The 68,103-nt window shown below is 50.8% G+C and overlaps 6 protein-coding genes across 11 annotated transcripts in view; 2 read left to right on the top strand and 4 right to left on the bottom strand.

Moving 5' to 3' along the window:
• Nucleotides 1-9,836: 9,836 nt before the first annotated feature.
• Nucleotides 9,837-13,839, bottom strand: mzt2b (mitotic spindle organizing protein 2B). Of its 4 annotated transcripts, XM_084693368.1 has the most exons (6): nt 13,821-13,839; nt 12,625-12,742; nt 12,232-12,444; nt 11,962-12,125; nt 11,061-11,198; nt 9,837-10,503 (listed from the first exon to the last, which is right to left on the bottom strand). In XM_084693368.1, exons 3-6 carry the CDS (start codon nt 12,414-12,416, stop codon nt 10,346-10,348), a joined length of 645 nt encoding a protein of 214 aa, XP_084549494.1. In that variant the 5' UTR covers nt 12,417-12,444; nt 12,625-12,742; nt 13,821-13,839; the 3' UTR covers nt 9,837-10,345. The 4 variants fall into 4 exon arrangements, with proteins under 4 accessions (XP_084549494.1, XP_084549495.1, XP_084549496.1 ...); XM_084693369.1 differs by lacking the exon at nt 13,821-13,839 and having other exon boundaries at nt 12,606-12,873; XM_084693370.1 differs by lacking the exon at nt 13,821-13,839 and having other exon boundaries at nt 11,061-11,195; nt 12,625-12,789.
• On the top strand, nt 12,989-20,371 carry trim23 (tripartite motif containing 23). Of its 2 annotated transcripts, XM_084693366.1 has the most exons (11): nt 12,989-13,244; nt 13,903-14,065; nt 14,170-14,291; nt 15,770-16,048; nt 16,385-16,567; nt 16,910-17,125; nt 17,353-17,487; nt 17,605-17,734; nt 17,828-17,938; nt 18,075-18,199; nt 18,494-20,371. In XM_084693366.1, the coding sequence occupies exons 1-11, from the start codon at nt 13,152-13,154 to the stop codon at nt 18,671-18,673; spliced, it is 1,737 nt and encodes a 578-aa protein (XP_084549492.1). In that variant the 5' UTR covers nt 12,989-13,151; the 3' UTR covers nt 18,674-20,371. The 2 variants fall into 2 exon arrangements, with proteins under 2 accessions (XP_084549492.1, XP_084549493.1); XM_084693367.1 differs by lacking the exons at nt 12,989-13,244; nt 13,903-14,065; nt 14,170-14,291 and having other exon boundaries at nt 15,774-15,893; nt 15,965-16,048.
• Nucleotides 20,372-20,469: 98 nt separating this feature from the next.
• Nucleotides 20,470-24,527, bottom strand: ppwd1 (peptidylprolyl isomerase domain and WD repeat containing 1). Its single transcript, XM_084693365.1, has 11 exons — nt 24,367-24,527; nt 24,104-24,206; nt 23,839-23,942; nt 23,626-23,746; nt 23,019-23,466; nt 22,503-22,693; nt 22,058-22,247; nt 21,779-21,960; nt 21,320-21,401; nt 20,918-21,100; nt 20,470-20,693 (listed from the first exon to the last, which is right to left on the bottom strand). Exons 1-11 carry the CDS (start codon nt 24,497-24,499, stop codon nt 20,550-20,552), a joined length of 1,881 nt encoding a protein of 626 aa, XP_084549491.1. The 5' UTR covers nt 24,500-24,527; the 3' UTR covers nt 20,470-20,549.
• Nucleotides 24,528-24,717: 190 nt separating this feature from the next.
• srek1ip1 (SREK1-interacting protein 1) lies at nt 24,718-26,484 on the bottom strand. 2 transcript variants are annotated; one of them, XM_084693733.1, is made up of 5 exons: nt 26,196-26,484; nt 25,984-26,031; nt 25,649-25,807; nt 25,428-25,497; nt 24,718-25,114 (listed from the first exon to the last, which is right to left on the bottom strand). In XM_084693733.1, the coding sequence occupies exons 1-5, from the start codon at nt 26,206-26,208 to the stop codon at nt 24,949-24,951; spliced, it is 456 nt and encodes a 151-aa protein (XP_084549859.1). In that variant the 5' UTR covers nt 26,209-26,484; the 3' UTR covers nt 24,718-24,948. The 2 variants fall into 2 exon arrangements, with proteins under 2 accessions (XP_084549859.1, XP_084549860.1); XM_084693734.1 differs by having other exon boundaries at nt 25,667-25,807; nt 26,196-26,475.
• Nucleotides 26,485-26,650: 166 nt separating this feature from the next.
• Nucleotides 26,651-53,763, top strand: cwc27 (CWC27 spliceosome associated cyclophilin). The gene is made up of 14 exons (XM_084693732.1): nt 26,651-27,116; nt 27,271-27,367; nt 27,477-27,589; nt 27,749-27,892; nt 28,208-28,306; nt 28,474-28,577; nt 29,159-29,228; nt 29,315-29,394; nt 29,490-29,526; nt 29,753-29,913; nt 39,210-39,313; nt 47,237-47,346; nt 47,544-47,650; nt 53,012-53,763. Exons 1-14 carry the CDS (start codon nt 27,075-27,077, stop codon nt 53,172-53,174), a joined length of 1,431 nt encoding a protein of 476 aa, XP_084549858.1. The 5' UTR covers nt 26,651-27,074; the 3' UTR covers nt 53,175-53,763.
• An 11,615-nt stretch (nt 53,764-65,378) lies between these two features.
• adamts6 (ADAM metallopeptidase with thrombospondin type 1 motif, 6) overlaps nt 65,379-68,103 on the bottom strand; it is a 48,501-nt gene continuing 45,776 nt past the window's right edge. The window contains exon 24 of the mRNA XM_084694261.1: nt 65,379-65,499. Within this exon, the coding sequence (XP_084550387.1) occupies nt 65,390-65,499 (110 nt within the window). The 3' untranslated portion in view covers nt 65,379-65,389. The remainder of the gene's footprint in view (nt 65,500-68,103) is intronic.

The following is a 68,103-nucleotide window of genomic DNA, read 5'->3' as shown; positions in this document are numbered from 1 at the left end:
TAAAAAGCGTGTGTCAGTTTGCATGCACAGCGCGCGCGTGCGCGCGTGTGTGTGGCGTCTGTACATGTCTACAACACGACACAATGAGGCGGCAAGAGAACGGAAGCTGAAACCTCTTCCTGTATATGTGAGTGTAGCACGACCAGCAGTGGATGTTAGTAGCCCGACCAGCGGTACGTGAGGTGTGAACGTAGAGGAGAGGTTTTCCAATTACCAGACCCAGCCGGCCTGGTGCCCCAGATGTGCCTGCCAGCTCGTGGAAACGTGTTAGATGTTGCCCCCTGTGGAGCAGGAGTTGTTGATTTCAATTTTCAGAACTCCACGCCCGCCCACCGCCGCAGACAGCCTGCCCCCCCTCATCATGATATTGTTTGTTACAGTAATGCGCCAACGTGCCCTCTACGAGGCAGAGGGACTGAGGGGCGATTTGTATTTACGGGAGTTGATCACGCCAGTGTTTAATTGAAGCTCTGAAAGAGATATTCGTACGAGTAGTGGATGGAATTGCTTTGGTGGAAAGAATTGGTTTTGAGAAGAGAGGACGTTGTTTTGAGTGTTTCGTTTTGCGAGAGATTCAGAAAACGGTGAACTCTTTTTCAAGTTTTGTGTGATATGAATAGCTATGGTTTCAGGAAACGTGTTTCAGCGATTGGGAAGAGCGTTTAATGGATTCTGTCCTATGTGGTTGACCTGATAGTGAGGAGGAATAAAGATGCCTGTTTGCCATTACATTTAGTATATTTTCCTCTAGAGGACAGAGGTAGGCCATGCATACTGAGAGAGATGGGTTTACACCAGAGGCATTGCACTTGACTGAATCATTATTTGAAGGTTAACGTAATGTAGCTGAAAGGTTACAGTTTCTGCGTTCTCCACTCTGGAACAGAGCAAGATCTGATGTTACAGTGACCTGAACTAAGACAAGGTCCAGGTCTAGTCTAGTCTAGGCCCAGGTCTAGTCTAGGCACAGGTGAGGTTCCAGATCCAAGTCCAATCCAGGTTACGTCCAGATTCAGGACTAGCTCATATTCAGGTCTGGTCTAGATTTAGGTCTAGTCTAGGTCCAGATCTAAGGCTATTCCAGGTCTAGTCCAGGTCCATCCCAAGTCTGGTTCCAGGCCCAGGCCCAGGCCCGGGCCCAGGCCCAAGCCCAAGCCCAAGCCCAGGCCCAGGCCCAGGCCCAGGCCCAGGCCCAGGCCCAGGCCCAGGCCCAGGCCCAGGCCCAGGCCTAGTCCTTCCCTGCCCTGTGTGGGCTGATCCTAAGCAGCAGCCAGCAGGCTCCCAGGAGCAGGAAGGTTAATATTTGAAGGAGGGATGGCCCATAAAGATGAGCAAAGGGACTTTTAATTAAATAAGCACGTCTTAAACATTCTCCTGGGCCCCCTGCTTTTGTTTAAAGATGATTGATTGACTGCTATCTCTCCAGGCAGGACCATTAGTTTCGCCACTCCTTCCTCTCCCCATCCCTCGTCCATCCCCTCCCCGCCTTTTCTCTCTCAATCGCTCTACCTCTCCTCCCCGACTCACTGTATGCCTCTCCCTCTTCCCTCCATTCTCTCCATCAGGCCACGCCCCCAAACCTCTCTGTGGCTCTCTCCCTCCGTCTCTCAAGAGGACAGTATTTCTCCTAAGTGCTGACAAGGTAATGAGGCCACGTTAAACCTACGCCACGCCCTGCACCTCCCCCAGGGCAGCCGGCCCTCCCAGTCTGGGCTGCGCGGAGCGTCTGTGTGTGTGTGTGTGGGGGGGGTCTGTGTGTGTGTGTGTGTCTGTCTGTCTGTCAAGGTCCCTCTGTCCTTGTGTCTGTCATTAGTCCAGAAACCCTCACATCATCTCCATCAGTCTCCAAACCCCGCGTAGACGCTTCCTTCCTGTCTGGACTGTTTGTCTGCTCCCCAAATCAGTATTTTTCAAACTTTCTCTTTCTTTCTATGTTCATACTGTACACCCTCTCTCCCTCCTCCCCTCTTCCTCTCCTGACTCCTCCTCCCCCCTCCTCCCCTCCCTCTTCCTCCCCTGACTCTTCCTCCCCCCTCCGCTCCCCCCCTCCTCCCTCTGCTCTCCTGACTCCTCCCCCCTCCGCTCCCCCCCTCCTCCTTCTGCTCTCCTGACTCCTCCCCCCTCCGCTCCCCCCCTCCTCCCTCTCCTCTCCTGACTCCTCCTCCCCCCTCCTCCTCTCCTCCCCCCTCCGCTCCCCCCTCCTCCCTCTGCTCTCCTGACTCCTCCTCCCCCCTCCTCCTCTCCTCCCCCCCTCCTCCCCCCTCCTCCTCTCTTCCTCTCCAGCAGTGGGCTGCCACGCTCTGCTGATTTCTAGCTGGAAGATGGGGAGCGGCGGGGGTGCTCAGTCTGGCTGTGGGCAGCTGAGCCACGGAGTCTACCCCGGCCCGATACACACACACACACACACACACTCACTCATGTACACACAGAACACACAGGCGTCCTCACACACATAAACATGCGTGTGAATGCACACGCAAGACAACACACACACTCACGTCTCTCCCTCATCCCCAGGTGAGACAGAGAGATCCAGGGTATTACCTTGTCTCTGGCCATCTTGGCCATCTTGTTGTACAGGAACTGTTCTGCTGGCCCCAACGTGTCACATCAAGCCCACGAGACCGGGAGATGATATGTAATGTTGTGGAGAAATCACATGGATATGGAAAAGGACTGTGTCGCATTGTACAATGTACTTTGTACGATTGTAAAAGGCTTTGTTCAGGAGAACTCCCCTTCGGATTAGATTGGGAGAAATGAACCCGGTATCAGGCAACACTCTAACTATGTTGACATCCACAAGTCTTAAAAAAAAATCATTATTAAAAATATGATATTTAATTTATTTCAATGAAATCTTATTACATAATCGCATAGCAGTTTTATTCTTTATTTCCTGTATTGTTTCATCCTGATACTTTGCTACTTGTTTTCTTTGAGGAGAAAGCAATTGGTATCATGTATTTACATCCTTCGCAATACGATCAGAATACCCAAATAATAGTTTAAAAAACATTGATTTCAGAAACAGGAATGTTAATAGAAATATCTAGTCACTGGTGAAGGAAAATATGAGGTCAGGTAGTTGGGAGCTAGCACAAGGGCAGGACGCTGAAAGAGGAGGATGAGGGAGGGAGGGAGGGAGGGAGGGAGGGTGGGAGGGAGGGAGGGAGGGAGGGAGGGAGGGAGGGAGGGAGGGAGGGAGGGAGGGAGGGAGGGAGGGAGGGAGGGAGGGAGGGAGGGAGGGAGGGAGGGAGGGAGGGAGGGAGGGAGGGAGGGAGGGAGGGAGGGTCGAGGGTGGATATCGGAGTGAGATGGGGAGGCAGGTAAAGCAGACTCAAGGTGGATGGGGAAGCAATGTGTGGGGAGAGAGAGAAAGATAGCGAGAGAGATAGAAGGAGAGAGAGAGAGAAAGAGAGAGAGAAGGAGAGAGAGAGACAGAGGGGGACAGCCAGGTTAGGCGGGCACATTAAAAATGCAGCAGAGGAGAGCAGGCCGGGGGATTCACAGTAATTAGATGACAAAACGGCGGCGGGCTGGAGATGAGAGAGAGGGGTCACACACAATGCCTCAGCCGCCGGGTAATTTGTAAGTGTCAATCACCAGGCTGCCGGGGGAAACGAAAGAGGGAGCGGAGGGGGAGGGAGGGGTGTGGCGGAGGGGTGAAGAAGAAAAAAAGGAGAGAGAGAGAGAGGGGGGAGAGCAAGGGAGGTGAGACTGGGGCCGGGACGAAGGAAGGAGAGAGGAGATGAGGAGGGGGTGGGGTGTGAAAGGAAAGGAGTGAGGAAAAAGAGAAGAGCGAGTGGTGAGGTGAAAGAGAGAGGGCAGAGAGAGAGAGAGACAGACAGACAGAGAGACAGAGAGAGAGAGACAGAAAGAGAGGGTAAGGAAGGGTAAGGGACAGAGATGGGAGGAGGAAAGCATGAGGGTGGAGACAGGGTGAAAGACATCAGTCAGAGAAGTTTGAGAGAACAGTTGGTTGTAGACTTTAAGACCTTCCTGTTGAGATTCTGTGGGCTCCCTGAGTCTTTGAGGGGAATAATTCATCAGGGTTCTTCTACTCTCCCAGAGGTATGTTAAGGTGTCTTCATGCTTGATCTGCCATCAACACTCAACCCCCCACTCTCTCTCTCTCTCTCTCTCTCTCTCTCTCTCTCTCTCTCTCTCTCTCTCTCTCTCTCTCTCTAACACACACACACCTATGGTAGCAATATCACACCATCCCATCCCTTCAGCAGGGTGTGCTGTAGATAGTTCTAGCACATAACCCTCCCCCCCCCCCACACACACACACACACCAAATGAAACACACACTCTCTCACAAACACACACACACAAATCGTACACAAAGCAGTTCCAATAAAACAGCAGCGCTAATTCATACGCAATATATTTGTATGATGTGTGTGTGTGTGTGTGTGCGCGCGCTCGCTCGCGTTTCCTCTTTTCAGATCCATTCAGAGTGGTCACAATGGGGATGCCTCTGGCAGGTCTCCAGTGTGTGTGTGTGTCGGTGTGTGTGTGTCGGTGTGTGTGTGTCGGTGTGTGTGAGGAGGTGAGGGACAGGAGCCCACACAATAGGCAAGCAGCACTGCAGTCTGCAGGGCACAGCACTGACATGTACTCAGGGCACTGGCAGAACACTGTCCTGTCTGACACGGACACACACACACGTACACACACGCACGCGTACACGCAAAGCATGAACACACACACAGAAATGCGCACATACATATACAGTCACACAAACCTATAGGCGCAATCATGTAACATGTACATGATGTACAATCGATGTCTTGACAGTACAAATCCAAACATGTCGGCATGACCCTCCCTCACAGGACGGCAGACAGGCACACACACACACAGACACAGACACACACAGACACACACGCAGACAGACACACAGACACACACACACACAGACACACACACAGACACACACACACAGACACACACACACAGACACACACAGACACAGACACACACACAGACACACACAGACACACACACAGACACACACACACACACAGACACACACACAGACACACACACACACACACACACACACACAGACACAGACACACACACAGACACACACACAGACACACACAGACACACACTCACACACACAGACACACACACACACAGACACACACAGACACACACACACACAGCAGCTGAGGGCACCAACATGACATAACATCGTTGACATATAATACATATCTCAGGGGATACAGGGTTTGAGATTTCTGCCTATCCTTATCTACACGCACACTCACACACACTCACACACACACACACACACACACACTCATCCAGAGCCATTCAGTTCCCATGCACACACATGCAGACAATAACACTTAAAGGATGACATTCACAAGGATTAAAGACACAAAAATAAAATAATGGTATTTTCAACTGACCTGAATTTGTATGAACGTGAATGTCCATAATTAGTTTTTTTTTGCATTTGTTTTGCCGTATATATCTACCATAAACAAATAACTGGATTATATGAAGAAGAACCACATGAAGTCAACAGGTTTAAAAGTTCACAACCCCCAAACTCAAAGGTGCATTAATTAAACACATTTAATTGAAAGTAATTAAAACCTTCAAAGTTCCCATTCTTTCAAAAGCTGAATTCATGACAAAAGTAGAACAAAATATATTCTTTCTCACTTAATTGAAGTGTAACAGTTTTACCACACACACCACGCACACCACACACACACCCTCGCCACACCTTTAGAAATTTATTTTAATTGGTAGATGATTAAACTCCCACCATTCCTTTTTGTTTATACATTAGACTTCAATTAGCAGTTCATAATCCAAAGCACAGGGCTTATTTCTCTTTCTCTCTCCTGCCCTTGTTCCCCTCTCTTTCTCTCTTTCTCTTCGACACATTGCTTCCTGTAGTTTCTTTGAGAATTCTCCAAACATCCATGCTATCTTTACCTTTGTTTTAGAAATCGTAAAACAAACAAGCTTTCCGCGGTTTCCAAACCAGGCTAGGCTAACGCAAAACCAGGGCGCAAGCGCAGGCGTCACGTGACAGGTGAGGCTCGCGTCCAAAAAAAGGAAGCGTCCGTCCTCCATCTCGATCGTGCGGCACGTGCAGAGTCAAGTGGCTGAGCGGTTAGGGAATCGGGCCAGTAATCTGAAGGTCGCCAGTTCGATTCCCGGCCGTGCCAAAATGACGTTGTGACCTTGGGCAAGGCACTTCACCCTACTTGTCTCGGGGGGGGAATGTCCCTGTACTTACTGTAAGTCTGGATAAGAGCGCCTGCTAAATGGGATGCTTACACGTCGCTGCGTGTGCGCGTGCGCGGACGTGTGTTTAACCAGACAGCGCCACACGACAGGGAGTCTCACTGAGTGTAAGCTCCCTGTGCTCCCACAGCTGTTGAAAACAGAAGGAATGAGCAGCTTTTCACTAATAAAGCAAATAATTAAATAACGCTTAAGAGGGCCATGTTTACCTCGTCTGCATCCATTTATCGATGCTTGGCAGCGGGAAGAGACGAACCCAGCCACGGAACCACGGTTAATCGACACGAGAATCGGAGAGCGTTGAGGTCGCTGGCTGGCCTGACCGTCTGTTGCGAGCGAGTCCTTGTAGGTTGGGGATGGCTTGGTGTTGATGTAAAAATAGTGTGCCGTGGTCAACGTTACACGACAAGGTTTTGGTTGTTGACCCTGGAGAACTTGCCCAGAGTTGGCACATACACACTGACTACTGCGACACCACCAGTACCTCTTGAGACGGTCACACGTCAGAGATATTAGATAATATATATATATTATATATATACTACTACTACTACTATATATACCTATATACTATAACTGATCCGATAGGGGAACTGCGATTGTGTTGCTACAGCGTCAGACAGCCAAGTGCCTGATTCCCTCCAAAACTGTAGCGAGGAAAGAAGAGAGAAGAGAGGGTGTTATGGGAAAGAGATGGGGTGAGAGAGGGAGAGAGAGAGTGAAAGTGAACAAGAGAAGGGGTGGCTGGAGCTTGCATGAGATGGTTAGCGAGGGGAGAAGAGAGAGAGAGAGTGTGACAGAGAGAGAGAGAGAGAGAGAGAGAGGGGGGGGGGAGGAGAATAGAGATAGAGACAGAGAATTGGGAGTGGGGTTATGGAGGGGGGAGGGAGGAAAAACGCAGGAGGAGGATGAGGGGCGGGCAAGATGGAGAGAGACTGCCTGCACACACTGTCAAGGCAGTTAATATAAGGTTTGGAGATAAGGCCCCACAGACAAACATTGACCAAATCAGGCATTTCAGCAGCAAAGCCCAGGCTGTCAGTCAGCATGAGAGACAGCCCAACAATCAGCACTCTACCGCTGATAAGGGCTCTACTGGGCGCGTGCGGGAAACGGCCAATCTACAGGCTGCCTCGCGTGGGGGAGGGGGGCACACACAGAGAGAGAGAGGTGGAGGGAGGGAGGGAGATGGTGTGTGGGGAGAGGGGTGGGGTAAAGAGGTTATGGGGAGAGGAGAACAGAGAGAGAGAGAGAGAGAGAGAGAGAGAGAGAGAGAGAGAGAGAGAGAGAGAGAGAGAGAGAGAGAGAGAGAGAGAGAGAGAGAGAGAGAGAGAGAGAGAGAGAGAGAGAGAGAGAGAGAGAGAGAGAGACAAGAAGAGCGAAAGATGGGCCATAAATCTACAGAGATGGCTGGAAAGGATGCACCGTGGAGGAAATGAAGAACAACAGAGAGGAGGGAGGAGAGGCGGCTGAATCCCCCAGCCCCTTGCCCCACTCTCCTCTGGAAGGAGACGGAGGAGAGAAAATAGTCGACACGGGTGGAAAAGGGAAAAGGTGTGACATCGACTCTTAAAATAATGCCTCCCCTGCTGTTCCGTCATCACCTGAGAGCAGTCGGAGCCGTCGGAGAATGTTTGAGAACCAGGTAGCCTAGACTCGAACCTTTCGTTAATGATTCACCAACAGCAAGGTTCTCTTTAGTTTCTTAGAGCTCTGTCTGCCCTCGCACAACACAACGACGGCATCGTCCCCTTGCCTTTCACGATGAACGGAGCATATGTTTACGTGCCCGAGGAACCTATGGAAGTGTGTATGAACGCGCGGCCGCATCACGTGTGATACTTGAACGTGCGCGAGTGAGGATAACACGCGCTCTTACTTGGTACTGTATCCTATATTGTTTCGAAATCAACTTCCTGGCAGAATAAGCCACATAAAGGAACGAATGCCAAAGACTGAATGCCTGAGCTGAGGCAAGGCTCCGTCCAGGAGCCTCCCTCTGAACCCTGGAACCACACTGACCCCTGTGGCGGCAGCAGGAATTGCAGCCTGGCTTCACAGCAGGTTGGAAACTCCCACTCCCGGTCATTTGCCTTAGTCAAACACATTTACGATCAGTCGAGCATTACGGCGCGCAGTAGCTACCGCTGAAATGTGTTCCGAAGTCAAATATGGAGGGTTCAGCTCTTTCATCTCATCATGCCGCAGCCTACCTACAGAGTATTTTAGCCGGTCCAGCAGGAAGTGTATGATTAAACATCAGAATACACAGTGTGGGCAGCCCAGGGAGCGTGTGTGAGTCACCAACCAAGACATACACAAGACGTTTGTGAGTGTTTCTGTGGTGTGTGTGTGTGTGTGTACACATGACTCCACCAGACACACACAAACCTCTCAGTGCCATGCAGGGAGCCAAGGGAGTGTGTGAGAATGTGTTTCTGTGGTGTGTATGTGTGTACCCGTACACATGTGTGTGTGTGTGTGTGTACCCTCAACCCCAAAGCTGGGTATGAGGGCGAAAGGGTTAAGTCGCCTCCCTATCCGTGTGCTGCTTCCCCTTGCTCTGTCAAGCCCCATTAAACCTGCTACACCACAGCAATATGGTGCCATCAATTACAGGCACGCCGCCATCAATGAGGAGCGCCGTGGAGAGGAGACGAGAGGCAGGAACACATAAACAGGACAAACGGCCACATAAAAGACTTGCAGCAACATAAAACCTTGCAGGCCGGCCCAGAGATGCACGCGCGCGCGTGCGGTCGATCTCAACAACGCGTGTCCTCAAGCAAGGCGTTCTCACTGAATCGAGGGGAAGAAGACTTACCTAGATCTAGAGCTCACCTCACTGACAAAGCCAGACCACAGTTAGTCACATGCACAGCACATGGCCTTAAGTCTCTACTCACAAAGTCCCCACACTACACTCCCATACCAACACCCACGCAATCGCCGTGGAAGTCTTGGCACAAAATCAAGGTTTGTCAGCGGTAATGTACGGGTGAAAACCCCACTATGCCCTGAAAATACAGAACACAAAAGACCCCAACAATGCAGGAGAGGACCCTGTTCTAGACCAGGAGAATGGGCACACCCTTTGGCTGTAGTGTAAACGCTGCCCCCCTGTGGTCAACAGTCAACTTCAACATTTCGCTGGGGTGAATTGACCAGTTACAGCATGAGGTAGGTCCAAAAAAACAAACAATCGGAACACTCACAATGAGCAGTGTTGTAAGCATAAAAGGAGTGCTTTGTAAAAAAATAAAAATAATAATACAAATAATAATGGGTGGCTTTGGGAACGGAATTAGATGCCAAGACAATCAAGATGTGTTCCAAACGGCTGTGCAGTGATTTGAACGCTCGACAAGAGAGTTGAGAACGTTTGGCTTTGTCAGACCTTATATATATTTGGCTTTGTCAGACCTTCTCTTTAAAAGTGGCGTCAAGACTGAAAGCTGGAATGTTACCTGGAACGTTTCCTATTGACTCTGGTTTTTCTTCTTAGTATAATACGCAGCTGGCACAATAGCTTTAAGACTTTATAGCAGATCAAATTGTAAATAAATGGCACATTTCTTGTACACTTTTATCAAAAGAGTAACATTTTATTGTGTCCTCATTGAATATAACAGTATAGAAACAGTTGGTTCCCCACAATGAAGGCTATTCCATTACACTTACAATGTATTCAATGTCCATTTAGTCCAAATGATAAACAATAACCGTACAAGCAAATACAAAACATTGGCAATAGATGCAGGCAGAAGCACAGCATTAAATCCCCCCCAAAACACAACCTACAACGTGAATCGTTTTCATACCGAACAGACCCCAAATGTTATTCGGGAATGTTCTAGTATTTTTGTCACCCACTCCACTCTGCGCGATCATTAGCGAAACTTCAACAGTCTCACTCTCAAAAACTCCATCCAGCAGTAAGAGTTTATTGGATGTTTTGAGAGACTCAACCCAGTATGGACATAAAGGTCAGAGGTCAGCGTGTGGGAAGCTCTGGGTTAGCCGGAGGTGACCTCAAAGTGAGAGAGAGGGATTCTCCTGTGGGCTAGTTGGAGGTCATCTGTGAGGAGGAGCTGCTGCTGGCTGAACTCTTTGTGGTCTTCTGCCCCCTGGTGGCGCTGGCCTGTCGTTGCAACCGCTGGCTGGAACCCTCTCTGTCCCTGCTGGTCTTGTCACCATGAGCCACGCCTACTTTGCTGCGCACTGAGGACACAACCAATCAGCATTCGATGAGTCGTAAGTAGGAGACAGGAAGGAGGAGAGAGAGAGAGCAAGAGAGAAACAGAGAGAGGGAGAAAATGACAGATTTATTTTTAAATTTTAATTACTGGTTGAACTCAGAGTAGGATAGAACCATGCAGAGGAGCCTTGAGCAATTAAAAGATGATAAAATGGTTGGAATGTGAGATGTTTCTCTCTTGGACGAATCCAAATGATTCTACAGCATGCCATGCACTCTTACCTCCTTCACATTGACAAGGCAAAATGAGTCACTGAAGCACAATGACAAACGACAACAAACTCTATTCAGACTTTCTAGTTTCTAATGACCGAAGGCGGTGGATGACTGCGATCAATTTCAATCCGAACCAAACAACCGGAATGCAGGAATGCAGAATGTTCTTTCTCTCTTACATACATAAACACACACACACACACACACACACACACAGCAGACTTGAGAGTGTGGCTGGGCAGACAGACAGACAGAAGCAATCGATCGATGGCTAGCGAACACAGAGGCAGCGCGGAGGGGGGACCTTGAGGGTGTGAGGAGCTAGCGTCTTGGGGGCCGTGGACCCCGATCTTAGTGTTGCCTCTGGAGGCTCGGGGGCCCGAGCTGGAGGGGGGAGGAGCCGGGGGCTTAGTGCTCTTGACTGACACTACAGTGTCATCTTCTTCAGGAAACAAACCATGGAACAGTAGATACACACACACAGCATACACACACACAAAGCATACACACACACACACCATACACATCGTGGCCGTGCACAGGCCACGTTGTGTAGACAAAACAAACATATAGAGAAAGGAGTAAGACAAGAATTAGAGAGCTAACGGAAGTGTGAAGTCGGAGGAGTTGGACATTGAATGTATATATTTGTTTTCAATATTTATTTCCTATACTCCTTTTTCCTCCCATTGATTTTCAGTCACTTGACAGTGACGTGAGCTTATGGGTGGGAGGGGGGGGGGGGGGGGGGGGCATGCCAGTAGGTCAGTGAGGGAGGTACAACAGAAGCAGGACTGTATTAGGCAATATAGATATAGCTATGGAGGGTATAGCTATGGAGGGTATAGCTATGGCTATTGAGGGTATGGCTATAGAGGGGCTGCAAGACAAGAAGAGTATAGGTTAAGATTTAAAGCAGAGATGCATTAAGAGGTATCTTACTTTACCTAGAGTGTGTGTGTATGAGTGCATGCGTAAAGAAAAGGTACTCTTATCTAAACACGGGTTAGTGTGTGTGTGTGGAGAGAGACATATGCTCTGATCCAGAAACCAGTTAGTATGTGTGTGTGTGTGTGTGTGTGTGTGTATGTGTGTGAGTGAGAGTAAAACAGAGTAAGAGAGAGACTTATGCTCTGATCCAGACACCAGTTAGTATGGTGCGTGCGTGTGCGTGTGCGCGTATCGAGAGAGATCGAGACACTGACCTCTGGGTTCTGACGGAGCTGCGGTGTTGGTGGTGTTCGTGTGAGAAGCGGTGGAGGAGTCTCCTAGTGAGATATCAGCTACCCTCTGACCTGCGCACATGGCCTTCAGCGTCTGGAAGACGGCTTGAGGAGCAACGTTCATCTTCAAGAGGTCTACAATGATCCTACAGGCGAGGGAAAGGCAGTTTGGTGATGTTGTCGGATGTTATCCGACCTGCATGTCACATTTAATTAGTTATCGATATCTCTTTTTATTTTGCGTTCACGTACTTGAAGACTTCTTGATCAATGGAGATGCCTGCAGCCTGTGTCAGCTCAAACAGCTCACTCTCCTCCGCGTTGAGAATCTTCTTCTTTTTAATGGCATACTTCTGGACGTTTCCGCTAACTGTGACTCCCAAAGCAGGGGAGTCCGGGGCTGAGGGAAGCGTGCCAGACTGCTGCGAGAGAGACATCTCGCACTACGGTGTTGTCTTTCTAGGTCTGAGGTAGAAGATGGAAAAGGGTTGCGACGGTTAGCAAGCCAAGCTAGATCATAAACATCCAACAACATCATCATGCAGCCATTTTCGCATTGATATGATTAAGGGCCTCGTTAGAACATTGGAAATAACGATTTAGAATAGCATGATCTAATAATTTACCTAGATTGTTGCTCCTTACCTAAATGTCCAACGGATATACTTGGAGAGAGATGTGTTTAGTAGAGTTTGTTACTACAACACTTTCAAATCAGACGCACAATAATCACGTCATGCCCTGGCTGTATTGCGGTGACGCACTGGAAGATACAAAGTCAAGCACAAAGTATTAAGCTTTTCAGTTGTCGAAATATATCTATGAAAAGCGGTGCATCCTTTCATATCAATGCATTAGGGAAAAAACGGCCAACTATCATGTCCTGCGTTATTATCATTAAAACCCCCTAGAATACGAATTTCTGCTGTGAACAAGGAAACAACTGACGGACTCTTCCAAGTTTCTACGGAGGGTTACCAATTTGATTTCAAGGGCTGCAGTTACAATGTAACACAATACGTTTTGAATATGTTTTGATACATCGATGATAACTTTGGTTTTCGATTATAATATACGTGTATCGTGCATTTGTATATTCACAACCATCGCTAGAACAGTTGCACGATTGCTTGATTCACTGATCGACCAGGCAGAAATGGTCTAGTCGAAGGATGGCCGCGGTGGGCATAAACAAGCAGGGCACAGCAACGACGATGGAAACTTGCGTTCGCCATGGAAAGGGAGCAACTGGAAACACAGTAAAGGTTGGTGCAAAAGTAACTAAAGATGCGCTAAGCTTAACTGTCCAGGATGCTTAATTTGCAGTAAAGCTGTAACAAGGCTTTCGGACCTGTGCCAGTTCTCTTCGTGGCTAGCTTAGCTAGCCTAGCAATGATGCTGGGGCAACGCAGGCAACTTCACACTGCAGGTCTGGTGCTTGGGCGTGTAGATTAAGCTACTGTCAGTGCAGAGAAAAACACGGCCTTGCAAGCTAGCTTGTCACGTCTGTATGCGTACCGTAACGCAGTTCTAGTTCAATGCAACATTTCTCGTTTTTCAAAGCATTTATAGAACAAAAGCTGGACATGGGTTTGTTGCCGTGGTCGGATTGTTACTAAGCAAGCAGCGCTCTTACAATCAAGCTGGCTAGGCTAGCCGCCCCGTAACCTAGCACACGTAGCCAGCTTCGCTTGTCAACCGGCATAGTAGCAGTTGATGTAGTCAACCACAGTAATTGGTAGTGCTAGCTCTTATCTAATCTACACTCTGGCCAGGTCATGTCTTATGTTTTAACCGTAACTAACTATTATAACTAATTGGACAAATGTGCATTCATTTACCAGAGTAGCAGGCAAACTTCTATGAATACATACTGACGTTCAGTTAAGCGTCACCTCTCTTTCATTCGTCAATCTTTTTTAGGTGCTTGAGTGTGGAGTGTGTGAGGATGTATTCTCTCTCCAAGGGGACAAGGTTCCCCGTCTGCTGCTGTGTGGTCACACCGTTTGCCACGACTGTCTAACGCGGCTTCCGCTGCATGGCAGGGCAGTTCGTTGCCCATTTGACCGACAAGTCACTGAACTGGGTTAGTACGACGTTATAAAAATGGGCTAGCACCAAACAATATCACAGCTTAGCCTGCTTTAAAAGTTAATAATGGATGCCAAGTTTAAATAATGTGTCTTATAGGAGACTCAGGAGTGTGGGGGTTGAAGAAGAACTTTGCCCTGTTGGAGCTGTTGGAGAGGCTGCAGAATGGGGCATCCAACCAGTCTGGCATGGCAGAGGATGCGCTGAAAGGCATGGGAGAGGTACAACGCAAAGTTGCAGAATCGCACAAATAACACTTAAAACATCAATATCACTTCACCGCCCATTTATCTCTATTATACAAGCCTTAAGATTTCATTGTGGACCAGATTGTGGAAGAATTTTCCCTCATGTTCTTTTTTTTTTTTCTCCCCCTCTCTCTACTCTCCTCCCCCCCTCTCCCTACTCTCTCCTCCCCCCTCTCCCTACTCTCTTCCCCCCCCTCTCTCTACTCTCCCCCCCCCTCTCCCTACTCTCCCCCCCCCTCTCCCTACTCTTCCCCCCCCTCTCCCTACTCTCCTTCCCCCCCCTGTCCCTACTCTCCTTCCCCCCCCTGTCCCTACTCTCCTTCCCCCCCTGTCCCTACTCTCCTCCCCCCCTCTCCCTACTCTCCTTCCCCCCCTCTCCCTACTCTCCTCCCCCCCCCTCTCCCTACTCTCCTCCCCCCCCTCTCCCTACTCTCCTCCCCCCCTCTCCCTACTCTCCTTCCCCCCCTCTCCCTACTCTCCTCCCCCCCCCTCTCCCTACTCTCCTCCCCCCCCTCTCCCTACTCTCCTCCCCCCCCTCTCCCTACTCTCCTCCCCCCTCTCCCTACTCTCCTCCCCCCCTCTCCCTACTCTCCTCCCCCCTCTCCCCCCTCTCCCTACTCTCCTTCCCCCCTCTCCCTACTCTCCTCCCCCCCTCTACCTACTCTCCTCCCCCCTCTCCCTACTCTCCTCCCCCCTCTCCCTACTCTCCTTCCCCCCTCTCCCTACTCTCCTCCCCCCCTCTCCCTACTCTCCTCCCCCCCCTCTCCCTACTCTCCTCCCCCCTCTCCCTACTCTCCTCCCCCCTCTCCCCCCTCTCCCTACTCTCCTTCCCCCCCTCTCCCTACTCTCCTTCCCCCCTCTCCCTACTCTCCTCCCCCCCCCTCTACCTACTCTCCTCCCCCCTCTCCCTACTCTCCTCCCCCCCTCTCCCTACTCTCCTTCCCCCCTCTCCCTACTCTCCTCCCCCCTCCTCACCTACTCTCCTCCCCCCTCTCCCTACTCTCCTCCCCCCCTCTCCCTACTCTCCTCCCCCCCTCTCCCTACTCTCCTTCCCCCCCTCTCCCTACTCTCCTCCCCCCTCTACCTACTCTCCTCCCCCCCTCTCCCTACTCTCCTCCCCCCCCTCTCCCTACTCTCCTCTCCCCCTTTCCCTACTCTCCTCCCCCCTCTCCCTACTCTCCTCCCCCCCTCTCCCTACTCTCCTCCCCCCTCTCCCTACTCTCCTTCCCCCCTCTCCCTACTCTCTTCCCCCCCTCTACCTACTCTCCTCCCCCCCTGTCCCTACTCTCCTCCCCCCTCTCCCTACTCTCCTCCCCCCCTCTACCTACTCTCCTCCCCCCCTCTACCTACTCTCCTCCCCCCCTCTCCCTACTCTCCTCCCCCCTCTCCCTACTCTCCTCCCCCCTCTCCCTACTCTCTTCCCCCCCTCTCCCTACTCTCCTCCCCCCCAGTGTATAATCCGCTGTGACGAGGATGAGAGCCACACTGCCTCCATGTACTGCACGGTCTGCGCCACCCACCTGTGCGCTGACTGCTCCCAGCTCACCCACTCCACCCGCACCCTGGCCAAGCATCGCAGAGTGCCCCTGGCGGACAAACCGCACGAGAAGACCCTGTGCACCCAGCACCAGGTCCACGCCATCGAGTTCGTCTGCCTGGAGGACGCCTGCCAGCCGGGCCCGCTCATGTGCTGTGTGTGCAAGGAGTACGGAAAGCACCAGGGACATAAGGTAGGAGAGGACAAACACCAGGGACATAAGTATATTGTAAATAATAAAAACTATGGTAAAAGAGCTCTAAAATTGCTATGAGGCAGCTGAGCAAGCATCCCAACCAAAGGATCGATACACACAGACAAACATACACAGTTTGAGTCTCCAAATTCCCTACTCGGTTCCATATTTCAGTTTTATATTTGCGAGTGACTCCATCCTTTTGCACATTTAAGTATAGGTAGACCACATATTTAAGGTAAGATTCCTGCATGTTGATTGTATATACACCTTCCTGCCAAAGTAAATTCCTGGTCGATTTTAACACCTATTCTGATCCTGTTCCTCTTTCAGCACGCCGTACTGGAAGCGGAGGCCAATCAGATCCGTGCGTCCATCCTGGACATGGCCCACTGCATCCGCAGCTTCACCGAGGAGGTGTCCGACTACTCCCGCAAGCTGGTGGGCATCGTGCAGCAGATCGAAGGAGGGGAGCAGATCGTCGAGGACGGGGTCGGCATGGCCCACACCGAACATGTAAGAGCAGCACAGTGTGGTCGTCGCAAATGAAATGCGTATCTCTTCAAACGAATAAACTGACTCACACGTGTACATATTTGCATAACAGTACTGTGCAAAAGTCTGACAAATGGTCTGACAAATATGAAAATAGAAATATTATAGCAAGAATACTTCGAAATGAAAAGACCAAACGAAACATTTTCTCAACGTTACACTTTCAAACTTCCGTACAAACACAGAACACCCAAACTATTTAAAGAGGATGATCCATGCCAAAGAACCGGCCGGCCGTGGTTGCGACAGCGCCTATAAACCCCCGCCCTCCCCCCCCCCCGTCCCCCCCCGCTGACCCCTCAGGTCCCGGGCACGGCGGAGAGCGCCCGCTCCTGCGTGCGCGCCTACTTCGCCGACCTCCACGAGACGCTGTGCCGGCAGGAGGAGATGGCGCTGAGCGTGGTGGACGCCCACGTCCGCGAGCGCCTCATCTGGCTCCGGCAGCAGCAGGAGGACATGACCATCCTGCTGTCGCAGGTCTCCACCGCCTGCCTGCACTGCGAGAAGACCCTCCAGCAGGTGGGAGGGGAGGAGGGAGGGGAGGAGGGAGGGTGGGGATTGGGGAGGGAGGAGGAGAGGGAGGGTGGGGACATGGGTGGGTAAAGGAGGAGGGGGGGAAGGAAGAGGGGGGTGTACAGGCGCAGGAGGTGTGGTGGTGCTGTTGGAGGTGTGATGCTGCTGCTGTCTGTTGGTTGAGAGGGGTCAAAGGTCACTTTTTTCCCCCCCTCCCCCCCTTGTGGTTGTAGGATGACTGCCGGGTGGTGCAGGCCAAGCAGGAGATCAACCGGCTGCTGGAGACCCTGCAGAAGCAGCAGCAGCAGTTCACTGAGCTGGCAGACCACATCCAGCTGGACGCAGGCATCCCCGTCACCTTCACCAAGGTGACCACGCCGCCCACACTTCCCCTGACCTCACCCCCGACCTCACGGGTAATAACAATGTCACGCTGGTGTTTTTTTTTTTTTGTGTGTGATTTTATTTTGAACTCCGCTCCTCAGGACAACCGGGTTCACATCGGTCCAAAGATGGAGATCCGGGTGGTGACTCTGGGGCTGGACGGAGCGGGGAAGACCACCATCCTCTTCAAGCTGAAACAGGACGAGTTCATGCAGCCCATCCCAACCATAGGTACCGTTCCTACCCGCTACCCCCCCACTCTTTTCTCCACGGCTGTGTCCCAGTACACCTGTCCTGACGCGTGTGGTTTTGCCGCGCTCTCAGGCTTTAACGTGGAGACCGTGGAGTACAAGAATCTCAAGTTCACCATTTGGGACGTGGGTGGCAAGCATAAGCTCCGCCCTCTGTGGAAGCACTATTACTTGAACACGCAAGGTACACTCCAACTGTGCATTTACACCAACCAGCACTCCATACTTAATGATACAGGAACTCCATGATGTAGTGATGATGTAGTGATGATGTAGTGATGGAATGGGCACCTAACCCCCCCCTGTTCCTCCCTGTGCAGCGGTGGTGTTTGTGATTGACAGTTGCCACAGAGACAGGCTGATGGAGGCCCACAGCGAGCTGGCCAAGCTGCTGACGGAGAAGGAGTTGCGAGACGCCCTGCTGCTCATCTTCGCCAACAAGCAGGTACAGGGGAGGGAGGCTTTTGCAGGTTGGGATGTCCGCACCTGTGTTTACATTTAGTCATTTAGCAGACGCTCTTATCCAAAGTGACTTACAGTAAGTACAGGGACATTTCCCCCCCGAGGCAAGTAGGGTGAAGTGCCTTTCCCAAGGACACAACATCATTTGTCACGGGCAGGGGAATCGAACTAACAACCTTCTGATTAATAGCCCGACTCCCTAACCGCTCAGCCATCTGACCCTCATGTGTTCCCGCTGTCCTGATCGACGAGCCCCTTGCTTCCGCCCTGTGTGCAGGACGTACCGGGGGCGGTGTCTGTGGAGGAGATGACAGAGCTGCTGAGCTTACACAAGCTGTGCTGCGGGCGGAGCTGGCACGTGCAGGGCTGTGACGCTCGCAGCGGGGCGGGCCTCCACGAGGGCCTGGACTGGCTCTCCAGGCAGCTGGTGGCTGCAGGGGTCCTGGACGTGGCTTAGACCTGACCCCCACTGCCTCTTGGCTCCTTCCCCTTCCTCCTCCCCCCACCCCTCTCCAGCACTCCTCCCTTCCCTTCCTGCCTCCCTCGCCCCCCCTTCCCTTCCCTCCCCCGATCACGGACTTGTTTACCCCCAGCATCATCGCCAGCCCCCCCTCCTTCTCTCTGACCTTCACACGCTCGGTAACGGAGGCAGGTGCTCGGTAACGGAAGCGAGAGAGAGAGAGAGTTAGAGGTCTGCGGTAGCCGACCGCGGTGTGGCCCAACCTACCGCGTTCTCAAGTCACCCCGCCCCAATCCCTCAACACGCCCCCATGCCTCTAACCCCAAGTGAATTCATCATCAGCCCCTTTATTGTTCGCGTGGCTTGACACGGTGTGCGAATAAGTAAGGTCTAACGTTAGGGACGCTTCAAAGCGTCCTCTGTTTTCTGGTCTCTCGGGACAACGCGCCCATCCCGACCTCAATGCCTGCTGCTTGAGGGAAGTTCATCATCGTCTAACTTTGTTTGTCTTTCACCAACTAACTCTGTTTGAAAGTGGGCGATGGATCAACAATGTCCAGTTTTTGAGCATGTCCAGATGTTACCAGTAGCTAAAGCCCTGGCCTCGTCTCTACACCGTTATTTCCATATTACTCACAAGCTCTGCTTGTAACTTAGGATGAATCCAATTCTTGTGCAAGGTATGAATATCTATCCTATATAACAGCATGATTCAGAACATTTACAAACCTGTGAAGGTTCTCTCTCTCTCTCCCCATAGGCTTTTGTGGTAACATCTCTGCTGTGACAAAGCTTGGCTCATAAATTAAATGGTCCAATATCTTAAAATGCAGCTTTTCTGCTGCCTTGGTGTCTTATAAGCAATAGGAGGAAGTGAGGTCACATGTCATGGGTTCTATAAATACATTTGGTTTATTTGGGGTACTGGTTCCTTGTGTGACAACTGGGCTTGAAATGTCATCCAAGTTGAGGCATTGGATGAGATTGTTTGTTTTACTGAAAAGTTCCCAAAAAATCGCAGTTTACTGATATTTGTTTTATTTTATTTATGGGTTTGGTTGAGAATAACGTTATGGAAGTTGATTGTGGGAAACGTTTGAACTGTATATAAATATGCGTTCATTTAGCCTCCTATTTTGTGGAGCGTCGTACACAGAACGCCATGTATACACTTCAGCCTTCATTCATTTGAAACCAAATAGAGAAAAGTCTGCTGTTTATTAATGACATCATGTTCTAAATTATTAGCGCAAAATAATAATGCCCTTTTTAAATGACTCGCACCCATCTCTTCAGTCATCTGTTCAAACTCCTGTCTGGAGTGCTTAGGAATCGTTACACGTTACATTAACTATGCAGTACATGTGACACGTAGATGAACATGAACATCTCTGAAAATCCTGTGTTATTGTATCGGAGAACCATCCTTTGGTTTGAATTAACTTTCCTCATTGCTATGTAATGTTTACTTCTTGTATCTATGTATTAAAAAAAAATTACGCATGTGTTGGTGAAAGCCTTTCCTCGCTTAAGGATCTCAATTTGTGAAAAAAATATTTCTGATGTGAGTTTTTGAAACATTTAGCACCGTGCACATCTACACATTTGTTACAAGTGGACTTGATAATGGCTTTTGTAAATCATTCATGATGTGGCGCTATTAAATAAAAAGCAGGTGATGTACTTCAATCATCATTGCTGTGTCTTCGATCTGTTCACAGCCCCAGACGTGAAGTAAAAAAAAATATGTTGAGAAGCAACGGTAAAGTCAATGATGCACACAATGAGATGGATCGATGCTTTCTTGAGCAACTCAAGCTTTTACTGATATAAAAAAGGTATTTGTACATTGCAGTGTGGTAGCAGAGCATGCTCATTTGACGGTGATGTTGATGATGCTGATGTCCTCGTAGGGTTTGTCGGTTTTGGGGTTGACTTTGACGTTAGAGATCCTCTGGACAACCTCCATCCCTTTGGTACTCCGTCCAAAGACTGTGTGCTTGTTATCCAACCAGGGCTAGAAAGAATCATAAGATTTCAGTCTAAAACAAGTTTTGGGCATCTATCCTCATTCATCTATACTCAGTTCAACCCCTACCCCAACCCCCCAAAAAGGTTTTCACTAACCCCCAAATGTAACCCCAAAAATCTACCTCCAAACAAACTTAAAACTATCCCTGACTCAACCCCCCTAAAAACAGACACACACACACACACACAGCAGCAACACCCTCTCCTCACCGTGGGAACGACAGTGATGAAGAACTGGGAGCCGTTGGTGCCGGGGCCTCCGTTGGCCATGCTGAGGGTGTAGGGCCGGTCGTGACGCAGCGTGGCGTGGAACTCGTCCTCAAACTCCCCGCCCCAGATGCTTTCTCCTCCCATCCCTGTTCCTGTGGGGTCCCCCGTCTGGATCATGAAGCCCTGGAAGAAGACAGAAGACCTCCAAGTCAGACACATTTCTCTCTCTTTTTCCCAATTCCTCACAGAGCGATACGTGTGTCATCGTCACTCCTGACTCATATGCGAAGCCCTCTGTAACTGCTTGTAAAAACAGCTAAATAAATCAAGAATTGATTAGTCTCTTTCTCACAAAGGAGGAAGGGCCTGTGCGATACTTAAACGGCCTGCATGCATCTGTACTTTTATGACTCGATGGAAGATGTGTCCGTTGAAGTAACCGTTCCTGCTGTGCACGCAGAAGTTCTCCACCGTCTTGGGACACCTGAGGTGTGGAGGAACCAAAGACACCGTCAGCCACGCGCACACACACACACAACGCCAGACCATGAACTCCATTCACACACATGATTGTTGGTTTGAAGACAACGCGAGCTGACAGGCTCATTGTCTTGTGAAGGTTTACATTACATTTAGTCATTTAGCAGACGCTCTTATCCAGAGCGACTTAAAGTAAGCACATGGACATTCGCCCCCCCCCCCGAGGCAAGTAGGGTGAAGTGCCTTGCCCAAGGACACAACGTAGTTTGGCACGGACGAGAATCAAACCGGCAACCTTCTGATTACTAGCCCGACTCCCTCACCGCTCAGCCATCTGACCCCCCCCCAGGTTTAACATGTGCCGTGGTGGTGTAAACGTACTCCACGGGGAAGAGCTTGATGTGGATGTCTCCCATGGTGGTGTGGATGATGGCGCTGTCCGACACCCTCTTAGGCCCCTCCGCCTGAGTGGCTGCCATCACCTCCTCCTTGGAGGGCTTCTCGTTGAAGATGTCTCGGTCCGACTCGGCACTCTTCGTGTCCTCCGGCTCCCGTTTGGAGAACTGCAACCCGCAGAGAAAATCAGAAAAAGGTTCCCCCCCCCCCCCGCCAGACGATCGTGGTTCCAAGCGCCCGTTTGCCCCCAGAGGGACGTCTCACCATGTAGAAGCGGTTCTTCTTGAAGGCGGTGCAGAAGACGGTGGGGTCGGGGTCGCTGTTCTGCAGGGCGGGGTTGTCTGATGCCTTCATCTCGATGGTGGGGGCCACCTGGGAGGCCTTAGCGATGCCCTGGAACAGGCTCAGCTTCACCACACGGATGTTCTCCAGCTTCCCCAGGATCCGCACACACCTAAGGATACCGGGAGAGAACCCACACATGATGGGGGTTCATACAGCACATGTATGTTGTATACAGAATATCCTGACTCGACGGTATAAATCACTCTTCACGTTGACAAACCCGTCCTTTAGCCGCTAAACTTCCCCAGATGGGTTTCAAGTCATGGATGTTTTGTTTTTCTAGAAACTTCTACGGGACAAAACCGGCACCCAACCGCCAGGTTAGCGATGGGTTTTTCCCGGATCGTTCTTCTTTCCGCTGTACCTGTTGGTTTCCAGGTTGATGACCTTGATCCCCAGCATGGTCCCGTAGAGGACAAAGTGACCCGTCTCGTCGAAGATGATGTTGGTCAGTCGGATCCCATCCACCTTCTCCAGCTCCCGCTCCACCGCCATCCTCCGGCCAAACTCCATGTCTGGGAGCTGCTGTCTCATCTGCTGAAGCTCTGTGAACATCTAGTGGAAACGCGTGCGTCGTGAAGACACTTGACCGGAACGCGGTTGTGATTGACACTTTGATTTTGGCGCTCAAGTAGCGAAAATTGGGGTTATTACAGACATTTAGCAGACGCTCTTATCCCGAGCGACTTACAGTAAGCGCAGGGACATTCCCCCCCCGAGGCAAGTAAGGTGAAGTGCCTTGCCCAAGGACACAACCGTCATTTGGCAAAGCTGGGAATCGAACCGGTAACCTTCTGATTACTAGCCCGATTCCCAAACCGCTCAGCCACCTGACTCCAAGACAGACAGTGATGGGTTGGGGGAGAGGGGGGGGACTTACTGTAAGCGACTCATCGAACACCCTCATCAGTTTCCCTGTCAGGAAGCGGAAAATCCTCACTTTCCGGTCGGTGGCGATGGTGGCCATTTTCTTGCCGTCGTAAGAGAACGCCAGGCTCGTGGGGTAGGTTTTGTGTTTGGCAAATTCGTACAGGTCTGTGTCCGTTTTGAACTCCCAGTCCACATACCGTGGGAATTTGAACTCGTTTGGGAGGCCGGTCCAGTATTCCACCATTCCCGCCTTGTCAGCGGAGACGATGACTCGGAACCTGGCGTTCAGGCGGATCTGGGACAGCGGAGAGGAGTGCATCTTGTCAAAGGTGTGGAGCCGCTCGTTGTCTCCTCGTCCGTCGTAGACGAAGATCTTCCCTGTGGCCTTGTCCGAGCAGGCCACAGTGGAGATGGCGTCTCCCGGGTTGTATATCCACTCACACTGCCCTGGGTGGAAGCTACGCATCACAAGAGCACGGAAATTGTTTTGTAAACACGGCCGTTAAAGTGGCGGCACAGTAACCGTGAAGTCAACGCACACACACACACACACACACACACACACACACACGGTTATAATCTTCGGCTAACTCAAAGGGTAGGTCGTGAAAACGTACCCCAGTTTCAGCATGTTGATCATGTCGAAGTTGACGACGTCGAATACTTTCATGGCTTGGTCGTCGCCCACTGAACAGAACAGGGCACCCTCAGCGCTGACACAAATACATTCTATGACACCTGTAGACACCAGATTGTTTACAGTCAACATCATTGACCTGACCGCACCGTGTATGTGTGAAGGGTGTCAACCTGTGATTGAAAAAAAATACCCAGATGGCTGCGGAAGTGTTTGACGAACTCTATTCCGTGATCCTCCTTCTTTTTCCAAAACTTCACGTGGCCATCTTGACTAGCTGTGATGATGAAGTCTGTCCTGAGACACAATCACAGGAAGTACAATAGTAAGTCAAGAGACAGACGTTTCATGATGGTGTGTTTATCAAGGTTCTCTGGTTGTTTTTCCTTATACGCAATAAAGCTTGCGCCCCCTGGCAGGACACGCGCTGTATGGGTTGTTACTTGTTGTGAACTTACTTGGAGCAAACAATGTGCGTGATAACGTCTCTGTGCATGTAGCTTCGTTCATACATGGCAGCTGACGGCAAGTTATCCAGGTAGACGCGTTCATATTCAAGCACTGGTAAAAATGAACACACACAATCACCGATGAGAACGTAAAGTTATATTGGCTTAGCTAGGCTAGCGCAACAGGCTAGGTAGCTACTTCAGCCATGGCGAACTCTAGCCACCCGAGGTTTTATTCATTTTCTAAAAGCTCCTGTGTCTCAAAAACATACCTTTTCTCTTTTTTGACTGTGTGGCTTCCTCTGGCATGGGCCCAACCCATTCTTCTTCCTCTCCATCTCCACCTTCTCCCTCATTATCGTCCAGTTTTCGCTTCAGCTCCGCATTATCCGTGGAGGCTGCCATTGTTTCTCAAATATTTGTTTCCGTACACGTACTGGCGGGATCCGGACAATACCTCGAAGGCGTATTTCGCCCCCTACAGTTCAAAACAGTAATAATAACCATCTTTAAACTGGTTTGTCAAATCTGAATCGGCTTTGCTGTCTCTGGTTTATGTAAAACGTGTATGTGTTCAAAAAAAAAAAACACTTGAAAATCATAGGAGAGACGAAACACCGTGATAAATGTTATAAAACATTTTATTACTTAGAGTAAATGAACAAAAAGCAGTACACCCACTTCCCAGAAAAGTGGAAAATACAGAGGGGTCTAACTTGTATCAATATACACATGGGGTAAAAATGATTTATGAATACATGACTATTAACCATATGCCATCAGGGTAATATTCACACACAAATTCAAAATCGACCAAAGAAAATTGAAGGAAAAAAAAGAAACGTGTTCATTTTTTAGTCGGTATCTGAAGAACCACTGGAGCTATCAGATGAGGAAGATTCATGTTTCTTTTTCTGCTTCTTCTTATGACGTTCCTTCTTTTCCTTCTTGCCTTTCTTCTTGTGGCTCTTGTGCTTCTTTCTCTTCTTGCTCTCTTCTTCGTCACTTGAGGAATATGTCCTGCAAATAGAGCAAACCGTAATAAAGAATAATCTGGGCGGTAGTAAGTGAAGTTCATCGGGTGAAGAGTGGACTGGTATTCTCCGTTACACAATTTACATTACATTACATTTAGTCATCTATCAGACGCTCTTATCCAGAGCGACTTACAGTAAGTACAGGGACATTCCCCCCGAGGCAAGTAGGGTGAAGTGCCTTGCTCAAGGACACAACGTCATTTTGCACGGCCGGGAACCGAACCAACAACCTTCTGATTAATAGCCCGACTCCCAAACCGCTCAGCCACCTGACCCCAATTTGTAAATATACATACCTCTTTCTTGATTTACTGTCTTTAGTTTTCTTTCTTTTGTGTCGTTCTTTTCTAGAATCATCATGGGAACCTAGATTAAGTCCAGAAGGGGAAAAAAAGACTTTCAATGATAACGTTTGGGCGACACAATCAATGACAACTCCCAATATCTCAACAGTGAACGTTAAGCCTGTCATGTACGCGGTGGTTAAATGTGAGCCAATTGATTAATGGATGATAACCTTTAGAGGGCTGGTTACCTCGGACCGGCTTTTCAGTGCGAACGACTTCCGGCTCATCCTCTTCGCTCTCTTCGGTGCTGGTACTGCTCACATCCAGAACTATGTCCTTCTGGGGGTCCACGCGCACAAAGTTGCGACACTCAAAAGTCAAGTGTCCAGCTGAATAAGAGGGGAGAAAGTTGCATGAGAGTACGACAAATGAATCCATATTATGTTTTCAAGTCATATGACACACACACATGCTATTTTATCGCTTTATTGTAAAATAATCACATATGGGTAAACGTCCATAACAATAGTTTTTATACAATGTTCAGTTGTTCAAAAACACTTACGGTAACCACATTTCTTGCATCCAGCTCTGATGTTGTCCTTGTTGGGACCTGGCGATGCAAGATGAAATACAAAATTACTGAACGTGCGTCGTTGTTAGCTAAGTTTAGTTAGCTAGTCAGCTAACAAGATGTTTCGTATAAATAAGCAGTCACTAATAAACTTTACTGGAAATTTTATGAGGAGAAAAAAACTATTTATTTGAGATGCATACCTGGCACAGCCATAATCGAATGTAAAAAGGTAAAATCGTTCCAAACTGTGAAAAGTGCGGCAACGTTAGCAAGTTGGCCGAATTCCCCGTGAGTCCTCTACAAAATACTGGCGACTAGGAAACAATGAAATCCTACATTTAGGCATTCATGAGGGCTTAGTTCAACTAAGTTAATAAAATCCCGTTAATAAAAAAACTGCCCCAGTTCTTTCATATCTTAAAATTATATAGAAAACATAATTTCCAGGAATATTATTGTATAACTAAATGAATACTTAATCTACATTCCCAACTTAACTAAAGTACTTCGAGATTGTAGCTTTGTTTCTTTAGGGATTGGTTAGAGTGTAACACCATAGGTTTCCTGGTTTTGTAAACGGGCGTAATTGCTTGTTCTAAACTGGCGTTCAGCAAAATAGAGCAGGCCTACTCGATGTTCCGAGGGATGGCCCCGGTATAGTAAACGAAATAAAAAGGGGGAGCCAAACCAATGTTTCAATCGTTTAGGGGGACGTTACAAAAATGCGAAATTGTACCGTTTAAAAACTACTTTTTAGAAAAACATCTGCTACAATTTCTAGATTTATCAAACTGTTTTACACGTGTTCATCTCTGTGAATAATATATCGTGAAAATACATGCACATATTCAATCTAATGTAGTCGACGCACCCCCATGTATGCGAGGTAAACAAAAACAGCCTCATGGTAGTTTGTGCGCGAGAGGCACAGGGGTCCCAACATTGAGAATACATTTATACTTTTAAGTGTTATTACTAAATAGGATAGTTATCATCACCCTTGAGGGATAAACGTTACTATTCTGGTGCGGAAATTAACGTTTTTTGGTCTCTAGTATTGTGTCTATCCCTACAACGACATGAGTAACATCTACATTCAAGAACCTCCATCAAATGGGAAGGTAGGCGAAAACCTGTCACTCCTCTTATTAAGCCAAACGATTACTCATTCAATGTACAAACGATATTCCCAATTTCAGGCACCAAACAATGTTCAACCTTTCAGTTCAATTCCTTCCACCTCTTTATATCTGTTTACATGTGCTTCCTCCTTAGGTCCTTTTGAAGACCTCAGCTGGTGAAATAGATATTGAGCTATGGTCCAAGGAGGCCCCGAAAGCCTGCAGAAACTTCGTCCAGCTATGCATGGAAGGTACGGACTGACCCGGCGATGAGAGACGCTATGCTAATCAGCTGTTGGTAACAATTCCAACGCGCTCTTAAATATAGAGATAGTGAAGATGTCCCTGTGTCTCTCCAAGGTTATTACGAGGGGACAGTGTTCCACAGAGTGGTGCCAGAATTCATCGTCCAGGGTGGGGACCCCACAGGAACTGGCACCGGCGGGGAGTCCATCTATGGACGTCCTTTCAAGGTTTGATTTCACTGCCTCTAACCTTTTTAATGTCAGTAGAGGCAGCCCCAGTTGTTGAATGATGAGACGATAGCAAGCAGATAGTCCTGCCTCGGTTTTATGTATTTCTGTGGATGCATTTTTCACTGCCTAGTCTGTTATTTTTCCTCCTACCTCCAGGATGAATTCCACTCCAGACTGCGGTTCAACAGAAGGGGTCTAGTTGCCATGGCAAACGCAGGGCCCCACGACAACGGAAGCCAGTTTTTTTTCACATTGGGCCGGGCTGACGAGCTCAACAACAAGCACACCATATTTGGAAAGGTAATTTGTTTAAATACCAACAACCTGGAGCAGCAGGGGGGGTCCAAAAGAAAGTTCAAGAAATTGTTTCAATACACATTTTCTTGACAGTTTTCTTTTCTATTTTGTGAATGTCCTTCCTCTCTCTCTCTCTCTCTCTCTCTCTCTCTCTCTCTCTCTCTCTCTCTCTCTCTCTCTCTCTCTCTCTCTCTCTCTCTCTCTCTCTCTCTCTCTCTCTCTCTCTCTCTCTCTCTCTCTCTCTCTCTCTCTCTCTCTCTCTCTCTCTCTCCCTCTCCCTCTCCTCTGTCTCTCATCTGTGTCTCGCCCCAACCACAGGTGACAGGGGACACAGTTTACAACATGCTCAGACTGGCTGAAGTGGAATGCGATGGTGACGAGAGACCTCTCAATCCACATAAGATTCGTACTGCTGAGGTAAAGTGTGTAACATGGTAACCTAGTATACGTGTAGATCACTAGATTAACCTGGAATGTAAATTACATCTCTCTCTCTGTCTCTCTGTCTGTCTCTTTCTTGATCTCTCTCGCTCTCTCTGTCTCTTTCTTGATCTCTCTCTCTTTCTTGCTCTCTATCTTCACAGGTGCTGCATTGTCCCTTTGATGACATCGAGCCGCGTGAATCAAAGAAAGCCAAGAAGGACAAGGACAAAGAAGAGGGGAAGAAGTCTCAGTCCAAAGCCACCAAGTATGTGTTTCTTAAAACACCATCCTGCTTAACCCTAACCCTGACACTCAGAGACAGACCTCATCCTGCCTAACCCTAACCCTGCCACTCAGAGACAGACCTCATCCTGCCTAACCCTAACCCTGCCACTCAGAGACAGACCTCATCCTGCCTAACCCTGCCACTCAGAGACAGACCTCATCCTGCCTAACCCTAACCCTGACACTCAGAGACAGACCTCATCCTGCCTAACCCTAACCCTGACACTCAGAGACAGACCTCATCCTGCCTAACCCTAACCCTGACACTCAGAGACAGACCTCATCCTGCCTAACCCTAACCCTGCCACTCAGAGACAGACCTCATCCTGCCTAACCCTAACCCTGCCACTCAGAGACAGACCTCATCCTGCCTAACCCTGCCACTCAGAGACAGACCTCATCCTGCCTAACCCTAACCCTGCCACTCAGAGACAGACTGCCTCAGACTTACACTCAGAGAGAGACTGCCTCAGACTTACACTCAGAGACAGACGTATTCATCTCTAGTGAGTTAGAAACACGGAGGACATGTGAAGAAGACTTGCTGTTTGTTTTGACCAGGAACTTCAGTCTGTTGTCGTTTGGAGAGGAGGCCGAAGAGGAGGAAGAGATGGTCAATCAAGTCAGCCAGGTAACCACGGATACTAGTCTCACGGATCTTAATATCAGAGTCGTGGGAATGTTATACTGATTTCCACATTGTGTGTTTTTGTCCAGACACTGAAAGGAAAAAGCAAAAGTAGCCATGACCTGCTGAAGGATGACCCCAGGTTAAGCTCGGTCCCAGTTGTGAACAGGTATACTGACACGTTCCTGCTTGATCTTACCTGTATGTTTTCAAAGCCAATTAATCGATTACATTTAGCATACATTTGCATCTTTATCTTTATAGGAAAAAAGACAAGGATTCGTCTGGAGATACGGCTGAGGTATGTTAGAATTCGAAGTAAAAGTAAAATAAACAAAATCTCTGGCCTGTCTCCCTCGACAAGTATTTATCCCGCCTCTTTGCCTGACTTAAAGGCAGGGTAGGCAAGTTTTGCAAGCCTAGCAATTTTACAGTGAGTTTGAAAGGATTCAAACCAAAATATCCCACTCCTTCCCTTTAAAAGCTACCTACCCTGCCTTTAATATCCCCCGCCCGTCCCTGTGTAGGATGAGGAGGTGGAGGGCGACATGGATGCGGACGACGACCTGGACTCTGATGAGAAGGAGGAGAGGCGGGATCGCATCTCCAAGAAGCTGAAGAAGAGCGGGGTGGGGGAGAGGAAGGTGGAGCCCAGCGAGGAGGACAGAGGGAAGAAGACCAGCCGCAGGTGAGAACCGTCGCCCCTCTCCCGACCCGCTCCGTCCGTAACATCGCCGTCCACCCTCGACCGAGCCCTGTGCCGGCCGAGAATGTCCAGCGGGTGGCGGTATCGCGCCGAACCACGAGCTCTTCATTTGGGCCACATCGGGATCGATCACACCAGATTTAAACCTGGCGCAAACTCGTCAGTCGGTGCCTGTACAGGTAGAATGCGCCCACTGGATTAACATGTGGAGACCCTCGTTTACCTCGGCCCACAATGCCTCAGTTGTGTTGGTGAGAAGTGTCCGCATCGTGTGACGCGGCGATTGCACCAGAGGGAGGCGGCGGCGGTCTTCCCAGACGAGCGGAGGGTGCCTCCGGCTGCAGAGAGGGCTGTGCGGAGCCCCGCTCCCATCTCCCCTGGCTGGGTCACTGCCGTGGTGGGGGTCAGGGAGCTCCAGACCGGGTCGGAGGGCGATTTGGCTTGGCAGGACGCCAGAGAAGTCCCTTGGACCTTGGTGTCGGAGCGGACCCCCTCTGACGCGGAGGTGTTGATGAGGCCTGGTTACACCGTCAGCCAAGCAGGGCTCCCTGTCCGCTGCTACACACACACACACACACTCACACACACCCCGGGCTCAGGTCTGCTGGAGCAGCATGAATGGTCCGGGGCCGCGACACAGATGCCCGGGTGTGCTAGGTGAGGGAGAAATGCTGGCAGCCCGAACCAAACCACCGACTCTGCCGGAGTCAGAGGCAGGCAGAGCCGCTGGGACACAGCCGCCTCGGAGGCGAGGCAGAGCGAGGCAGGTGTGGGCTGGAGGGGGGAGGGATGGAGGGAGAGATGGAGGGATGAGATAGAGAGGAGGGGGGTACCGTGTCTAAGGAAGAAGGAGCTTTTTGCGGGCGGTTGTGATGCAGTGTGTGATTTAGGTGTTTCTGCCTGTAGGACACCGTGTCATCCTATCAGGTGAAGGGTGTCACAGTGGAACACCCGAGTCAGAAGAACATACTTCAGACAGTCTGGTTGATCTCTTACCTCGCGTTCCTCCATTAAGTTTTCTCTTTTTCTCTCCTGTCTTCTCCTTTCCCTCTCTCTCTTTTTCTCTCTATCTTCTGTTCTCTCTCTGTCTCTCTCTGTCTCTCTCTCTCTCTCTCTCTCTCTCTCTCTCTCTCTCTCTCTCTCTCTCTCTCTCTCTCTCTCTCTCTCTCTCTCTCTCTCTCTCTCTCTCTCTCTCTCTCCTCTCTGTCTCTCTCTGTCTCTGTCTCTGTCTCTCTCTCTCTCACACACACAGACATGCATACTTACTTTATCTCCAAGCTGGCTGCTATCAGTCTTTGTGTTCTTGTACCCTCCTGTCAGTCGAGCCGTCGGGATAGGGAGTCCAGTCCTAGTCAGCGGTGTGCGACATGACTGACAGCAGGCCCGGTGCGGACAGCACCGGAGTGGATTCAACACCGCGCAGATTGTTTGCCTACAAGACCTGTAACCCAACGCAGTGGTTTGTCTTGGCAGGGTATCAGAGAGGAGGCTGGTAGGTACTGTGGTGGTCGGGGACAATGGGGGCATTGTCGTCGCCCCCCCCCCTCCCGACAACCACGGCCTCCAGATCCTCTTAAGCCAGAGGGGGGAAGAGACCAGGCCTGCTCACCTAGCACACACCAGAGGAACCGTGAAGTGTGAGAGGAAAGAGACAGAGGGGGGGGAGAGAGACTTGCAGCTAAGGGCCCAGGCTGGATTTCGTACCGGTAAGTTGTTCCGGTAAGCCCTCAGCCTTTTCCGGAGAGTTCTTTCCCGGCCCTCCGTGTCCATCTCTCTGTGCTCAGTTGCGGAAGATAAACGTGAAGGACACTGGTGTCCTCGGCCTTGTTGTGTCTGCTCTCCTCCTGTCTCCACAGCAGGCCTGGCCTGGAGTCCTTAAAACAATGACTGCATCTTTCCTGTCAAAGTCTGACTCAAAGCCTGAAACCAAAACCCTTTTCACTCATTTCCTACGTCTCACGTTTGGCCTTGCATCCAGATGAGATCATTATATTTTTGGGGTTATAACCGTTGATCAATATCAAAAGGAGTTATGTACAGTGGCGAAAGCCTGTCCAAGTTCTGTTTTCAGACGTTCAAAAGACTGGACGTTGTCGGCATGGCGACTCACACAGTAGACACACGAAAGTAGTTCCAGCCCTCTCAAACAGACCATAACGACCATCAATATCACACGAACATCACGGAACCCATATAAATTGTACGAATATGACTGACAGACGCCCCTCTCGCCGGGCCGTGGATGAAGGAGACTCGTCCTCGTTTGAAGAGAGACGCCCCTCTTTGCATGGGGGGGTTTGGGGAGGCGGGGGGGGGGGGGATTGATTTATAAATGACAGCGCTGACCTAAGCACCAGGAGCGGTGCATGTGGGAGCCGCCGCCATCTACGACGGGGCATGACGGCGGAAGCCAAACGCTTCCATATGGAGCCGTGGGTCTCTGCGCCCCCCCCCCCCCCCAGGGGACCCCCTGCCCTGCCCTGCAAAATTGAGTTGTGTCCTTGGGCAAGGCACTTCACCCTACTTGCCTCGGGGGGGGGAATGTCCCTGTACTTACTGTAAGTCGCTCTGGATAAGAGCGTCTGGAAAATGACTGAATGTAAATGTAAGGCTAGGATGGGGGAGATCTAGGCCAGGCTTGGGTGAGGTAGCCCCAGGGGTTAGGGTTAGGGTTAGTACCCCAGGGGTGGTCCCTGTGTGCGGGGGCCGCTCCTGCTGTTTCTGCAGCCTCTTCTGACGGCGCTTCTTGGCAGTCTCCGCTCTCTCGAAGGCAAGCTTCTCCTCCAACTTTTCCCCCCCTACGTTATTAGTGTTTGGGGGTCCCTCAGGGCCCTTCGTTGTAGTGCTCTGCCGCGTTTTACGTGGCCAAAATGAGCCGGCTGGTTGTTGTCCTGAAGCTGCAGTAGGATGGCTGAGCAGTGAGGGAGTCGGGCTAGTTATCTGAAGGTCGCCAGTTCGATTCCCCGGCCGTGCCAAAAGGACGTTGTGTCCTTGGGCAAGGCACTTCACCCTACTTGTCTCGGGGGGAATGTCCCTGTACTTACTATAAGTCGCTCTGGATAAGATCTGCATCTGCTAAATGACTAAATGTAAATGCAGTCGTCTGAGACGTTAAACCGACCAGGAGGAGCTGCAGAGAGGTTTCGGGGGTACGGCTGCTGAACACTTCAGTCTCTATAAAAAAAAAGCCCATGCCTCAAAGCTGGGTTAGAAACTTCCGGGGCCGGCCCACTGAACCCGTCTCTCTCCAGTGGACAGAGGGGTCGTGCTGTCTCTGTATAAACAGGATAAGCCTTGACGCTGCGACGCTTCGGTCCTGTGCTGGGGACCGGCCCTGTGACCTCTACGTCCAGGGGTCGGGGAGCTGCCCATGCCTTTAGACTTGGGGAAGGGCAGCGCCTCGCACAGCGCTCTGAGCACACATTCCTCCTGCCCCGCGGACAATGGAACTCCAACCTTAAGTGGGAGAGCAGACACCAATTATCCCGACCATGTGGCCTTAGCCTGGACGCGGTGTCACTGAGGGCTAATTGGCTGCACCTGTCTCTTGTCATTGGTTATAATCCAGCGCGCTCTCGGGGGGGGGGGGGGTCACGGAGGTCAGGGAAGCATTGGATACTTTGTGTGTGTGTGTGTGTGTGTCAAACGGTGAGGCATAATCCAGTTCTTGGCAACTGGGCTGTCGGTGTTTTGGTCCTGCCAGGTTTACTGATCTCTGGCCCGATGTATTATGTCTGCTCCGCATGGGGTGCTTACTTCCTCTCTCTCTCCAACCTCTGTCTCTCTCTGTCTATCTCTCTCTCTCTCTCTGTTTCTCTCACCTCTCTCTCACCTCTCTCTCTCATCTCTCTCTCTCTCTCTCTCTCTCTCTCTCCCACATCTTTCTCTCTCTCTCCCCCACCTCTCTCTCTCTCTCTCTCTCTCTCTCTCTCTCTCTCTCTCTCTCTCTCTCTCTCTCTCTCTCTCTCTGTATATCTTCCCCTCTGTCTCTCTCCCCCATCTCTTCTTCCTCCCTGGCAGGAAGCTGTTCCAGACGTCCATGTGTGGTAGACGTGTGCTCTACAGTTTATGTTTGGCTGCAGGGAACAAGGAGCCTGGCCAAACTTGATATTAGCTTTGTTGATGACCATTTGATATTCCTATATTGTCTTGTATTATGTAAGTAGGGTTACATAATTCACTATGCTGTAAACCTCCAGTTTACCCCCGTCCCCGGTAAAACAATTCATAGCAAACCTGTATTTTAGGTTCAATAACATGGAGAAATACGTTTGATTGTTGTTTTTGGGTCTGCTCGACAGTTATCAGCTTTCCTACCAAGGAAGCCACCGGCTGGCCTCGTCAGCCAGTGGATGATTCCCTGCTGTTAGCCTGTCAGGTGGAGCAGGCTGGGGGGGAGGAAGGTCGCTCCGCCGCCCCGGACCCTGGGCTGGATGGCTCCTCAGCGCTCTGCAAAGTCATGCAAATTCCTCGTGCTGCGGTCAGATTCCTCCTCTGCAGATCCCAGTTTCTGCTTGGCTACTGACCAAGCCTTGGTGCGGTGTGTGTGTGTCCCCCCCCCCCCCTGAGTGGAGCTCATCCAGCCCTCTTGTTATTGCAGCACATGCATTCAAATCACTTGCTCAGTCATAATAGTGGTTTTTACTTGGCCGGGTTCCACCGTGGCCTCGGTCTGCTCCCCCCCCCCGCAGACAGGCAGAGAGAGAGGCAGAGTCAGGCAGAGAGAGAGGCAGAGAGTCAGGCAGGCAAAGAGAGAGGCAGAGAGTCAGGCAGGGCGAGAGGCAGTGAGGCAGAGGCAGCCATCGAGGCCCTGCTTGGACCCGGCCTGTCAACCACAACTGTAAACGATGATGACACCTGCTGGAGATGGTCCTCCGCAGACAGGAAGCCATGTCCAAAGAGACAGGAAGTCAAAGCGAGAGAGACGCGAGCCGACAGAGGGCTGGTTTAACGCTGAAACCCGATCAAACGCACAGAGAGAGAGAGAGGGAGAGGAGAGAGACAAAGAGGGAGAGAGAGAGAGACAGAGAGTAGAGAGAGAGATAGAGAGAGACGGAGGGAGAGAGACAGAGAGGAGAAAGAGAGAGAGACAGAGAGGAGAGAGAGAGACAGAGAGGGAGAGAGAGAGAGACAGAGATGAGAGAGAGAGGAGAGAGAGAGACAAAGATAGGGAGAGAGAGAGAGAGAGAGAGAGAGAGAGGCATGATTGCATGGCTTCCCTGTTCAGAGAGAGGGACATTCCTGTGTCTGGCAGAGAGCAGCGGTGGGCTGCGGAGGGTTAAACACCAGGGCCTGATTCATGAGCGAGCGCTTGGTCCTCCGCCAGTCCTCCTTTGTGTGCTTTTTCTTTATGAAAAGTAAATCATCCACAGCACCCTGGACTTCGCCTATTTGAATCATCTGAATGAGTGACAATCACTGGCAGCCCCTTTGGAGACACCCGAAAGCCCCTTTCCCTCTGAGGACGCTCCTCCGAGCACGGACGTGTCACCCCCCCATCCCCCCCCCCACGGTGGCCTGTCTGTCTGCCACCTCCTGACCACATCTGGGGGTCGTCTGCTTTCTCTGCTAGTCGGGAGACGACAGTCCCAGCCCCTCTTCCCCTGCTGGCAGGTGAGAAGGCTCCGCTGAATGGCTGTCATTGTGCTGGGGATGGGGGGGGGCGGGGCGGCGGGGGTGGGAGGGGGGTGGAAGAGATGGATGGATGGACGTCTCTCCTTCCCCTCCGGCTGATGGATGGAGAGCGAGTGGGACAGAGAGGGGGACACTGGCAGCCCTTCAAAGGGGTTTGTGTCATTAACACACTCGGCGAGGCCGAGATGCCCCCCCCCCCCCCCCCCCCCTCTGTTTAACACTGGCTCTCTGTGTTCGCCAGGGACTGCATCAAGTGTTATTCTTTCGTTTGTTATGAATACCGAGCCCGCCTCCAGCACGCCCTGGGAGCAGAGCTCACCTCATCGGGCTCCGCGATTTATAAACCGTCCAGCCCAGATTTCGCTCACCTTCCCTTCGTCTTTTTACCGCTTCTATTGAAGACACAGTTTTCAGACCCGTTGGGGGGGGGGGGGGGGGGATCGACCCCTCCCCCCCTTAAACCGCCGATTTCGCATTTGAGAGATCACTCGTGAAAACGAGCTAGCTGCGCAGCCCCCGTTATCGGGGAAACGAATAAACCGGACGAGACCATCTGTTTAGGGAGAGATGGTTGCTTTTGTGTGGAAAGGAAAACATTGGTAGTGATGCGAGGGCTTTCAGAGGAATTCGCAAGAGCCCCAAGGAGAGCACGAACAGGTGTTGCCAGGTCTTTTTCCCCCGGCCTCTCCGGCCTCGCTCCTTTTATCGGAGCCAGCGCCGCCTAGCCGATTGTTTGGCCGTTGCTACGGAAACGTCTCTCTTGTTTAGCGAACGGCAGCGTGTCAAGGCAAGTCGAAAATATCAGTCAGAGGTGCTCCCCCCCCCTCTCTCTCTCTCTCTCTCTTTCTCTCTCTATCTATCTCTCTGTCTGTCTGTCTCTCTCCCTCCTCTCTCTCTCCCTCCTCTCTCCCCCCCTCCTCTCTCTCTCCCTCATCTCTCTCTCCCTCCTCCCTCCTCTCTCTCTCCCTCCTCTCTCTCTCTCTCTCTCTCTATCTCTCTCTCTCTCTCTCTCTCTCTCTCTCTCTCTCTCCCTCCTCTCTCCCCCCTCCTCTCTCCCCCCTCCTCTCTCTCTCCCTCCTCTCTCCCCCCTTCCTCTCTCTCTCCCTCCTCTCTCCCCCCTCCTCTCTCCCCCCTCCTCTCTCTCTCCCTCCTCTCTCCCCCCTTCCTCTCTCTCTCCCTCCTCTCTCCCCCCTTCCTCTCTCTCTCCCTCCTCTCTCCCCCCTCCTCTCTCCCCCCTCCTCTCTCTCTCCCTCCTCTCTCCCCCCTTCCTCTCTCTCTCCCTCCTCTCTCCCCCCTTCCTCTCTCTCTCCCTCCTCTCTCTCTCCCTTGAATTTCAGCCCCCCCCCTTCCCTTCCAGTGGACTGTGCTCCCCTGCTCCTCCTGCTCCTCCTGCCTGCTCCTCCTGCCCTCCTCCTCTCAGCAGCTGGGACAGCCTCCCTGCAGGACGGAGGAGGACAAACCGACAGGAGGCCCTCCCGGCCGCCTCCCCTCTCCTGCTGACCTCATATCCTGCCCGGCCGGCTGGCCGCAGGGACGAGACACCCCGTCCAGTCCGAGCACAGCTCCTGGTGTTCTACAGAGGCTCGTTCACAAGGTCAACACGTCAGGCGTCGCTAAAACTTGACGCCTCAATTCTACGCCCCCCCCCCCCACCCCCCCCTTGGAAAACACCCGAGCAGGAAGATTGGAGTTTGGAGAGAGAGGGGGGGGGGGGGGGCGTCCTAGAGGGGTGGGAAGGGAGGAATTCAAAGTTGCAGAAGAAAGAGAGGAGAAGAAGAAGAAGTAGAAGAAGAAGAAGAAAAGAAAGAAAGAAAAAAATGAAGCTTCAAGTGTGTCGGTTCAGAGAAGCAGATGTTGGAAACAAAGGCAGCCATTGTTTGGTCTGGAGATGCTGTGCGTATTTCTGGGCTGGGGGCCCGGCTGCTGTGGCTCACCTGTGCTCTGGGACTGGACCAGAGATGGGGACCAAGACAGAGCTGTCAGGCACTATGAAAATATGATTATTACCTAACGCGAGATACCTGCGCTGCCACTGGCAGCCGTCTCAATCATGTTAAAGGGAACCGCATGAGGAGGCACTGTCTGGCACAGCCGGCAGACTTCCTGCGCTGGTCTGAGGGCTGCCTGCCAGCAGGGACGGCTGCTGTGCTGGAAGAACCCCCAGGAAGCTGCTACCCTGGGCCTGCTCTGGCCTGCCTCCAGCAGAGGCAGAGAGGCTGCTACCCTGGGCCTGCCTCGAGAAGAGGCAGAGAGGCTGCTACCCTGGGCCTGCTCTGGACTGCCTCCAGTAGAGGCAGAGAGGCTGCTACTCTGGGCCTGCTCTGGCCTGCCTCCAGTAGAGGCAGAGAGGCTGCTACCCTGGGCCTGCTCTGGCCTGCCTCCAGTAGAGGCAGAGAGGCTGCTACCCTGGGCCTGCTCTGGCCTGCCTCCAGTAGAGGCAGAGAGGCTGCTACCCTGGCCTGCCTCCAGTAGAGGCAGAGAGGCTGTCACTGGGGGACGGACTCTAAGAGAGCCGCTGGAGCATGATGGAGGAGGAGCCAGGACGCGGTGACTTAATCGCTCAGCTCTGTGTGGGGGGGGGGGGAGGGGCCCAACGGAATTCAGTCATTGCCATTAGAATATAAATGGATTGTAGGTGATCAGTTGATAACCAGCTTTGGCGTTTTTGCCGAGGTTCATCTTGGGAGCGTTGCCTGTTCTTGCCTGACCTCAGTTAGAATCTCACTCTCCATCCAGCGTATGGACAGACCATAATTTCAAGTTGATTAGTTTCTAGGAGCTTCTGTAGCGATACAACATCTCCTGAGTTTGTCTGAAGGCTTGCGTTGAGTGGCATAAAGTGACATTTGCAGTCCAATCGTAGTAACTGTAATGAGGACCAAGTTATGATAAGAAAATGTGCCAATTTTGCGCCGCATTCTTTTCAATTAAACACAAGAATAATTCAACCACATTAACAGCCAAGGGGAAATGCCTCTGGTAACTGGTAGCAAAACCGGAGCCAGTTTGAGTGTCTCCAGCACTTCGTTGCACTTTATATGGTCACACCATCACCGCACAAACGATCTTAACTTGTTAGCGAGAAAGATATGGAGTTTTTCTCAGCGGGAGTTTCATGAGCCTGTGTTGTACCTGCTCAACCACAACTTCCTTTCTACCACTGCCAGATCCGCTGGGCTGCCTGGAACCCGGGCTGAACACTCCTTCTAATAAGGCGCCACTGGATTTATTAGACAAAAGTGTTTTTATATATATTTTTTTATGTACATATTTCACTGTGACACGTATACAAGCACGGTGTGTGATCACGGCGCATACTTCCACTCGCTTACTGACTTCCCCGTGGGGGTTATGAGAAGCTTGTGGTCGGATTGTTTGTTAGTCGAGCCTTGCAACAATGGCATGCGTGTGTCTTGACATTTGAAAGAAATGCATTCGCCCTAATAATGATTGTTTTCCAAAAGATATCTTCGCCCCCCCTTTTGTTTGGACGCGCTGGCGGTGGGTCAGTGAGAGCCTCCTCTTCCTCAGTCTCTGGCAGAAGTGATGGTCTGCTAGCGAACACATTGTTTAGTGAGTGTGTGTGTGAGGGTGTGCTGATCCTTGATGATCCATGGTGATCTCTCTCTGCCCCTCCCCCACAGCGATGAGCTGAGGAAGGAGTCCCGTCAGCTGAAGAAGGATCTTCTGGCCATCAAGCAGAGGAAGGAAGACGCTTCCAAGCCCGTCCCAGCGGGCCCCGCGGAGGGTAGGTCCACGCCCCCGCGTCACCCGGCTCAAACTGACACGAGTGCTGTTGCCTTCTTTTGTTTTTTTAGATATTTTTGTAAAGGTGTTGTCGACGGGTCATGTCTCTGCCGTTGGCTTTAACAGCCTCTCACCTCTGGAGCCCAGTGTGTTTCAAACAGGTAACAAATCTGTGTTTCCTCAAGCCTTCTTGTTGCTGTTTGGGACTCGTCCAAGCAGCAGGAGTGAGGCTCTCGGCGGGTGGTCCGTCCCACATTCTCCTCTAATGGACGTTCAAGCAGACTGCCTTTCTGGGTTTGACAATTAGCTGCAGACATCCTTTCAGGGTTTCCCCCCCCTCCCCTCCCCTCCCTAAGAGTTGGTATTTTTCGCATAAAATATTGCTGAAGTCGCATGTGCAACAAATGCTGACTTGACCCCCACCGTTGAACGCCAAACCGCTGTGTGAGTGACAGAGCGTAAAATCGGCTTGTTTTCTTCCCCCACGCTCCACCCAGCCTCCACCCAGCCTCCCCCCAGCCTCCACCCAGCCTCCCCCACACTCCACCCAGCCTCCCCCACACTCCACCCAGCCTCCCCCACACTCCACCCAGCCTCCCCCCACACTCCACCCAGCCTCCCCCCACGCTCCACCCAGCCTCCCCCCACACTTCCCCCACACTCCACCCAGCATCCCCCCACGCTCCACCCAGCATTCCTGAATACAGCATGCTGGTTCATCATCCAAGATGAAGCACAACTCTAGACGGCTGAGAAAACCACACCGCCCCGGAGCGAGACCCTGGACTGTGTGGGAAATGTTTCGCAACGTAGCCATCGTCCATGGGGCTTTTGGTGAGAACCACCGGGTTCCTGAGATGATTGTCTTTTAGAGCCGTGCGATCAATCCTGGTTCCTGTTTTCATCTGATGGTGATGAAAACAGACAGCTAGTTTCCCAGACAGTCAGAAATGACACCAGCATTGTTGCTGTCTTCCACATACACCCTTCCCAACCCCATCCTGTGGCGGGGAGCCAGGAGGACTTGATGTCCGTCCCTCTCTGTCTCTCTCTCTCTCCCCCTCCACCTCTCCGGAGACAGAAAACAGGGCAGGAGGCACAGTGAAGAAGCCCGTCGTTTTACATCTCTGGTTTGGAAGCGGAAGAAGCATTCCATTGGACGGAACCTTTTTAGATTTCATGGGCCGGCGGTCTCCTCAGGGAGTCCGGACGTCTGCTGAAATGCTGTGAATCCTGAGCCTGAACCGGAGAAGAAGAAGAATGCTGTGAATCCTGAGCCTGAACCAGAGAAGAAGAAGAATGCTGTGAATCCTGAGCCTGAACCAGAGAAGAAGAAGAATGCTGTGAATCCTGAGCCTGAACCACAGAAGAAGAAGAAAGCTGTGAATCCTGAGCCTGAACCAGAGAAGAAGAAGAATGCTGCGTGATGTGGTGGGCACTTGTTTCGTCTCATCTCTCCGCGTAGGAGCCTCCGAAGCAGTCAGGGATGGCCGCAGCCGTCGACACACTCCTTGTTTGCGTGGCCGTTTGCACAGACCTTCCTTAGACTCCTCTCCCAGGGCTAACCTCGAAGGTCAACCCTTTCAGGGGTTTCCAACCAGCTCTAATGCCGGGCTTCTCGGGTTGGTACCCTGCTTTCAGCAACTACTAATGTGTGCTTGAGCTTTGCCCAGGTCGACCTTTGACCCCCTCGGACAGCTTTGTATGGGGATACTGTTATGCTCTGCCTTCCTTGAATGCGGTGAGAGGTCATACACACGACCTGTAGGCCTGGCCTGTTGACAGTAGTCGGCTGGGGCCGGAACTTCGCTCGCCCTGGGGTTCACTCGAGAAAATCCGGTATTACTCGGATTATGGCTTTGATTGGATCTTAAAAAGTTTGGTATATCCGTCGTCCTATTGGTCTGTCGTTCAAACGTAAAGACATTCTCATGCTACAGACTAGCAGTGTATGACCACGCGGTCGAACACACTGAAAACATTCCTTAAATTGCTGTGGCGGAGAGAGAATTGAGTATTGTTCTTTTGTGTGCGTTTCAACAGAGGGATCTGAATAAAAAGCATGATATCCAAAGCAGTCTTGACTTAATGAACACTTGTAGAAGTACCGTCTCGTGATCTGTGACCCCAATTTTTTTTTCCAAGAAGTGACAGAAGGGTCTTATTTACTTCCTTACCCCAAAAGGCACCTTTAAAAGAAACACTCAGGGAAGACTTAAAATACTCCTAGATTTTTGTTAGAGACTATGTTTAGTTTTTTTTTTTTTATCGTTTTTTTTTTAATGAGAATGAAATAGCAGAGGATGGAATTGTGGAGCTGCTTGTGCACATGTTGTGTTTGGACCGAGCCTGCCTCTCAAGCCGGGCCAGGAGGAATCACGGGTCGTTGAGAGTGGGCATGTTCTCCTTGTCCCCAGCAATGTCCAAGAAAACACAAGGGGAAGCCATGAAACTAAACCTGGAGCACCACCAGCTAAGACTTAGAGCACATTATGTGTGTGTGTGTGTGTCTGTATATGTTATTTATTTTTTGCATTTTTCATGATTTAATGGACAGTATGAGGATTAAGTGAAGTGTGACAGGAGAGGGAGAGGGAGAGAGAGACACACAAAGACACACAGAGACACACAGAGACACACAGAGACACACAGAGACACACAGAGAGAGATGCAGTAAAGGGCCCAGGCCGAATTCGAACCCAGATTGCTGCAGTAAGGCCTACATAAGTTGAATTTGCTAGATGGTTTTTCTCCTGACGTCTGGTCACAAATTGCCTCCCACTGGATAATGTTGGCCGTCATCACACTAAACCATCCTATTGTCCTAAACATAGGATAAACAATCCATTGTTATTATTTTATTTATATCATCCTATTGCGTCATTGTTATTCATTGTAGGTTCTTAAAAAAAATATATATATATATATATATATATATATATATATATATGGCCTTGAATAAGTAAGTGTAGGTAAAGCTGTGAGGTGGTGTTTCTATGGTATTTACTGTCCTACAGAAAGTGTGATGTGGCCATGTTCAGTCACTCAGCCAGTCACTGATCTCTCCGTGGACTCGCAGAAGGACTGGACTCAAGTCCTCATGGTGTTCTTATGTCCACACTGCCTTTGTGTTCTGTCCCAGAAGCAAACACATTCTTCCTGCAGGCACTAACAACAGCTGCCCAGTCTTTTGGCATCTGGTGTCTTATTCGAGGGGGAAAGCCAATTGTCTCCTCAGAGTCCACCAGCCGGAGCTAAAAGAGACATTTGTACGTTTTTTAGTTATTATTTTCGACAGACATCTCTACAATTTTAAAGACATAAATTATAGTATGTTCCTGTAAGTCTGGTTTTCTCTGTCTTGGCACGACTTTGGGTCCTGAGAGCCAAAAATAAGAGAGACAAGCTAAAAACACTGTCCGTTTTCTGCCCACCCTAAATGATGTGGCAACATTCTTTCTTTCACTCAAAGTTATTTATACAGGTTATGCCTCTGTGCTGTTTAATTTCAATGGCGCCTTGTCGGTCAAATTGTTGATGTGGAAGAAAATTTGCAACAAAGACAGGCTTTCAAACATCAGTTGACTTTGATGGTTAATACTAAAAGTTGCAGCTTATCACTTTTTCCCGTTAGCAGGTTCAGTCAGTGATGGGTTTAGTTAAACACTTCTGTAGGGTCTAATCTCTTTGGTTTTTTTGTCAGTGATGGCGCTATATAATGAAGGTTAATTTAAATGAATTTAAATATTTCCCCTTAATACTTAAGGTTTGGGTCTGGCATTGGTCTCAGTAGCGAAAACGTACCGTTCCATAATGTTTTATTGATTAAATAATCCTCTACTCTCAGATAGGCCTAGTGATCCAAGCCAACAGATCTAACTCCAGTCTGCATCACTCATGCTGCAGCTGGAGTCTGGATCATTAAGCATGCCTGTTTGACGATGATGGATTTGGACAGTGTTACTGTCTGGGCGTGCTTTGCAGTGCTCGGTTTTGTAAACTCTTTCTTAAGAGCCTGTTGATCGATGGTCAAGGTCAGCGCGTGGTCGATGCTTGAGGCTTTCAAATCGTTCTGGACCGACCGTTGATTGGTGGGACGGAGGCCCAATCGGCCACCTATCCCCAACAAGGGGGCGTGGCTCATTTCGACAACCCGACGTTGCCCCGACAACAGCATCTTGATTTGTGGCTCAACCAGGTGACGGGAGAGGAGAGGAATGTAGTGCGAATGGCCATCAAACCCCGAAAGATAGTACTTAGTGACAACAGCTGGAGAAGGTGAAGTGTGTTCCTCTTTCTGGACCCTGGGGCGTCGGCAGTCAGCTCCCTACATGTCACCCGTGTTGGTTGGGAGGCAGAAGCGCTCTGGGGAACGAGGGCCACAGACGGAAACACGTCCCTCGTAAATCAAAGGAGAGAGATTTACTCCTCGGGCCTACTTCCCATTCCCCCGGAGGGGACGCGGGGCGAGACACGGCCGCACGCTTTGCAACTCGGCGTGAAGAGGGATTCTGACGGCAGCAGGGAATTCAGAGTATTTGTCGCCAGTATGCGTGGTGACATCAGAGTATTTGTCGCCAGTATGCGTGGTGACACCAGAGTATTTGTCGCCAGTATGCGTGGTGACACCAGAGTATTTGTCGCCAGTATGCGTGGTGACACCAGAGTATTTGTCGCCAGTATGCGCGGTGACACCAGAGTATTTGTCGCCAGTATGCGCGGTGACACCAGAGCATTTGTCGCCAGTATGCGCGGTGACATCAGAGCATTTGTCGCCAGTATGCGCGGTGACACCAGAGTATTTGTCGCCAGTATGCGCGGTGACACCAGAGTATTTGTCGCCAGTATGCGCGGTGACACCAGAGTATTTGTCGCCAGTATGCGTGGTGACACTAGAGTATTTGTCGCCAGTATGCGCGGTGACATCAGAGTATTTGTCGCCAGTATGCGTGGTGACATCAGAGTATTTGTCGCCAGTATGCGTGGTGACATCAGAGTAATTGTCGCCAGTATGCGTGGTGACACCAGAGTATTTGTCGCCAGTATGCGTGGTGACACCAGAGTATTTGTCGCCAGTATGCGTGGTGACACCAGAGTATTTGTCGCCAGTATGCGTGGTGACACCAGAGTATTTGTCGCCAGTATGCGTGGTGACATCAGAGTATTTGTCGCCAGTATGCGTGGTGACACCAGAGTATTTGTCGCCAGTATGCGTGGTGACACCAGAGTATTTGTCGCCAGTATGCGTGGTGACATCAGAGTATTTGTCGCCAGTATGCGTGGTGACACCAGAGTATTTGTCGCCAGTATGCGTGGTGACATCAGAGTAACTGCTTGGTTTCCGGGCCTGAAACAATAGACACCCTACCCAGAGACAGAAAGATTTCTGTTAATCAATTAAGAACTACATTTTCAGTGTCTGTAGAACAGCCTCATTTTTTTTTTACCGTTAAAAACACATTATAGCTGTTGTAGTTGAACCAGAGGTGTGCTGGTAGCCATGAGAACAGTAATAGTTTTAGCAGCAGTTAATGGAGTCTCCAAAGGTATGACACAAGTTAAATACATCTTAATACAACTATGGTCTCGACAGTATGTAATCAGATGTAGACATAGTGGCTACTTTGACCGAATAAGTGTCGTTTTACATCGGGAGAAGACATATTAGAGTCTTTCGGCTGTATAGGTACCACTGTACCTGGCTTGAATCAAACTGGTCTGCTTCTGGTTCGTTTGGACAAGGCCTGGATTCAGGTACAGCTGCCTCGTCAGTTTGGCCCCAAACCACCTCCTGCATTTAGACTCCACTGTCAATCACTAGGTCAGCTGAATCTCAAATGTTGGTTAATACGGTCCTAATAGATCAAATGTTTAAATGAGTCTGTCGCCACAAATGTACAAAATAGAATACGTAAACGTGGTAGTCAGTTTAAGGACCAACCCGGTGCGTAACCATTTGATGGAAAAGATTGTGGTTGGTCAGCTGCAGCCTTTGAATAACAAAACCCGGTGCCTGTTTTCCAGGTAGCGTACCATTTTCAGGATGGGATTCAGCCCGACCTCGATGCGAGTCGTTAAAGGGAGGGTTTGTCGGACCGAGAATAGGGCTTCGAGCTGTAACGCGTCACGCGCGCACGCACGCACAATCCCCTTCAGACAGCCTCGCTGTACACTCAAACAATGCAGCACTGTTGGAGCCAGGAGCCCTTCGTAACATCGCGCCACTTAATAAATGACAGGTGGAGAGAGAGCCTGTGCTACGTCATGTGTTTAGTCCCAGGGGGGGGGGGACGTGTCAGGTTTGGGGGCCCTGCTCGTCAGAGGCCGGCCTGTCTCCCGGGCCAGCGTGACATCTCCGGGGCTGTTGTGGAAAGAAGTGTGCCGGCGGCGGAGGGAGGTCTAGACGCTGCTCACCCTGACCTCACTGCCAGGGTGTCGGATCCAGGAGGTTTGCCGAGGCACGTTAACACTTTGAGACAACGCCACCGTCAACACGCTGATTATGTCTGTCTCTCTCTCTGTCTCTCTCTGTCTCTCTCTGTCCCTCTCCCACAACTCTGTCTTTCTCTCTCCCCTCTACCTCTCTCTCTGCCTGTCTCTCTCTCTCTGTGTCTGTGTCTCTGCCTGTCTCTCTCTGTCTCTATCTGTCTGTCTCTCTCTCACCTCTCTTTGTGTCTCTTGTCTCTCTGTCTCTCTCTCACCTCTCTACCTCTCTCTCCCCGCTACCTCTCTCTCTCACCTCTCTACCTCTCTCTCCCCGCTACCTCTCTCTCTCACCTCTCTCTGTCTCTCCCCCCCACCTTTCTCTCTCCCTCCCATCTCTCTCTAGCCTCTCAACCACGGGTTTAATGCACTGCAAAGCAACACAAAACAAAACAGCAGAAATAAAAAGACTTGATATTAAAGCAGCCCGCTTCATGATTTATCAAGATGTCACAGGCCCGCGTTCGGCTGGAGAATCCATGAAGGTATGCGTGTGAAATCTGACCTTATATGGAGGCAGATGGACAGCTTACGATTCTGGATCTACACCGACACCAAATTTCACAGCTTTCAGACCCCTTGCCACTGGTCGTGTGTGTGTGTTCTGTTTAAAGCTTAGTGATTCAGCTCTCTGGTAGGGAACAGTGAAGGCTCTTCTTCATTCACTACACTACCTGCTGACTGTAGCAGGGTTGTCGTAGTCTATGTAAGTCTTGCTGAGCTCAGATCTTGTCCTGCTTTTGTTAGGTTTCGTATTTGAGTGACTTGTTTTTCTCATTTCTATCTACCCGCCCTGAGGAACAGTTATCCCTGCCCTTCGTCCAGCCTCAAGGCCAAATCAGGAAGATTTCATCCTGTTTTCCTCTCTGTCCTTCAAAGAGCACATTTACTATATCTGGGATGAAGCTGACGCTAAGCGGATTCATGGCTGAGAAAGGTCTCCTTGTTAAACTGGGAGGCAATCATTCATCCAGCAGTCCTCAGATCAACTTCCCAGCCTTTGTAGTTGACCTGTCAACTGGTCCAGGCAGGTTTGTGTCTCTATGACAACCCTGTCCCCGTTATGACAGTTCCTGGCGAAATGCACTTTTGTAAAAAAAATAATATATATATATATATATATATATATAATAAATATATTTATATATATTATATAAATATATATATTTATATAAACCAGCATTGTTCTTCAGAGTTTTTTTTTTGTTGTCGTTTTTTTTCCAAGTGACGGGCTGTTTCAGTATCGTAAGGTCTGAGTGACAGGCTGTTTCTGTATCGTAAGGTCTGAGTGACAGGCTGTTTCAGTATTGTAAGGTCCGAGTGACAGGCTGTTTCAGTATTGTAAGGTCCGAGTGACAGGCTGTTTCTGTATCGTAAGGTCCGGTCTAACTGAGGTGTTTTTTTCTGCTTGACAAGTGTCCTTTTCCCACCACCTGTCCAGAGGCCAAGCCGGCGTCCAGCGAGGCGGTGGCTGAGTTTCTGGAGGGCAGGAAGAAGTACGAGGACCAGAGGAAGCAGAAACTGAAGAAGGGCTCCACGAGGGAGGCTCAGGTGAACCACACACAAACACACACACACACACAAACACACACTCTCACAAACACACACTCTCACAAACACACACTCTCACAAACACACACACAAACACACTCTCACAAACACACCTACTCTCACAAACACGCCTCACAGCACGCCTGTGACGGAAACGCTTCCGCGACCTTTGACCCCGTGCGCCCCCCTCTCCCCAGACTCTCGCCCTCCTCGACCGCTTCAAGACCAAGCTGTCCTCGGCCATCACCGAGGAGACTCCCGAGGTGGACCTGGAGGAGCTGGGCGAGAACGAGGACAGTGGATGGTCAGTTCCACCGCCGTCGACTTTGTCTTTCATGCCTGTTCAGGACACCCCGCCTATAGAGACAAGCTTGCCCACTTCACTCCTGTCTGGTATACTGCACACATCTGTGTCACACAGCTAGCTAACAGAGGCAGCTTCACACAGCTAGCTAACAGAGGCAGCTTCACACAGCTAGCTAACAGAGGCAGCTTCACACAGCTAGCTAACAGAGGCAGCTTCACAAAGCTAGCTAACAGAGGCAGCTTCACACAGCTAGCTAACAGAAGCAGCTTCACACAGCTAGCTAACAGAGGCAGCTTCACACAGCTAGCTAACAGAGGCAGCTTCACACAGCTAGCTAACAGAGGCAGCTTCACACAGCTAGCTAACAGAGGCAGCTTCACACAGCTAGCTAACAGAGGCAGCTTCACAAAGCTAGCTAACAGAGGCAGCTTCACACAGCTAGCTAACAGAAGCAGCTTCACACAGCTAGCTAACAGAGGCAGCTTCACACAGCTAGCTAACAGAGGCAGCTTCACACAGCTAGCTAACAGAGGCAGCTTCACAAAGCTAGCTAACAGAGGCAGCTTCACACAGCTAGCTAACAGAGGCAGCTTCTCGTCTGCATTGGTAGCCGGCTCTCTGGCCAAGAAGCTCATATGACCCCAGGCAGCACTGACACCATTAAAACAGCAGGGCTCTGTTTATTTTCACAACGCTCCAACGATCGCTCGTGGATCCTCGGTCCGCCCAGCTGACTTAACAGAGCACGTGCAGTAACTCTCCAGCCGGAGGGGCGCGGGGCGTGGCGGTCGTCCAGGCCCCAGGACGCGCCCACCACGCGGGCTACCGGTGCCGCGCGTTTAGGGGCCAGGTCATGGTGAGAACGCGCGTGCTCCGAGAGCAGATGGGCCTTCACAACCTGCCCAGCAAGTCAGACCACACCCCCGCTGCCCCCACACCCCCCCCCCTGCCCCCCCACGCGAGCTCCACACTTATGACTTGACACGACGGTCAACCTTATACAGTGAAAGGAGAAGGGGCTGGTCTAGGTGGGCTGGTCTAGGTGGGCTAGTCTAGGTACCAGTCTAGGTACTAGTCTAGGTACCAGTCTAGGCAGACCAGGTGTCTTATAAGAGGGCAGGAAGAGTTTCTCAGGTCTGGTTGCCGCAGTAACTGGTTTCCTTCCTTGTCCTGGTCCATTTCAGACTTTGTTTAAAAGGTGCTCTGAAATCCTTTCTCCACTTCACACTCTTCATTAGTACGTTCTCTCTTAGTAAATGTCTTATCTGACAAGCTGGGATTGATTTTGTCCCCATGGACCCCGGGTATTTCGTGTAAATGAGCTCTGAGTCAGAGCTGATTTAGGTCTGATTTAGAGAGAGAGAGAGAGAGGACATTCCTGTCTCTCAGCGAAGCTCTGCATTGGATGACAAAGGAGGGAATAAAATAATTGCCTTGTCAGCAATCTTGCTAAGCTCTAAATCACCGACACCACTCGCCGGAGCAAATATAAGGTCTACTGGGTCTCACACTCCGTTAAATATCAAGACTAAATACTGTTATTTTTGTACTACCTAGAGCAAGGCTGGAAGTATTATTTTTTCTTTTTTTTTTGGGGGCCTAATGACTCCAACACCAGGGGTGTGTGTGTGTGTGTGTGTGGGTGATGTTATCCTTCTGAAGCAGGCTAGGAAGGGGTTCTCCAGGTCCTGACTGGAGATAGTCAGCGGCGCTAGAACCAGTGGGACCAGCGGGAGTTCTCCGTCTGAAAAAAATACAAATAAAGGTGTTGGCCTATCAGCTGTGGACTGTCAGACCTTGCCAGACCCTTAGTGAGGAGAGATTTGAGTGGTTCAGTCGTTTGTGTGTTTTGAATTTGACTTTTAAGACGTGGAGGAGTTACACTGGCCAGTCATTGGACAGTTTGTGATGGGCCAGTTTGTGATTGGCCAGCTCTTTCTCTGTCAACCTCGTTCTCTCCCTGTCTTCGTCTCTCTCTCTCGGTCTGTCTTTCTCTTTGTCACTCTCAATATCTCTCTTTCTTGCTCCTTTATCTCCCTCGCTATCAGTCTCTCTCTCATCCCCCGATGTCTATCATTCCGTCTCTCTCTGTCTGAGAGATCTCCGCTCACGTTTCTGGCCTTCTCCTCTTCAGCCTGATGAACTCCTCACTTCTCCTCTTCAGCCTGATGAACTCTTCACTTCTCCTCTTCAGCCTGATGAACTCCTCACTTCTCCTCTTCAGCCTGATGAACTCCTCACTTCTCCTCTTCAGCCTGATGAACTCTTCACTTCTCCTCTTCAGCCTGATGAACTCCTCACTTCTCCTCTTCAGCCTGATGAACTCCTCACTTCTCCTCTTCAGCCTGATGAACTCTTCACTTCTCCTCTTCAGCCTGATGAACTCCTCACTTCTCCTCTTCAGCCTGATGAACTCCTCTGATGGATTCTGTTTTACGTTTCTCTCGTGCTCTTGTTCTGCGCCCGCGTGGCCCCACCCCCCTCGAGGCCACAGCCTCTACCTGCTACCTCACCCCCCCCCCTGAGGCCCCAGCCTCTCCCTGCTACCCCCCTCCCCGAGGGCTCGCAACCAGGCAGGAAACAGTTTGGCGAACACTTCCTGTCCTGTCCAAACTACAGGCACTAGTGCCTGAAGGCACTTTTCAGTGGCCCAGCGAGCTCTGTGTTATTGGTGTTGATGACCTCACAGGATGTCAGGCTCCACAGCTGGTCCAGGGTCAGTTTGAGAGGCGCTGAGTCACGTTTAAATCTGTAGCCTTTCCCAGTCTTGCTCCTCTGTTGTACAAAGATTCAGAGCCAAAACAGTGTGATGGTGGCGAAGCAAAGCTTTTCATTTGCAAATGTATTAAAGTGTATTAAAGTGTCCGACCAGCTGGAGAGGCTGTGCAGGTATCTCTGATTTGTGTGAAAGTTCATGCGCGTGTGTGTCTGTGTGAGTGTGTCTGTGTGCGTCTGTGTGCGTGTGTGCGAGTGTGTGTGTGTGTGCGTGTGTGCGTGCGTGTGTGTGTGTGTGTGTGTTAGGAACCAGCATCAGGAAATCAGATCTGACATTGTGTTTTCCTCTCCTATTCTGTTTTTCACCAAAGACCTTAAAGTCTCTCAAACCTACATATATAAAGTCAGGCTTTGAAATGAATACCATGTGTTAGAATTCGAGGAAAGTGTCTCTGTGTGTGAGATTTAGAATAACACAACCTGTAGTTCATATTTATCTCAGACAGACCCCTTAAAGTAGTCTGTGTGTGTGTGGTGGGGGAGGGGGGGGGGTAGTCTGAGAGAGAGCGAGAAAGAGAGAGAGAGGGGGGGGGGGGCTTGTGGTCTTCCAGCCAGGCACACCTCAGTGTACAGGTAGAGGAGGGAGGGAGGGAGGGAGGGAGGGAGGGAGGGAGGGAGGGAGGGAGGGAGGGAGGGAGGGAGGGAGGGAGGGAGGGAGGGGGCTGGGCAGGGGAGGATGGGGGGCAGGTGAGGAGGCAGGGGAGGATGGGGGGAGCAGTAGCCCAACAGTCCTAGAAAAACAGCAGTTCTGCCACTCTGGGAGCCTGGGTTACAACAGGTCAGACACTGGAAGTCAAGTCTGGGCCAGAGGACTGTAATCTATTCCGTCTGTGTCTACAAACTCTAACTTTCTCTCTCCCTCTCTCTCTCTGCTAACAGACTCACACACACATAGTCAAATACACACACACACACACAGACCCGGAGAAGCAAAAGAACCCCTCATTCCCTTCCCTCCCTCTTTTGAAAAACCGAAAGAAAAATAAATTCAGGAAAGGCTTCTGAGGCCTTGCATCATGGCAGCAGAGAGAGGGAGAGAGAGACAGAGAGAGGGAGGGGGGGGGGGGTGAGAGAGAGAGCGGGGGGGAGAGAGAGAGAGGGAGGGGGAGAGAGGGGGGAGAGAGGGGAGGGGAGGGGGGAGAGCGAGTTCTGAATTCTACGAGCCCAAAGGCCCGGGGTCTGGGGCTGTGCGTCTGGGCTAGGAGGCCGGCGGGCTGTCATCACTGAGACTGCTAGACAAATTATCAGAGTCCACCGACTCACACCACGGGATTCCTCCGGGTCTGCCAGAGTCTAGCCATGACATTCTAGATGAGCTGTCACAACTCCTGCAGGTTTGAAATGAACACAGAAGGGAGAGAGAGAGACACAGAGAGAGAGAGAGAGAGACACAGAGAGAGACACAGAGAGAGAGAGAGAGAGAGAGAGGGAGAGAGAGACACAGAGAGAGAGAGAGAGAGAGAGAGGGAGAGAGAGACACAGAGAGAGACACAGAGAGAGAGAGAGAGAGAGAGAGAGCGCTCAGCACACACACACACTTCACCACTTCACACACATGCACATACACTTCGCAGACATGCGCGCACATACACCCTCACAGACACACACACACACACACATAGGCACACACAAGTTGTACACACAGCCTATACACACAGACAGGCGAACAGGCAGTTAGACACACACGCCCCACACACCAGACCAGCCAGCAGACACAAACACACTTACACACTCAGACAAGAACGCGCAAAATACATGCGATTCACCAGCAGTTCCGTGCCAAGTGTTCGGATCAGTCATGGTCTCCTCCGTTTAACCTGAGGTGACGGTTTCTGGCTTTCTTGCGTTTTATATTTTCTCTGGCTTGCGTCCCCTTGACCTCTGCAGAGGGTGTGGTCCGAGTGTTGGAGACAGGTGTGGTCTGCTTATCGGTTCTGCATGTGTTGCTTGGGTGCACAGCCCAGATGTGTTGGGCAGATGTGTCCTCCTGATGGATCCCAGCGACCGTCTTAACCCCTCTGGAAGCCTTCCCCTATGCCAGCTGTCACTCTTCGTCTTGGGGGTGTGCTAATGGGTGTAGCTTAGCGGTCAGAGCACTTGAGGGGTTCCGTCGGCGCTCTGGGAGTTCATCCAGTGTTCCATCCTGGTTTCTTCTTCTGCGTCCCCCGCTGTTCCTCCAGCTGCTTTGTGACCTCACTTCCTCATCGTCATCTCTCCAGGTGAAACGGAAGACACGGAAGATTCTGTTCTCTGGTTCCCAGGATTCCAAGTTTTCCCAAATGTCTCACACTGGAATGTATGTTGTAAAATGCCAGGCCCCCCCATCCATATCACCTGGCGGCGCACATATCACTTAGATGATAGCGAAATTGTGAAAAATGTATCCAAGAATATTTCCCCTTTGGGGGGGGGGGGGAAGGAGGTGAATTTGTTTTCAGACACCGAGGGTTTCAAAGGGGTCTCCTCATTGGATCCCTGTGCATGCGTTAGATAGGCTGTGTTTCTGTGTACTCGGAGCAGCCGTGGATGCAAGGGACCTGACCTGTGTTCTTAGAGCTGGCTGTGTTCTCCTCTGTGGTCCAGGATGGCCCACGTTCTGCAGTTTGACGAGCAGACCAGGAAGGTCAAAGACGCCGCCGTGCCGGATGCCGACACGTTTGAGATCTACGACCCGCGTAACCCCGTCAACAAGCGCCGGAGAGAGGAGAGCAAGAAGATCATGCAGGAGAAGAAGGCTAAGAGGTGATGTCGCAGGTTCAAACACCCCCCTCGCTCGCTCTCTCTCTTCCAAAAAAGCCCACTACCCGAAGCCGGTGTACCTGGCTCTTTGACTAGAGATCTGGCAGTGGAATCTCCCTCCCTCCTCTCCTAATCTCTCCTCTCTGCCTCAAACCATCCTTCTGCTCTCTGTTGAACTGGATGAACTTTGACCCTGGAATGCCGTGAATGGCCAGCATGGAGCTTGTGTTTTTTTTTTTTTGAAGCTACGTTTAACATCTGGCACTCACCTGAGTACAGAATGATCCAGAAGGGGAGGCGACGTACCTGTATGTCAGTGTTCTGGAACACTCCGCTGCTTGGCATTCTACTGTAGGGATCTGAGAGCTGGTTGTCTGTGGAGATTGGATTTGTATTATACTTTATGTACAAATGTTTCGAGCGGTGAAGGAATGCTAAGGTGTGAAATCCCAAGGTAAATCAACAGTGATGTTGAGTTATAACTTCTCTCCAGAAGAAATACTGTCATTTAACAATGTTTTTCAAATGTTGCTATACCTGTCATTTCATTCTGCCTGTCTCTTTTGTTCACACACAATAAATGAAACTGAAATCAACAGTCTGTTTTATTCTTCAAAGCAGTGGTGTGCTGGGCACGGAGAGGTTCAGATCAGAGGCAGATCAGAGGCAGATCAGGCAGATCAGAGGCAGATCAGAGGCAGATCAGAGGCAGGGTAGAGGCAGATGAAAGCCGAAAGAGAGTTAGAGGAGATTTCGACCAGGGGGAGTATGAGTCTATATGAGTGGCCTTGACTGGAACCATAAAGAGTTCTCTGCAAGCAGCTGTGAAGAATGGTATTAAAGCCCTATTAAATCCATGACTCAGCCTGTATAACTTCCTCCCTGGTCCAACTGTCATTTCAACCGGCCTCGCGTGGACACAAGCCTGCCTCGCCCCCACCTCCTCCTCACAGACCAGACATTTTCCTTTCTGTCTCCTGCTTTGTCTGTCTCGCTGCCGTGCTCCGGGGTCCAGCAGAAAGCAGGCATGGGGGGTGCGTTCCATTCGAGACACCACACATCTGCCTGCTACCGTAGTGGCGAGGATAAATGATCTAGGCCCTTCCATGTGTGTGACGGGGAGCGTTTGGCCCGGCACGCTTCTCTTTACGGCTCCTCTGGGATCCCGCTTAGATTTTCATATGGAACAGGAAGGAGAGTTAATGTTACAGTACGAGAGGAGGACCGGACCCGGCTCACGGCAAATGTAAACCAGGTGAGATTCATCAGAACACGCACAGTAGTCTGACTAGCTACTCTTGAGGGCCTCTTCAGTTCGGACAGGCCCCCCCCCCCCCTGCTCGTCTCACGTGGAATGAACGGCTTTAATGGATTCCGTCGCTCGCGACGAGAAGGAACCAGCCCCGTCGAATTCCTCTGGGTTCCTCGTGAGGTTGGGGCGGCGAAGATGGAGCCAGACGCTTGCTCAGTCAGAGTTATGTGTGTGTAAGGAAGGTGGTGGTGGGGGGAGGGGTGGGGGGTGGTGGGGGGAGAGACAAGACAATGTCACTCCTCTCTAGCAACACCAGCAGAATACTTAACATGCCACTGCTTGTCATCGCCGGGTCAAGGCAGGAAATACCTCTCCTCACAGCTGGTCTCGTGACTGGCGGGGATGAGATGGAACAGTAATAGCATTATCATGCTATTCCACCACCACTATCTCCCACTGCCCTTGTGGACAAAGGCTAAAAATAGACGCCTAATCCTTTCTCTCTCTCTTCTCTCTCTCTCTCCTCTCTGTCTCTCTCTCTCTATAAATACAAGCCAATCTCCTCTCCTTGTGTCTGAACTCTTGACTACAGGACTTCTCAGTGGTCTGATCTCTCCTGAGATCTCCTCATCTAAAAGACTGGGTGGGAGTGTACATAGCTCAGTGGTTAGAGAAATTCACAGGTTCAAATCCCTCCCTGTACTGTGTGTCTGCTACATGAACACGTTAGGGTTGTTCAAGCCACCTCAACCACCGTTGTGTTCGAAATCACGTGTGACTTAAGATGTCTGTCTTATCCCAACATTAGAAGTTTTGCCTTGTCTGTGACTATGTAGACACCAAGACACGGTACATCGCCATGGAGACTCGCCTGTCGGGGGGGGCAGGACAGGCTGCTGTCGAAGGAAAGTGGAAAGGGCCACGTGCCTGATCTCTAACCCTAACCACAAGTCCTCCCTGCCTGGCATAACGTCCTTGGAGAGAGGGAGACAGAGAGAGAGAGAGATGGAGACAGAGAGAGAGAGAGACAGAGAGAGAGAGAGAGGGAGAGAGAGAGAGAAGGGCAGTATGTTCATCTTAGTGATCTCCGTGAGTCATGGCCGGACGGTGTTCAAAGAGGGCGCGTTGGAGACAAACGACTGCAGGCACTTCTGCCTAATGTTCAGCGGTACTGTGTAATCAAGGACAGAAGGACGACGCACTCGTTTCTCAGTGAGGTGCCAGGGGAGTCTGTAACTTATTTATCTCAGCCTTTGAAGGCTACTGGTCGAACCCAAGGAACGCAGGGTGGCGCGCGGCCCGGCTAGACAAAGTCCTGGACCAATGGGCCTCCTCCCTTCAGCAAGGTTAACCTGCGTAAATGTCCTCATGTCATGGATCATATTACACTGCTGCTTTATGAGATTTCTTTTTCGGCAGCCAGGTTTCCCTCCCCCCCCCCCCCCTTTGTACGATATCCTCCAAAATGTGCTTCTTACATTACGGCCGAGCCAAGCAAGCGTGCGCCGCTGTGAAGACTGCCCGAGATGATGAAGTATTAGAAAACTGTCTCTGGCTGGCTGCTCTTCAAGGCTAGGAGCCCAGAAGGGGTTTGGCCGGGCTGGAGTCGGCTGTCCTGAGCCAAAATGGCCGACACAGGGGCATCTTTGACACACCTCATTAAAGATGTGCCGCTGAAGGGGCTAAAGATGTGCCATCCAGGAGGTGGAATATGATCCTGCATCATGTTCCCAGGTTTGAGGGAGGATGGAGGGGGGGGGGGGCGGGGGTATTGAAGCAACAGTATTAACAAAACCACAGAATCTTTTTCCTTGACCATGCCAAGCATCGGATTCAGACCAAGCCTGCCCATGAAAACTCCAGGGCTAGGAGAACTGGTCGAGACCGATCAGGAATGAATACTATTTCCCTAATATCCGTAAGCATAGAAAGGAACCAGTCAAAACAATAAATTAAGCCCAAGACTACAACCAAGACCAAGGTTAAACTCTAAAAGTGAAACCTCAGAAATACTTTACCTTGAACTGAATGAATATTTTGCATTGAATTACATGCTGGGTGGTTGTTAACTAACCTTCCAGTTGGACTGTGTTGAAATATTTCCATTTAAGGTCTGGATACATTTCTACCACATTTTGGAAAACAACTGAAAAAGGATTGGTATTTAGTGTTTCAAATTCAAGTCTTAAGGCTTCTTGAGCTTCTGTCTGAACAGACCAATTCCCAATCCCAGCCTGCCCTGGCCTCTGTTCCAGTCCCAGCTTCCCCTGGCCTCTGTTCCAGTCCCAGCTTCCCCTAGCCTCTGTTCCAGTCCCAGCCTCCCCTGGCCCCTGTTCCAGTCCCAGCCTCCCCTGGCCTCTGTTCCAGTCCCAGCCTCCCCTGGCCTCTGTTCCAGTCCCAGCTTCCCCTAGCCTCTGTTCCAGTCCCAGCCTCCCCTGGCCCCTGTTCCAGTCCCAGCCTCCCCTGGCCTCTGTTCCAGTCCCAGCCTCCCCTGGCCTCTGTTCCAGTCCCAGCCTCCCCTGGCCCCTGTTCCAGTCCCAGCCTCCCCTGGCCTCTGTTCCAGTCCCAGCCTCTCAGGTATGTAACCTGTGTGTTCACACCACAGTGGCCAGAGCCCCAGGAGAGGATCAAAGTGATAGATGGAGGGCAAGCGAGTGGTTGTCTATCTGCTATTGGTTGCCATAAAACACACACACACACACCTATCTCTTTGCGCATACTTGTCCTCTCCCGTACGTACATTTTTGGTCAAGTTCACTCAGGTGCTTAGACAGGGCAGTTCTCTGGTGTTCCATGTCTGGAATTGTAGTGCTCTGTCTCCAACCCTCTGGGCTGGACACGGGTTGTAGGAATCCCTGATTGGTTCTTCTATCAAACCGAAGAGGATTCAGGGTTTAAATCTGGTGGAAATCGAGGCAAGGTTCACAGAGCCAAGCGTGTAGTCCCGCGATATGGATTTGTCCGTGGACTTCCTGTGAGTTCTGATGTCATATCCCGGGACTCTCTTTTGGTTCCCATGGGGATGAGAAACGATCAAAGCTCTGAAACTGGAGCCGTGCAGGAAGAGTAGACAACATTAAGGAAGATGAGTTTGCCAGATATCCTACCAACTCTGTCTGTGTCCTCTGTTTAACTGTCTTATTTACACCCACATAGCAGGAGACCCATCGCCTTGGAACAGTTTGGCATTCATGTGACCTCATGTTTTCACCTTGATCTTGAACAGACATTGATCCATCTCTCAAAAGCTGTGCTTCAACCACCTTGATCATCAGATTAACTGCTTCAGGTTTGTTTTACAGAAATGATACAAAGTAAAAAAAAAAAAAAAAAAGAAAGCCTAATGTAATTGTTCGCCTTAAGTGGATGTTTGACGAGACAGTTACAATGAACATGGAAGTGCATTAAGAAGACAAGCATGGAGGACTATCTTTACGACTCACGTCACAAAGTTAACTTTCTATCACCTCCCTCATAAAAGGCTGTTTTACACCACGGTGTTATTTTAACAATCAAATCAGTTAATTATACGTTTATGACTTGGAGCCAAGCCCCGTTTAAGCCAGGTGTATTTCAAATTCTTCAACCAATGTCTTTTACCTAAAGTGGTTAGTCTAACCTCTCATTGTCGTCAGATTCCGACCAGCATCACAACGTGTCTGGGCAGCCTGTAATACACCTTAAATCCAACAAATTCAGAATACTCATAACTTGTGTGGAAACTAATAACATCAGCAGTTTCTAGTTTCAAGTAAATAACGTATACAGTCTATTCAGTAGTTAATTTATAGTTTGCTTTCAAATAATTTTCCCTAAGAGATTGGAATACTTAGTTTAATGAAATCAGTTTTGCGTAAACCATCTTCCTGGGATTTGCAGTGTAACCGAGAGCAGTATGTGCCCTGTGTGCTCATTATAGACCCATCCCCATTCATACTCATTAGTCTACGGTCATTCAATAGCTTATGGAGAGAGGGAGCAGAGGAAGCTGAATCGCTGCATAATTCACCCTTGATCAGAATGACCGTAGGCTTGCAAGTAGATGAGTCTTCACTTGAGGAACTGCTGTTCTTTCCCTGTCCTCTGTGCTCATGGGGATTCGGTCACACACACACACACACACAGCATGCGCACACACACACACACACGTCTCATCAAAGTCCACCCGCACTCAAGAGCTCTCTTGGCTTTGTGCCGTCCAGCCTAAGTGATTGTCTATCGATTTGTTGAACTCTCAATCCACCTAATCTACTTACCTGCCCACCTCGCGTTCTGCCCAGCGACAGAGGGTGTGATTGGAATGGGAGCAGCCTTCCCTGAAGGTGACCTGCTGCACTGTAGCCAGCCGGAGGCCTGCTGCTCTCTGTCACCCAGCAGAGAGACACTGACACAGAGTGGGAGTCTGATGGCTCAGCGGTTAGGGAATCGGGCTATTAATCAGAAGGTTACCGGTTCGATTCCTGGCTGTGCAAAATTGACGTTGTGTCCTTGGGCAAAGCACTTCACCCTACTTGCCTCAGGGGGGAATGTCCCTGTACTTACTGTAAGTCGCTCTGGATAAGAGCGTCTGCTAAATGACTCAATGTAATGACTGGGGGGAGACTCCCCCCAGAGATTTCTCACAATTTATTTTTGGTTCGGACCAATCAGCATCCTGAACCTTGGCAGCTACAGGCGTGGTCCATCCGTAATGGACGGTGATAGACAGGTGGCTCATCCAATCAAATGCCAAGTACTAGAATTTTTGTTAAGTGCCTGCCCTTTTCCAAACCAGTTTCCACGGACAACTTCCGGGATGGACATGTGTAACGTTCTCCTCACAGACCAAGTGTACGTGTTAACTGTTCAGCCTCGGACGTGACGCATGCAGCGGGCTGTCCTTCCATCCCTTTAAAGGTAAGAAAGTCAAAACACGTCCAGGCTGGAAGCGCGAGAGAGGGAGGGCGAATGTCGCCCCGGCTGGCGGGTCCGCCACCCATCAGGGCTGTGATCTTCCCACCGGTGGCCCAACCAGGGCCTTCGCCGTGGGAGAGAACAGCGTGGTATTACCCAGGAGAGGACCCCCAACACACCCGGAGCAGATAGCAGGGTGCTTGGAACCGTGTTCTCCCCACAGCCCAGGCCAGCATTCCTGCCTGTCAGACCCCCCCCCCCCTGGGTTCACACGTGCTACATCTCCAGTGACACCCCAAGGAGCTGCAGGGACCAAGCCTTGGTTCCCCTCACATGGAACCGTGTTCCGGAACACTCCAGGCCCTCGCCGACGACACCGGAGTTTCGCAGAAGCTTTGATTGGCGGCGATAAGTCTTGGCGGAGCAATGGGGGGGGGGGGGGGGGGGGGGGGTTGTCATCGTGTTAATCCTCACACCCCGCAGTAGGAGAAAGGTCATGCAAACAGCCAGGAGGAACACGGGGGGGGGGGGGGGGGGGGATCAGAGGCCTGACGAATGCTGTTATCACGGCTCCAGGCCAGAGAGCAGTGTCCTTAGCCGAGCCCTGCCTAGCTCAGCACAGACTAACTCAAATGAGCCTAGCCTGGCCTAGCACAGCTCAGCCCAAACAAACCCAGACTAGCCTAGCCCAACCCAGCAGGTGGCCCACATCAGGCTACATCTCAGAGCAGTGAGCTGGTCCATGTCAGAGCAGTGACCTGGTCCATCACAGAGCAGTGACCTGGTCCATCACAGAGCAGTGAGCTGGTCCAGGCCCGGAGGTAAGGAAGATCATTAACAGCACAGCGTGTTCATCTCCACACTGGCGTTCTAGCTTCAACCACCGAATGTCTTCCAGGAGATTCTGACGCAGTCCAGGATTCCCCCGTCCAAGCAAACAACGGTGTGAGTGTGCGTTGATTCAAGTGGAGGCACTTTGAAATCATACATCTTGGAACGCTGTTCTGGTACAGTATGCATTATTAGAAAGTATTCTGAGTGTGTATGGCATGATAAGGGTAACCCCTGGTTTCCATCTGTGTCAGTCCCAGAGGAAGGCAGCTTCCCTGGGCGTGGAGGTGGCGTCTGTTCCTCCCCCTCCTCCTCCCCCCCCCTCCTCCTCTCCCCCACACGTCTTATCAGCGGCTGCAGCTGAGATCTCCCACCTCTCATCTATCTCATGTACTGGCAAATCACATCAGCACTTGTTCCGCTTCACACACATGGCTTGTGTCAGGGAGGCTAATGTTATCCGCTCGACAGCTTTAGAGACAGACAGACAGCGAGAGAGAGAGAGAGACAGACAGACAGACAGTTGTAGAGAGGGAGAAAGAGTGTAAAAACAGCGAAGGTGTGCATGACTAATGGCATGGCTACGATGACATGAACAAGTCGATAGTTAACTACTCCTATTACATTACACACAGGTCTTGAATAGTCTTCAGTAACCGTGATTGTTATGTTTCAGTGAACCACACACGTCCCATATATAACAAGAACCCCATGCAGAGGAACTCAGAAGGAGAAGTTGTCTGTTCTGGTCCCCCTCGCGCTAGTTCAACTCCAGAGCATCCATATATGGCATTTTATAGAAATATACCAAATCAAAAGGAATACCATTTATTTCTGCATTCTACGTCACCTCTTCTCTGTTGTGGCTGCAAAGAGAATGGCATGTAAACAACTCTGTGTGTGTGTGTGTGTGTGTGTATGAGAGAGTCCTGTGCGTATCCATATCTGTGTCTGTACATCCACAGTCGCTTGGTTTTGTGTGTGTGCGAGTGTGTCATCTAAACAGCCAACTCGTTGCTTGTGGTTAGCGAGCGGCTGTTTAATTCATCTCCCTGGACCTCCCCCCCCCTCCCTCTCCGTTCAAAGAGACTCTCTCCGTCTCTCCAACAGGGACGACAGTGTCTAGCGCTCTAATGTAATCACAGGCCCATGTGGCTCAGTCAGCGAGACGGGAGCAGGGCCAGACACACAGGTATTCTAAACTGGTTACATTCGACCAAACAGGCCATCCGTCTCAATCTGTAATTGGAGGCCCTGCTTCGGTGTGTGTGTGTGTGAGAGAGCAGGGTTCCCTCAGCGGGCTAGATAATGTGTGTTTTTGAACGTATTACCTAGGAGGGTCAAAACCCTCCCAAGTGAAAGAGCGGAGGCGTACAAGTAGCAGGTGTTCCCAGGCCGAAGCACCTTCTCTTCCGGTCCCTTCTAGAAGGCTACCCCTGCAGACCGGGGTAGCTTTGTGTGCCAGCCCGTCACCGCAGGTCCGAGTCCCCCCCACCGCTGTCCCTACAAACACGAATCGACGGATCGGAATCTACGATTCTAGAAGCTTCCGCGTGAGGATGTGAGGGGTGTCTGTGCTGGTGTGAGAACAGACACTTCAGACCCCCCCCCCCCCCCCCCCCCCCCCCGGGCTCCAGTCTGCTCTCCTCCCGCTCTCAGGAGGTGAATGGATGTTGTTGTTCTCTGGTGAGAACCGTTCTCCTGGTCTCCTGCCATGCGCTGCCGTGACCCGCTGGGTCTCTCTCCAGGAACTAAGTGGAGGACCGAGGTAGGCTGAAGTATCGCTTTCAAGGCCAGGCTGAGGCCCGAGATCCTTTAAAGACCATCAATGGGGAAAGAACATCCTTCCAGAACAGCCACTTCCCAGATTAACTCCAGAGTGCGGATGTAAGCTGCCTGCAGGCCTGGGTTTGGGGGTGAAGACGGCATAGGAGAACTCCCCCCTCTGACAGTGTGGCTGTAGGAAGCAGGAAGAACACGAGGGCATTCAGGAAGTGAGGTAGTCCAGCCAGGGGTTCTTTCCACTTCCTGTTCCTGCACTGATGAAAACCTACATCCGAGTGTGATAATCTGGTTTAAAGATTTCAAACAACAACAATACTTGTATCTAGTATAAACAGCTTATCTAGTGACTTAATTTAAGATAACGGCACGTTGTTTTAAAGAATCTTATCAAGATAATTTTTCTTTTCTGGCAGCCAAGATGAGCAAGGTCATAACAAATGTTTTTGCGCATGAATTTGACAGGGCATTTTTTGCAGAGTGCATCGAGTGGAGGGGGGTCAGATGGGAATCGGGCTATTAATCAGAAGGTTGCCGGTTTGATTCCAGACCGTGCAAATGCAGTTGTGTACTTGGGCAAGGCACTTCACCCTACTTGCCTCGGGGGGAATGTCCCTGTACTTACTGTAAGTCGCTCTGGATAAGAGCGTCTGCTAAATTACTAAATGTAAAATGTAAATAAAACAAAACGCGTCCGCCACACCAGGTCTCTTTGAAGCTGCTCATTTTAATGTCCTAATGTACGTACGTTAAAACAAGCTGGTGGCGGGCCAATATTTCACTGCATTTCTTTTTACTAGGCTAAATTTCAGGTTGCATGCAGTGAAATAAATGTAAGACAAGTGACACAACGCAATAAATTAGCATATAATTTACAATTGGAGAAAAAAAATAAAGGAAATTAGTAACAGTGTACCAACATTAATACTGAATATAAAATATACGCGTTGACTAATCACATGACATCTGTCATTCCTCTCTTGAACGGTAGGTACAGGGTAAGCAATTTGACATTCAAACAACCAGGTTCACAGCGACAGGTACAAGTTGTGTTGGTGTGTTTGTGATACGTGGCTTTGTCTGAAGGTCCCACAGCCAGGAGATTAGTACCACAAGCCTCAGGAGGGACCTAGAAATCAATCGTGAAGCCCGGCACTTAAGTGTCAATAACAGTTCAAATGCTTCTCGACAGTTTCTCTACGTCCTCTCCAAACATCCCGGTTCAAGATTTCGACTGACAGTCGATGCAAACGGCTTATGTTCGTTACACTGTATTTGTCCTACTGAAGGTGGCTACGAAATGGTAGCAGCAGCAACAACAACGAAAGGGAGCATGGTCGTGTGGTTTAGCAGTTTGTCGGGGGGGCGTGTCCAGGCACCGTCCAAGCCCCGCCCCTCCCTGGTCCACAGCGTCACAGTCCATGTCTGTCAGGGAGGGGCCTTCGTTTCAGGGAGTCGCGCGTGTCACAATCCCTCTTTCACAGGGCCAGGATCAGCAGCCGTGCCACCCGGGTCGGGCTTTCTCCACCCTGCTCCACCACACCTTGCTGAACGCAACAGGCGACGTGGGGGCCCCAGATACCTACTGAACTCATCAATGCAAAATCCCAGTGTGAGGTAAGAAGATATCGTCAATCGGAAAAAAAAATGACATGGCCAGCATTAACCAAACAGAGACACGTTGTTGGTTTCATATTGCTAAGGTCCAACCAGTTGACAGTGGCTGGAGACTGGACTGGACCGGTTTTGAGAAGCACCCACTTGATAGCACCAGGAGCCTGGGAAAGCTCTTCAGTCACAGGAAGCAGGAAGCACATAGGAGGCTCACAAACATCCCTCATTCGGAATTGAAACACAAAAAAAGAAAAGAAAAAAAAAACAGCATTGAGTTGAGTGTGCTGTGTTGTTGACTGTTGGTTCTGTGTTCAGTGTCGAGTGGAAGAGAGGGATGAGGACGGAGAGAGGGAGAATAGGAAACGGAGGAGAGGGAGGGAGGGGGAGGGGCAGGAGGTAATACTGTCTGGAGTCTGGGTCTGCATGGTCTGGGAACATATTCACCCTGTGTGTATGTGTGTGTGTGTGTGTGTGTGTGTGTGCTCCTAGAAAACCACTTGGACTGGAGGACTTGGGCGTCTCATGCTACGCTTTCACAGATTCATCTGTATGATCTGCTACCGTTCATGACCCGAAATACATAGAATATTTATGCGTAGTAAAAAAAAAAATACAATCTCATCCAAGACGCAGGTCCTTCAAAACCTTTACTTCAATACCAAACAGTGGTACTGCCCGGCATGTCCAACTGGTGAAGCCCAGTGTTGCAGCAGTGAGCCTGGGCCCTGTGTCTGATGACCTGGGCCCTGTGTCTGATAGCCTAGGCTCGACGCTGGAGACTCTGGTCGGCTTCTCGAAGTTTAGAGAAGAAAACAGCCGACAGAAAAAGGACTCAGGAACACAAGCAGACCGATCCAAGCTTCTTCTTTTTTTTTGTGTGTGTGATGAAGTGAGAAGTGGACCACTTTGACCTCAGCTCTCATCCAGCAGGGATAGATAAACAACAACAAAAAACAAACAAACAAACAAACCTCCTTCCAACACAGCACATTGTATCAAATCTGAGACCTGGTCAGTCGGTTCCAAACAGGAAGCGCATCATCAGGACAGGAACTGTGACACCAACACGACCCCTCCTTGTAGGCTACAGTAGGCTAAATATATACCAATCTGACACAAAACGATAGAACAATATGTTGATTATGCCTTGTCTTGAGTTGTACAATAAATATACAGTACACGTATGGGACTGTCTGTACCTGGCAGGGGGGCTAGCCGAGGTCCGTCTGCCCCTGTAGCACCATCACAGTCTTAAAGCAAGAGCCCAACACAGACCGTTCCTCAGCCCTAATCATCCTCTCCTCCCCAGCCCCTCTCTCCCTCCATCCCTCTCTCCATCCCTTTCTCCATCCCTCGAGTCCATCCTCCGTGTGTGATGTGTCCAGCACTTTGGATTGAAGAAAGAAAAAAGAAAAAACACAACAAACGGATGACAGAAAAGGATAACAATAATATCAATAATTATTATTATAATAACAATAACATTACTAACAAATGATCCTCTAAGTTCCACTTCACAGAAGTGAACATAAAAAAACTGGTCTGTGTCAGCGTGCGGAGCTGAGCAGTGGTTTGGTTTTTCCAAGGTGACGGGGGGGGGGGGGGGGCCCAGGTGGTGGTGGTGGTGGTGGGGGGGGGGGGGGGGGGGGGGGTTAGGGGAGGGGGGGAACGGAGTGAATCCCTCCCTTTCATCTTCCGTCCTTCTGTCTGTCTCCTTCTCCACTGTGCCTTCCCAGGCCTCCCTCCCTCCCAGGCCTCCCTCCCAGGCCTCCCTCCCAGGCCTCCCTCCCAGGCCTCCCTCCCTCCCACCCTCCCAGGCCTCCCTCCCTCCGTCTCTCCATCATGGGGGGTCAGTGTCCTTGGCACGTCTTGCAACACATCTGTCTGAAATACGCACGGCTGCAGAACTTGAACTTCAGCACCAGCGGGCAGTAGGCCACCTTGTTTACGTCTTTGCATTCTGAGGAGAGAGAGAGAGAGAGAGAGAAAGAAAGAAAGAACACGCAGAGATACAAGTCAAACGGAGGATCACACAGCCGGGGGGGGGGGGGGGGGCCTGGAGATCGCACCGTCTAGATGTGTTTACGGCCTGGACGAACGCCTTCTCATACGAACGCAGAAACATTGTGAGACGCTCCAAGATTCTTCCGTCTAACAATAAGTACCCCGTTATAAATCTGCCTCGATGTGTAGCCGTGCGTTCCTGATGATGGATGGGAATACGGGATATGGGGGTCAGATGGCTGAGCGGTTAGGGAATCGGCCTACTAATCAGAAGGTGGACGGTTCGAATCCCAGCTGTGCCAAATGACATTGTGTCCTTGGGCAAAGCACTTCACCCTACTTGCCTCGGGGGGGAATGTCCCTGTACTTACTGTAAGTCACTCTGGATAAGAGCGTCTGCTAAATGACTCAATGTAAATACCTCTTGGCCCGTAGTAACGTGTGACTCGTCACGTTTACGTAAGGAGAGAAGGAGTCGTCTCCCTTCTCGGTGACGGACGCTGGCCGATGTGGCCGCCCTTTGCCGTCTTGTCAGAAGCAGCAGCTCATGTGGCTACGTTGTCTGAACAGTTAGTATCCTTCCCGAATTACTTTTCGAGAGGTCAGGTCAGGTCACGGAGAGAGAAAAGACAGAATCGGTCTCTCCGCCGTTCTGTAAATCCTCTCGTCGTTCTCCGTCCATTTTGGCTTTACACAACCATAGGCCTGTGGACGGTTGCTATCGTCAGAGAATGTCTGCTTCCTCCAAGCCCAGACCACAGACCACCACAGGAACCATCTGAGGACCCTCCAAAGCTCCACATCAACCACAACGCTAAACCAGGTAATACATCACTGTCATCGAGCTACATCGCTAGCCTGGCTAACAACTCAAACAGTCCTCTTCTTCCCCTTCAACCAATCAGACCTCCGCGCACTTCCCCCACCCTACCTGACCTCCGACCCTAACGCTGCCTTGTGGGGCATCCCTCGTGCCTCTGTACGGCCTCCCTAAAGTCAGGCTGGATCTCTCTGAGGTTATCTAGGTTTATCACGAGTTCAGACGCCCAGTCTGCGTCAGTACCCCTCAGATCGCAGTGGTAGGTCTGTCTCAAACAAACCAACCTAGGGGCTGCTGGAACAAATTCTCCCTTATTCCAAAACGTTCCGTCGAAGACTCCTAAGGTCATGGATGAGATAGAGTATGTCTTGTCTGAAGGGATATGTGATTCCAGGAGTCTTATTCATCGCGCTGATGAAAGCAAAGCTGGGCTCTGTCGGGAGCTCAGTTCATCGGCTTCCCTCAGCTTGTCACAGTGATTACCACGACAACACTCTGAGACAGGGACCACGACCAAGATAGAACCTGGCTTAGCTCACCACCTGGGCATCCTGCCATTCCTGCAGCACACACACACACACACTCATACACTCAATCGCTCACACAGACACAGGTCACAAACACACACATAGTCAGACACACACACTCACTGTCGTCCACAAGCCTCACCACAATCAGACCCTCTTCCCTGGTTCAGGTCCGGCCCTGGGAGAGTCAGATGAATGGAGACATTGCCTCACTGCTGTCTCTCTGGGGACAGTTAGCCTGGGGCTAATCCCCTCACTGCTGTCTCTATGGGGACAGTTAGCCTGGGGCTAATCCCCTCACTGCTGTCCCTCTGGGGACAGTTAGCCTGGGGCTAATCCCCTCACTGCTGTCCCTCTGGGGACAGTTAGCCTGGGGCTAATCCCCTCACTGCTGTCTCTCTGGGGACAGTTAGCCTGGGGCTAATCCCCTCACTGCTGTCCCTCTGGGGACAGTTAGCCTGGGGCTAATCCCCTCACTGCTGTCTCTATGGGGACAGTTAGCCTGGGGCTAATCCCCTCACTGCTGTCTCTCTGGGGACAGTTAGCCTGGGGCTAATCCCCTCACTGCTGTCCCTCTGGGGACAGTTAGCCTGGGGCTAATCCCCTCACTGCTGTCTCTATGGGGACAGTTAGCCTGGGGCTAATCCCCTCACTGCTGTCTCTCTGGGGACAGTTAGCCTGGGGCTAATCCCCTCACTGCTGTCTCTCTGGGGACAGTTAGCCTGGGGCTAATCCCCTCACTGCTGTCTCTATGGGGACAGTTAGCCTGGGGCTAATCCCCTCACTGCTGTCTCTCTGGGGACAGTTAGCCTGGGGCTAATCCCCTCACTGCTGTCTCTCTGGGGACAGTTAGCCTGGGGCTAATCCCCTCACTGCTGTCTCTCTGGGGACAGTTAGCCTGGGGCTAATCCCCTCACTGCTGTCCCTCTGGGGACAGTTAGCCTGGGGCTAATCCCCTCACTGCTGTCTCTCTGGGGACAGTTAGCCTGGGGCTAATCCCCTCACTGCTGTCTCTCTGGGGACAGTTAGCCTGGGGCTAATCCCCTCACTGCTGTCTCTCTGGGGACAGTTAGCCTGGGGCTAATCCCCTCACTGCTGTCTCTCTGGGGACAGTTAGCCTGGGGCTAATCCCCTCACTGCTGTCTCTCTGGGGACAGTTAGCCTGGGGCTAATCCCCTCACTGCTGTCTCTCTGGGGACAGTTAGCCTGGGGC

Source organism: Hypomesus nipponensis, chromosome 27 (genome assembly GCF_054491055.1).
Source record: "Hypomesus nipponensis isolate SF chromosome 27, ASM5449105v1, whole genome shotgun sequence".
Taxonomy (NCBI): domain Eukaryota; kingdom Metazoa; phylum Chordata; class Actinopteri; order Osmeriformes; family Osmeridae; genus Hypomesus; species Hypomesus nipponensis.
Note: the sequence above shows the minus strand (reverse complement) of the source record. Positions and strands in the feature narration are given on the sequence as shown.

Bases quoted from the DNA above. Each gene is read 5' to 3' on its own strand.
- mzt2b (XM_084693368.1), bottom strand. From the start codon at position 12,416: ATGTCTCTCTCGCAGCAGTCTGGCACGCTTCCCTCAGCCCCGGACTCC. The intron at 12,126-12,231 runs GTACGTGAACGC...CCTCGCCTGTAG, and splicing joins ATTGATCAAGAAGTCTTCAA to GATCATTGTAGACCTCTTGA. The intron at 11,199-11,961 runs GTCAGTGTCTCG...TGTTTCCTGAAG, and splicing joins AGCTCCGTCAGAACCCAGAG to AAGATGACACTGTAGTGTCA.
- trim23 (XM_084693366.1), top strand. From the start codon at position 13,152: ATGGCCGCGGTGGGCATAAACAAGCAGGGCACAGCAACGACGATGGAA. The intron at 13,245-13,902 runs GTTGGTGCAAAA...AATCTTTTTTAG, and splicing joins CAACTGGAAACACAGTAAAG to GTGCTTGAGTGTGGAGTGTG. The intron at 14,066-14,169 runs GTTAGTACGACG...TGTGTCTTATAG, and splicing joins CCGACAAGTCACTGAACTGG to GAGACTCAGGAGTGTGGGGG.
- ppwd1 (XM_084693365.1), bottom strand. From the start codon at position 24,499: ATGGCAGCCTCCACGGATAATGCGGAGCTGAAGCGAAAACTGGACGAT. The intron at 23,943-24,103 runs GTAAGTTCACAA...ATTGTGTCTCAG, and splicing joins ACGCACATTGTTTGCTCCAA to GACAGACTTCATCATCACAG. The intron at 21,101-21,319 runs GTACAGATGCAT...GTCTTCTTCCAG, and splicing joins TCTTCCATCGAGTCATAAAA to GGCTTCATGATCCAGACGGG.
- srek1ip1 (XM_084693733.1), bottom strand. The intron at 25,498-25,648 runs GTTATCATCCAT...GACTTAATCTAG, and splicing joins AGGTAACCAGCCCTCTAAAG to GTTCCCATGATGATTCTAGA. The intron at 25,115-25,427 runs GTATGTATATTT...CTCTATTTGCAG, and splicing joins GACAGTAAATCAAGAAAGAG to GACATATTCCTCAAGTGACG.
- cwc27 (XM_084693732.1), top strand. From the start codon at position 27,075: ATGAGTAACATCTACATTCAAGAACCTCCATCAAATGGGAAG. The intron at 29,395-29,489 runs GTATACTGACAC...TTATCTTTATAG, and splicing joins TCGGTCCCAGTTGTGAACAG to GAAAAAAGACAAGGATTCGT. The intron at 47,347-47,543 runs GTGAACCACACA...CCCTCTCCCCAG, and splicing joins GCTCCACGAGGGAGGCTCAG to ACTCTCGCCCTCCTCGACCG.